The sequence below is a fragment of the Capricornis sumatraensis genome, chromosome X (assembly GCF_032405125.1).
Source record: "Capricornis sumatraensis isolate serow.1 chromosome X, serow.2, whole genome shotgun sequence".
In the NCBI taxonomy this organism is placed as follows: Eukaryota; Metazoa; Chordata; class Mammalia; order Artiodactyla; family Bovidae; genus Capricornis; species Capricornis sumatraensis.
The window spans coordinates 56,641,311-56,713,399 of NC_091092.1; the positions used below are offsets into that span (position 1 = coordinate 56,641,311).

The 72,089-nt window shown below is 44.6% G+C and overlaps 1 protein-coding gene and 2 pseudogenes across 1 annotated transcript; 1 reads left to right on the forward strand and 2 right to left on the reverse strand.

The window, feature by feature from the left end:
* Nucleotides 1-17,439: 17,439 nt before the first annotated feature.
* Nucleotides 17,440-18,227, reverse strand: LOC138070746 (melanoma-associated antigen 10-like; annotated as a pseudogene).
* A 3,823-nt stretch (nt 18,228-22,050) lies between these two features.
* Nucleotides 22,051-22,836, forward strand: LOC138070754 (melanoma-associated antigen 10-like). The gene has a single exon (XM_068961965.1). The coding sequence runs from the start codon at nt 22,051-22,053 to the stop codon at nt 22,834-22,836; it is 786 nt and encodes a 261-aa protein (XP_068818066.1).
* Nucleotides 22,837-58,925: 36,089 nt separating this feature from the next.
* Nucleotides 58,926-71,367, reverse strand: LOC138071681 (piezo-type mechanosensitive ion channel component 2-like; annotated as a pseudogene).
* Between the last annotated feature and the right edge of the window lie 722 nt (nt 71,368-72,089).

Here is a 72,089-nt window from a genome sequence, read left to right on the forward strand (position 1 = left end):
TATATTGTCACCCTGCTTATTTAATTATATGCAGAGTACATCATGAGAAATGCTGGGATGGAGGAAACACAAGCTGGAATCAAGATTCTGGGAGAAATATCAATAACCTCATACATGCAGATGACACCGCCCTTATGGCAGAAAGTGAAGAAGAACTAAAGAGCCTCTTAATGAAAGTGAAAGAGGAGAATGAAAAAGTTGGCTTAAAACTCAACATTCAGAAAAGAAAGATCATGGCATCTGGTCCCATCACTTCATAGGAAATAGATGGGGAAACAGTGGAAACAGTGGCTGACTTTACTTTTCTGGGCTCCAAAATCACTGCAGATGGTGATTGCAGCCATGAAATTAAAAGATGCTTACTCCTTGGGAGGAAGGTTATGACCAACCTAGACAGCATATTCAAAAGCAGAGACATTACTTTGTCATCAAAGGTCCGTCTAGTCAAGGCTATGGTTTTTCCAGTAGTCATGTATGGATGTGAGAGTTGAACTATAAAGAAAGCTGAACAGGAGATCCAACCAGTCCATCCTAAAAGAGATCAGTCTTGGGTGTTCATTGGAAGGACTGATGTTGAAGCTGAAACTCCAAAACTTTGGCCACCTGATGAGAAGAGTTGACTCATTTGAAAAGACCCTAATGCTGGGGAAGATTGAGGGTAGGAGGAGAAGGGGATGACAGAGGGTGAGATGGTTGGATGGCATCACCAAGTCAATTGACATGGGTTTGGGTAGACTCTAGCAGTTGGTGATGGACAGGAAGGCCTGACGTGCTGCAGTTCATGGGGTCACAAAGAGTTGGACACAACTGAGCAACTGAACTGAACTGAACTGAATGGAAATCTACTGAGTTTTCATCCCATATGTAACTCTACTGACAAGCCCACATCTTTAACAAACACTGATGATACAATTGCTGGATACACACTACTAAGCTGGTGACTCATGTCACCGAAAATGATATGGCAGGTTCTGAAAAAGAGATGAATTTAAACTGAGAACATCAAAACTGGGTTGGAGGTTTTCATGATTTTAATACAGTCTAAAATCTTTAGAAGTACAAAGGGATCTGATTTTCAAAATTCGAAATGACGGTGTTACAAAGCGAGGATTTTATTTTCATGGTTAGCTATTTCACCTCTAGAACTAGAAGTCCACTCAAGTGCAAAGCTTGAAAGGAAGTACACCCAGGGCAGCCTTAATTTTGTTTAGAGCATCAGAGGAAATTTGTTATGTAAATGAACAGCTGGCTGGGCCAGTGCCCTTGCAGGAATTCTGGCAGTAACAATTGCAATGCTTACAGCAAGCGGCAGGACAGGACAGTGAGAACCATGTGACTTCAGATGTGAACTAGAACCTCTGGGAGCTACCATGCATTAACACGACAGAGGAAGTTGAGGCCTGTGGTCAAGGTCTGTCAGAAAGAAAACCTCTTCCACCAACCAAGCCTGTGACACCCTTATCCTCATAGTTACCTGGAAAGCTGACCTCCAGGGGGCTCTTCATCTTCCTTTTTTAATTCTTTCTCTTCCTCTTCTTCACTATCTGTTTCAAACAAATAGTAATCTCCACTCCTGACTACTAAGTAAAACAAAATATGTACTTATTTCTTGGAAGAAATATGAGACAGTTGGGGGCATATTTATGAAATGCCCCCCAAAGACACATAAATTGTCCATCAAAGGCATCAGTGGGGAGGAGGAAACAGGAGATGATGAGGCCTCCCTCTGGGCTGAGCTACATGGTCTGTGGAGGCCATGGAGGGGACCTGGCTGCTGCTGGGTTCATCTGGCATTTTCTTCCCTCTTCACAGGAAATTGTACATGTATGCACCAGATCAAGCCTGCAGCAACCAGTTCTGTTACCAAGATGGCCCAGGAGACTAAAAACTATCATCATGTCACAGTTCAGCATTTTGGGACCTCAGACAAGGTCTGAGGAAGTGGAAGCTTCATTGTTATCTGAATGGGTCCAAATTGTTATGGCAAAGCTAATTGGGATGATTAAGGACCAGGAGTCAGTGTCGTCATCTTCTGCTTCACTTTATACTGTGCAGACACAGGCCATAACACAGGCTGCAAAAAGAGGTTTTTTTTTTTTTAATCACACATTATCATGAGGAGGAAATGGGCAAATAACATAAAAAAAGAAGGAAAATGGGCAAATAACACGAAATAACATGAAAAAGAAGGAAATGGGCAAATAACATGAAAAAGAAAAGCAAAGAAAAAAGCACAATCACAAAAACACCACCACCACACTCTGGTTGTTTCTACTCATAGGCTAGGACAGAAGCAGCCAGGTGGACACGATCCATACGGTTTAGCGCTGTTTAGCACTGCTAGGCTTCCGGTCAACAAGGAGTCCCCCAGTTGCTTACTGAAATTTGAGAAGTGTACTGACCACAAGACATAAAGCACAAACTGTATGGATGGTCCTTGCTGGCATTTTCCTTGCAAAGACATATTGTGTCTTAAGCACGGGGGCAGTCTAGAGAGCTGAAATGTTCAGAGAGCTCAAGAAGTTTGAGAATGGAATCTTTATCAGTTTGATGACTATTTTATCAGAGAAAAGAGACCCAGCATGTGCATTTCTGATGCTACAAGAACTTTACTGTCACTGCAGGAAAACGTATGCATATTTTCAAGTTATATCAGAATTTTCAAATGCTGAGGTGTCTTTTGGATGACATCATGTGATGTCTTTAGATATCTTCTGGACTTATCCATTGTGAGGTCACAGGAAACCTTGGCTTGTTGAAAATTAGTTGCTATCACTAAACATGACAGTGAGAAATTTTGCCCATGTTTTCAGACATATCTGAAACCTTCATCCATGAAGATGCAGAATGAATGAACTGGGCCTTATATCCTTGAACAGAAGCACTACAATTTGTTACATTTATTTTGAAGCAGGCACCAGGCCCAGAGGACTGGGCCCAGGCCTAAGGAAATAAATGCAATTCAACATAAGGTAAGAATAAGCGAGAATGAACCAAAGTCATAGTATTATGTCAGACCAAGATGGAGACCATGAAAGTAATGCTTCAGATAAGCTCAGAGACTTGCTGGAAAGTCACACGGACTTGATATCATGTGGTCATTTGGTAAACACCAAGATTTCCAGGACTGAACATTTTCCTTTCATTATCGGCTCTAAAATCAACTATAGCTCAACTGTATTCAATCATACCTTCAAGAACTTTTGTTCACATGGCCACTGAAGTCAGTTTTCATCATGAGAAGTCGTACATTGATTTTTATTGTTGGAAAGATGCTGCCAATTTATATGTGACATGTACCATTAACACATTAAAAAAGGAAGAAAGTGTTTTAAAAAATCTCCTATAAATTGTTATTGAAATGAAACTTAGATAATATTTTCTAAAGTTTTATCTGCTAATAATAAATAGATAAACTCATATTTATGTTTGTGAGTTCTGATAGGGGTCCTGCCTCCAGCCTGGGTCCGTGTATGTACCATGGACACTGATGCTGACAGCTGGCTTTTAAAATCCCACCACCTGCATGGCAAAACCAATACAATATTGTAAAGTAATTAGCCTCCAATTAAAATAAATAAATTTATATTAAAAAATAATAAATAAATAAAGGTTCAAAGACTGAGAAAACAGTTTGTAGTGTCTATATGGTTCAATCATGCAAATATAGTACAAACATATTTCAAATGGAGAGAGAATGAACAGAAAAAATGTTAATCTGTTTTCGGTAATTATAAAATTGATGGCAGTATTAGTATTACCTTTGTTGAAACTGTTGCATATGTGATATAGGGAAAAACAAACATAATACTAAATCATGCTAATTCCATTATTTCCTCTTTTCTTGAGATCCAAGATTCTCAGGGTTTAAGAAATGAGGTAAAGATGTATTATAGAAGAGATTCAGTTTTTTTTTTTAAATTTTAAAATCTTTAATTCTTACATGTGTTCCCAAACATGAACCCCCCTCCCACCTCCCTCCCCATAACATCTCTGTGGGTCATCCCCATGCACCAGCCCCAAGCATGCTGTATCCTGCGTCAGACATAGACTGGCGATTCAATTCTTACATGATAGTATACATGATAGCATGCCATTCTCGCAAATCATCCCACCCTCTCCCTCTCCCTCTGAGTCCAAAAGTCCGTTATACACAGCTGTGTCTTTTTTCCTGTCTTGCATACAGGGTCATCATTGTCATCTTTCTAAATTCCATATATATGTGTTAGTATACTGTATTGGTGTTTTTCTTTCTGGCTTACTTCACTCTGTATAATCGGCTCCAGTTTCATCCATCTCATCAGAACTGATTCAAATGAATTCTTTTTAATGGCTGAGTAATACTCCATTGTGTATATGTACCACAGCTTTCTTATCCATGCATCTGCTGATGGACATCTAGGTTGTTTCCATGTCCTGGCTATTATAAACAGTGCTGCGATGAACATTGGGGTACATGTGTCTCTTTCAATTCTGGTTTCCTCGGTGTGTATGCCCAGCAGTGGGATTGCTGGGTCATAAGGTAGTTCTATTTGCAATTTTTTAAGGAATCTCCACACTGTTCTCCATAGTGGCTGTACTAGTTTGCATTCCCACCAACAGTGTAGGAGGGTTCCCTTTTCTCCACACCCTCTCCAGCATTTATTGCTTGCAGATTTTTGGATCGCAGCCATTCTGACTGGTGTGAAGTGGTACCTCATTGTGGTTTTGATTTGCATTTCTCTAATAAAGCCACAGTCATCAAAACAGTATGGTACTGGCACAAAGACAGACATATAGATCAATGGAACAAAATAGAAAGCCCAGAGATAAATCCACACACATATGGACACCTTATCTTTGACAAAGGAGGCAAGAATATACAATGGAGTAAAGACAATCTCTTTAACAAGTGGTGCTGGGAAAACTGGTCAACCACTTGTAAAGCAATGAAACTAGATCACTTTCTAACACCGCACACAAAAATAAACTCAAAATGGATTAAAGATCTAAATGTAAGACCAGAAACTATAAAACTCCTAGAGGAGAACATAGGCAAAACACTCTCAGACATAAATCACAGCAGGATCCTCTATGATCCACCTCCCAGAATTCTGGAAATAAAAGCAAAAATAAACAAATGGGATCTAATTAAAATTAAAAGCTTCTGCACAACAAAGGAAAATATAAGCAAGGTGAAAAGACAGCCTTCTGAATGGGAGAAAATAATAGCAAATGAAGCAACTGACAAACAACTAATCTCAAAAATATACAAGCAACTTATGCAACTCAATTCCAGAAAAATAAATGACCCAATCAAAAAATGGGCCAAAGAACTAAATAGACATTTCTCCAAAGAAGACATACGGATGGCTAACAAACACATGAAAAGATGCTCAACATCACTCATTATTAGAAGAGATTCAGTTTTAAAAATCTTTGAAGCTGCAGTTAATTTGTAAGTATGAATGTATGAAGTGTCTAATGTTTCCATTCTGTCCACTGAAAAGGCTTATAAATAATAACCAACCAAGTAGCATTGAGTATTCCTTACCCCCCAGAACAGATCATGGTTTTGAAATACCATTTCCTTGTTAAAGAAACCAAAAAGACTTGGACAAATGGTTGATTCCAGGTCCAGAACAAGAAATACACAAGACAAGCCTAGAACATCTTGTAATGCTAGAAAGCCAAGAATCTAGAAGAATTACAAGGGTCATGACTAAAGTACTTGAAGGTCAACTTGAAAGGGCTACCACCAGTCAAAGATGGGACAATTATTTTTTAAGATGAGACAATATGAACTTCAATAATGACAATAACTGCAAAGGGTTAAAATGTATCCTATATGCTGAAAAATCACAATTTCATAATGATACCAAAAAATTATTTGGTTACACTTGGAGAATTATATAGCATAGAATATTATCTTGAAAAGTAGTGAATTAAAGAGAAAAATTTATCTTTTTTGTCTGATTTATACCAATATGTATAGAAGTGGAAATGCCTCTTTATAAAAAGTATTCCAACTAATAAAAAAAGAAATGATTGTTTTAGAATATCACATTTGTAACTCCCAGTGAAGTAATGGACTTAATGGATTCGGGCATTGAGCATCAACAGCTGCTAATATCACAAAAGACAAATTAGACATGAGGTTCCCCTTGATGTAGGAATATACTAGCATCTCCTGCCAAAGGGAACAAACCTGGATCTGACCAAGCCTCTCAACCAGTTAACCCAAAGCTCTGAGGACAGAGAATCAGGTTAAACAGCACCACAAGTTTGCAAACAGCGATGTGCAGACTAGGAGAAACTACAAGTCAAACACCCAGCACCTTTAACAGATTGTAAATTGTAAAATGAAGGAAGGATGAAACTAAATCATAATGTCCAGGGATGTTCTTTGAGTGATAAAGCTATAGAGAAATGCAGATGAAACTGTTATGAAATCAGTTGGAGGTTGCTTTGCTGATTGAGGACAGTGTGACTGAGGTGGGCACAAGGAAGGGGCCATTGGATGACTGTTTTTTTTTGCCCGGATGGTGGTTATAGGGTGGCAATTTGTAAAATGTGTTATGTCATTTGTTGGTTTCCTGTATTTGTGCTTCATTTAACAATAAAAGTAGTTGCAAAATAAAATAAAATAAAATAAAATCCCACCACCTATAACCCCAGGGGCTTGGTCCTTTATTTCAGATATTTGACAACAAAGTGAGGTTTGTCACTGATTCTGCTGTGCAGAACTGATGTGGAAACAAATGTGTCTTACCAGCATGGAAGGTATCATTGAACAGCAATGATGCGATGGTCTGTGTGCACATAGACGTGGAACTGGGAGGATGTCACCTGCAGAACATGTTAAGAGCTCAGATGCTCACCAATAATGTGAACAACACAGCAACATTATTATATCATCAATAGGTTTGCCAAGGGTATTCCAAAGACATTTATTCTTAACTTGGTACCTCTAAGAAATATTTAAAAGCCCAATGACTTAAGAGATTGGAAAATGGGCTTTCAGTGAAGTGCTTCCAAATCTAAAGATAGGTTTTGGAACTCGTCATTGTCTACAAAATAAGCCACACATTAATTCCTTTCCTTTCCTCCCCAACTTGTAAAAATAAATATCTGATTCCAAACTATCAATGACACACACCCCGGCATCAGTGCACTGGAATTTTTATGACAAGGCACAGGTGGTGTAATCCCAGCCTTCAAGAACTTGATATAATGAGGGTGAAATGAATCAGAAACTAAAGTTAACAACATTCAGAGGAAGTTATTTCAAGGATAACCAACTCATAAGGTGGTGATCGAAGACCATATCCAATTCCTTCCAAAATGCAATGTTTACATGAGCAAAGGAAAGACTCATGATGACTGCAGTAGGCATATACCCCCAGTTAAAGGACAAAACATCAGTATGACGCCATTTTGAAATGGATAGGTCTCTCAAAACTAGCAAAGGCCCCTTTAAAAACAGACAGATTAGCACAGTTTACTTGTGACTTGATAGAAATTGGCACACAGCATCTACACAGGAGACTGTTGGCATGACTGACACGCCAGCAGACAGTGGGTCACACAGAATTTCAGCTTGAATCTTTGTATTTTGACTTAAACAGCAGATGAAATGAAACTCTTTAGAACTCATGGATTTTTTTCACACGATAATGCTAAATTCAATATTTGGGATTACATTTGATTACATCCAGGTATATGAAGCATTTTGAATATCACTGCTGAAATTGGCTTGCTGATTTTAGGAAATTACTTCTTGGGTGAAAGGCCAAAACCAGATCTAAATGATGGTAAGAATCAGGTGAGGGAAAGGATTCTGACTGATTTCCTACTGATTCTGAATACCATCCTGTTGACGTTAGGGACCTTGTGATATTACTTGTCTGATTACATAAGCTGCAGTAAACAAGACACAATACAAGACATAAAAGTCTGAAGACGTTACAAGTAATCTGCAAGATAATTAATAATTATTCAATATTCTAACAAATTCAAAGTGGGTCAGGCTGAAATGGATCATTCCATTAGAATGCCATTTCCAAGAGTAAGTGCTACAACCTTTGCTAAGTGGAGCAGGCATAGCTGCTGCATTTTGCAAATACTGGTTCATTTTATTTTTCTGTGATAGGGTGAAACACACCAACTCTGTGTGGCTATAGAGCTCTGCTTTTCCAAAACCATCATCTGACTTTGCTCTGAAGGGTCCTGTCTGAGCTCTGGTGACTCTGAGACCACCCACACACTGGGCATTGGATTTGGAGGGTAGTTTAGAGCTTTTTTGTAACTGAGGAGGCAGGGTGAGAAAGTAACTGTCTTAAGGTATCCCCATCTTTGTGTTTAATAATTTGCCAACTACCCTTACATGAAAATGGAATCAGTGCTCTTGGAATGGCAGCGTGGGGCAGGCGAGGGCAGGAGGGGGAGCTTATTTGCATTCACTCTCAGTGCTTTTCAAAGAGGGTCATGGACATTCCAAATACAGTGGTTCTGTTTAAATTCAGAGTTCCAGGAGGAGCTAAAATTCCTTTTCAATAAGGGTTTTCAGCCATGGAACAAACACACCTCAGCAGAGCTCTGGACCTCAGAATTGGATAACAAAACCATCAACCCCTCTTCTCTTTCTGAGCCCATGGGTGGTGCTCAGGAGCAAGTGAGCCACATGGTAGTCAGCTGAGTGCTCTGGAAGATTCCATCGGTCAGGCCCAGAGACCCACAAAGATCACAGTGTTTCTCCCCTCTGCCCCTCCTATCAAGTCACAAGCATCAAACCATGCATGGAACACACAGGTCACAGGGACACCTGAATTCTGGTCAAGGATATAAGGGTTAGAATCGATGAAATTGTAAGAGGATTGAGAAAACCTACTGGAAACATGATCAACCCAAGGCCACCACCACTGCTTTTTTTGCCCTTCGTTTTCTGTTTGTCTGTTTCTCCTAAAATAAAATATGTCCAAATATTAATTCTCAGGAAATGAGAAAACAAACTTTGAAAAAACCATGCTTTAACAACTCAACTGTCAAAATCTAGACACATTGCAAAAGTACACCTGAGGTCAGGAAAAGAAATTCTACAGACTCTGAACATTTACGTGGTTCAGCAATCAATTTCACAAGGTAAATATTCAGTATTCTATTAACAGAATGCCACATTTTCACTCTCTTTTTAGTGACTGAAGGCATATAAAAAGTATAATAAGGAAAGGATTATCTATCAAAAATGCATCCTGCACTGAATTTTCCATAGAATTAACAAAAAGCACCACCCAGATATTATAGAAGAATTTAGTGGCAAATAATTTGCTAGAATATGTCCATTTCAATGACCAGAAATACCTCTTGTGATCATTTTAATGCATGGTTGGAAAAATATCAGTTTACTGTTGATAAATAGATGCTATGCACTGGAAGAATACCATGTATTATTTCTCCATTCCCTTCAAACAGAAAAGCATGCAAGGATCTTTTAGAACTTTTAAACTTAACTGGATATAACAAATCTATAATTAGATGTAACAAATATGTTATTTCATCTCAAGTTTCATTGGAACAGACCATAATTGAATATTTTAACTACTGTTATTCAGAGGCCTATGTATTTAATTTTTGTACAAAATTTATAGAAATCAAAGACAACTGTAGACTACATATCTAAATATCTTCCCTAAAGGAACAAATGAAGTCAACTCATCCTATTTTCTTCAGAAACACATGTCCGTGAAAGAGAAGCTAGTTATATTAAAGTCATCTTGCTAAATATGGGGCTATTCATAAAGTCATGGATTCATTAAATATGTACTTTCTGAAACAAACACATTCCACCCACAACTGGAACATAAAACTAGAATGAATAGTAATATTATTTCATAGCACTACCTTATATCATGTTTTTACCCAACATCAAGGTACTGTGTGAAGAAGGAAATATTTCAACATACTCTCGTCATCCTCTTCAGAAAGTTTTTGGAGGTCTTGGCCTTCCCCCAACTCCTGGGTCAAGTTCAGCATCCTCTCCTTACCCTATTTGTATTTCTGTTGCCTGGCCTTAACGTGGTCCATCCTGCACAACAAAACACCAGCAGCAATGCCAAGAACACACCCACAGTTACCTACGCACTTATGGACACAGCTTACACCCACAGTTACCTATACACTTTTATGCACACAGCCAAAATCATAGACAGTGTGGCAACAATTGGGACTTGTGGATGGTTGCTTGTTAGCAACAAGTGTCTCCTTGTTTCTTTTATTCTCTCAGGTTTTGCATTCTTCTTAAAAAAAAATACTGGCTACCTCATATAGTTGTAAAGATCAAGTGAAAAGACGTATAAATGTGAGAACTGTTTTGTAAATAGTAACTTGCTACTTCAACATTCTTGAGTGTTCTATCAGACCCTGCAAATCTGTGTGTCATATCTAATCTCTTATTGGATCTGGGAAAATGTCTTGTAGCTTTTTGTCTGTTTATTCAGAAAATCTATTCAGAAACTGCAGTGTTGAGCTTCATCTCCCACATATGCCCTCTTGAAAAATATCATTTCCTTTCATTTTTAATTTTTAATTTTACTTTATTTTACTTTACAATACTGTATTGGTTTTGCCATACATTGACATGAATCCACCATGGGTGTACATGCGTTACCAAAAATGAACCCCCCTCCCACCTCCCTCCCCATAACATCTCTCTGGGTCATCCCCATGCACCAGCCCCAAGCATCCTGTATCCTGCATCGGACATAGACTGGCGATTCGTTTCTTACATGATAGTATACATGTTTCAATGCCATTCTCCTAAATCATCCCACCCTCTCACTCTCCCTCTGAGTCCAAAAGTCTGCTCTACACATCTGTGTCTCTTTTGCTGTCTTGCATACAGGGTCATCATTGCCATCTTTCTAAATGCCAAATGCAAACTAGTACAGCCACTATGGAGAATAGTGTGGAGATTCCTTAAAAAATTGCAAATAGAACTGCCTTATGACCCAGCAATCCCACTGCTGGGCATACACACTGAGGAAACCAGAATTGAAAGAGACACACGTACCCCAATGTTCATTGCAGCACTGTTTATAATAGCCAGGACATGGAAACAACCTAGATGTCCATCAGCAGATGCATGGATAAGAAAGCTGTGGTACATATACACAATGGAGTATTAGCCATTAAAAAGAATACATTTGAATCAGTTCTAATGAGATGGATGAAACTGGGGCCGATTATACAGAGTGAAGTAATCCAGAAAGAAAAACACCAATACATTTCCTTTTTTTAATTAAAAAAAAAAATGGCCTCACTGTGCGGCAAAGTGATACATATACACAATGGAATAGTACTCAGCAATTAAAAATAATGCATTTGAATCAGTTCTAATGAGGTGGATGAAACTGGAGCTTATTAGACAGAGTGAAATAAGTCAGAAAGAAAAACATCGATACAGTATATTAATGCATATATATGGAATTTAGAAAGATGGTAATGATGACCCTATATGCAAGACAGCAAAAGAGACACAGATATAAAGAACAGACTTTTGTACTCTGTGGGAGAAGGTGAGGGTGGGATGATTTGAGAGAATAGCATTGAAATATATATATTACCATCTGTGAAATAGATCGCCAGTCCAGGTTTGATGCATGAGACAGGGCACTCAGGGCCAGTGCACTGGGATGACCCAGAGGGATGGAATGGGGAGGGAGGTGGGAAGGGGGTTCAGGATAGGGGACACATGTACACCTAAGGCTGATTCATGTGAATGTATGGCAAAACCACTCCAATATTGTAAAGTAATTAGTCTCCAATTGAAATAAATAAATAAATTTATAAACAACATTTTTGGCCTCACTGTGCGGCATGTGGGATCTTAATTACCAGATCAGTTCAGTTCAGTTCAGTTCAGTCACTCGGTCGTGTCCGACTCTTTGAGACCCCGTGAATCGCAGCACGCCAGGCCTCCCTGTCCATCACCATCTCCCGGAGTTCACTCAGACTCATGTCCATCGAGTTCGTGATGCCATCCAGCCATCTCATCCTGGGTCTTCCCCTTCTCCTCCTGCCCCCAATCTCTCCCAGCATCAGAATCTTTTCCAATGAGTCAACTCTTCGCATGAGGTGTCAAAAGTACTGGGGCTTCAGCTTTAGCATCATTCCTTCCAAAGAAATCCCATGGCCGATCTCCTTCAGAATGGACTGGTTGGATCTCCTTGCAGTCCAAGGGACCCTCAAGAGTCTTCTCCAACACCAGAGTTCAAACACATCAATTCTTTGGCACTCAGCCGCCTTCACAGTCCAACTCTCACATCCATACATGACCACTGGAAAAACCATAGCCTTGATTGGACGGACCTTAGTCGGCAAAGTAATGTCTCTGCTTTTGAATATACTATCTAGGTTGGTCATAACTTTTCTTCCAAGGAGTAAGCGTCTTTTAATTTCATGACTGCAGTCACCATCTGCAGTGATTTTGGAGCCCAGAAAAATAAAGTCTGACACTGTTTCTACTGTTTCCCCATCTATTTCCCATGAAGTGATGGGACCGGATGCCATGATCTTCGTTTTCTGAATGTAGAGATTTAAGCCAACTTTTTCACTTTCCTCTTTCACTTTCATCAAGAGGCTTTTTAGTTCCTCTTCACTTTCTGCCATAAGGGTGGTGTCATCTGCATATCTGAGGTTATTGATATTTCTCCCTGCAATCTTGATTCCAGCTTGTGTTTCTTCCAGTCCAGCATTTCTCATGATGTACTCTGCATAGAAGTTAAATAAGAAGGGTGACAATATACAGCCTTGACGTACTCCTTTTCCTATTTGGAACCAGTCTGTTGTTCCATGTCCAGTTCTAACTGTTGCTTCCTGACCTGCATACAGATTTCTCAAGAGGCAGGTCAGGTGGTCTGGTATTCCCATCTCTTGAAGAATTTTCCACAGTTTCTTGTGATCCACACATTCAAAGGCTTTGGCATAGTCAATGAAGCAGAAATAGATGTTTTTTCTGGAACTCTCTTGCTTTTTCCATGATCCAGCAGATGTTGGCAATTTGATCTCTGGTTCCTCTGCCTTTCTAAAACCAGCTTGAACATCAGGAAGTTCATGGTTCACATATTGCTGAAGCCTGGCTTGGAGAATTTTGAGCATTACTTTACTAGCATGTGAGATGAGTGCAATTGTGTGGTAGTTTGAGCATTCTTTGGCATTGCCTTTCTTTGGAATTGGAATGAAAACTGCCCTTTTCCAGTCCTGTGGCCACTGCTGAGTTTTCCAAATGTGCTGGCATATTGAGTGCAGCACTTTCACAGCATCATCTTTCAGGATTTGAAATAGTTCCACTGGAATTTCATCAACTCCACTAACTTTGTTCGTAGTGATGCTTTCTAAGGCCCACTTGACTTCACATTCCACGATGTCTGGCTCTAGATTAGTGATCACACCATCGTGATTATCTTGGTCATGAAGATCCTTTTTGTACAGTTTTGTGTATTCTTGCCACCTCTTCTTAATATCTTCTGCTTCTGTTAGGTCCATACCATTTCTGTCCTTTATCGAGCCCATCTTTGCATGAAATGTTCCCTTGGTATCTCTCATTTTCTTGAAGAGACCTCTAGTCTTTCCCATTCTGTTGTTTTCCTCTATTTCTTTGCATTGATCGCTGAAGAAGGCTTTCTTATCTCTTCTTGCTATTCTTTGGAACTCTGCATTCAGATGTTTATATCTTTCTTTTTCTCCTTTACTTTTTGCTTCTCTTCTTTTCACAGCTATTTGTAAGGCCTCCCCAGACAGCCATTTGGCTTTTTTGCATTTCTTTTCCATGGGGATGGTCTTGATCCCTGTCTCCTGTACAATGCCACGAACCTCATGCCATAGTTCATCAGGCACTCTATCTATCAGATCTAGGCCCTTAAATCTATTTCTCTCTTCCACTATATAGTCATAAGGGATTTGATTGAGGTCATACCTGAATGGTCTAGCGGTTTTCCCTACTTTCTTCATTTTGAGTCTGAATTTGGTAATAAGGAGTTCATGATCTGAGCCACAGTCAGCTCCTGGTCTTGTTTTGGCTGACTGTATAGAGCTTCCCCATCTTTGGCTGCAAAGAATATAATTAATCTGATTTCGGTGTTGACCATCTGGTGATGTCCATGTGTAGAGTCTTCTCTTGTGTTGTTGGAAGAGGGTGTTTGCTATGACCAGTGCATTTTGTTGGCAAAACTCTATTAGTCTTTGCCCGGCTTCATTCCACATTCCAAGGCCAAATTTGCCTGTTACTCCAGGTGTTTCTTGACTTCCTACTTTTGCATTCCAGTCCCCTATAATGAAGAGGACACCTTTTTTGGGTGTTAGTTTTACAAGGTCTTGTAGGCAGAGGCAGTTCTTAGCAAAGCACAGAGCAGCCCCACAGTGCTCCTGATTCTCCTTGTCCCCTTCATTCCATGGACCTGCTTTTTGTCACCTCAGAGGCATTGTGTAGCACTGAGAGAATGGCATGAGAAGTTGGAAGGTTGGACCGTGGCCTGGGGTGTGTGGAAAGGGTTGGGGCTCAGAGCACTGGTCTGAGACCCCCACAGCCCTCACTTGCACGTGGGCCTCGGAAGGTCCCAAGCCCCGTGGCCTAAGTTCTCCTGTGAAGCCCCCCAATTTGAGGAGCCCATTTGTTGGGCTGCAGGATGCGCCTGAGGAACAGGATGCAGCTGCCAGGGCTTGGTGGCCATTGCCTCTGTGATGTCGGGGCAGGAATCTGTCCCAATGTTGCCCCAAGACTGTCCTCCACTCTCCACTGTGGGAAGGAATTGGCTGCTTTGTGGTCCAGGGCTTGTCAGAGAATATGCACCTCAATAAGGTGTGGAATAGCTAATCAGCCAGACAGGATGTTTCATAAATAAAACTAAGAAACTTTGCTACTTAGACCATAGTGGACCATAACGTTAGTAGCTCAGTCGTGTCTGACTCTTTGCTACTCCATGGACTGTGCCTGCCCGTCTCCTCTGTCCATGGAATTCTCCGGACAAGAATGCTGGAGTGGGTTGTCATGCTCTTCTTCAGGTGATCTTCCTGACCCAGGAATCGAACCCAGGTCTCCCACAATGCAAGCAGAATCTTCATCATTTGAGCTACCGGGCAAGCCCCATTTCCATAGAAGACCTGTTAAATTTGGGTGTGGAGGAGTGTTCCAACAGGACTCAAGCTGCTCCAGGAAATAGAAGCAAGAACCACTCTTTGTCTGTGCCCCAGCTGGTCTTCCATCCAAGACACTACTTTCCTTCATTGCAGCCCCAAGGAAGGTCAAGTCCTTGAGTACAATGGCCAATTACAATCAAGATAATTGTAAGCTAATTAACGCCTTGGGTTCTGGATCCCCCAGGGCCAGGAAAGAAAGGGTAGTTTTGTGCATTTCTTGGGCACCACTTCAAGGGAGTGCGACCAAAGTTCTGCAGGATTCCTAGCAGATATGGGGTAGAAAACACCTCCTTTGCCCCTGTGATCAACAGCAATGCGACAAGAGTTATGACCCCTCCCTTCCTTCCCCAGAAAGAGATCTCTCTGGGCTTTATCCAAGATGCAAAAGGACACCTTACAGCAATGATCTGTTTCAGATTTTGCCATCACCCTGAAGACACACTGTCTGCAAGTCTGAGGGCTGCCACCAGCCAGCCTCATGATGATCACCTCCCACATAAGGAACCCAGCTTCCCAAAGCTGCAAACCACCTTGGCTCAGGCACTGACACTCGAGTGTTCCTCCTGGAGCCCCACCACCCTGCCCCATGTTGCCTTGTTCAGTGCGACTAGGGGACGTCTCTCCACCTTCCTTGTGTGACTGCGGCTCCTAGACCTTTGCTCTAGGTGTGGGGGTGTCCTGCTTCTCCTAGGGTCCCCACTGCTAACACGGCCTTTCCTGTAGCAGATACTCCGTAAAGGTCTTCGGAACATATGAGCCAGTGAGCAGGGGCCTCAGATGAATTGTCTGCTACTTCCTTAAATAACCCAGGCAAATCCAAATAAAGATCATTTAGTTTTTGAGAATTGAAAGGTGGTTGCTGAATGAAAAGACGCTGGGATTCTTGGCCTCCGAGGAGAAGAATTCAATCTGGGGCCAGAGACGAGGCTTGACTGCTCAGAGCTGTTGTGTAATAAAGTTTTACCAAAGTATAAAGGAGATAGAGAAAGCTTCTGACATAGGCATCAGAAGGGGGCAGAAAGAGTACCCCCCTGCTAGGCATCAGCTGGATGTTATATAGTCACTAGCAGTTTGTTAAAGAAAGGAATGTCTTAAAACTCAGAATGGCACCAGGCCCCTCACCCATAAGATGCATTTTGGGATAATCTTGGCACCAGATGATTCATCCCGGGCCATAAAATGATTGGCTTGAATCTTGTAGAAGGGCAGATTACCATACAAATGGTTTCGTTTACATAGATTAGGGGAACAATATCTGTGTATAACATATTGGTTTGTCAAGTAGGTTCTGAGCCATTAGGCAAACCAACTTGAAGACAGAGTCTGGGGTAAATGCATAGTACATTAACATAGCTTAAGACAAACATTTCCATAAGAAAAATGCATTGGTTAACTTAAGGTTTGAGAATAGTTAACTTCAGGTGAAACCAGGTGTCATTATGGCAACACAGTAGTTTAAGAGAAACCTCCTTTTATTTTTTTTTATAATAATTTTTGATTCCTTTATTTTAATTTACAATACTGTATTGGTTTTGCCATACATTGACATGAATCAACCACGGGTGTACATGCGTTCCCAAACATGAACCCCCCACCCACCTCCCTCCCCATAACATCTCTCTGGGTCATCATGCTTGGGGCTGGTGCACAGAGAAACCTCCTTTTAAATTTGTATAGAGAAGGAAAAATATATCACGTTTGTTTCCTTCTGCCTCTTAAGAGAGATAAAAATGTCGGACACTTGCAGCTTATTTCCTCTGTTTGGAGACCCCTGGCCTTCCTGCCTGTTACCCTCTCAGAATGACACACAAGAAGGACAGGAGGATGAATTCACTACAAGTACTTTTATCATCTAATTCTTTCCCCATCAATATTACTGCTAAGTAAGCTCACATTTCCAAAACAGTTCTGATTCCAACTCGATTGTGTCCCTTTCAGGGTCACAAAACAAAATGGAAGAGTTTCCAATCTCTTACAAAACAGCAAAACTCTTGTTCTTGAACTGGGTAAGCACAAACACATTGTGATCAACATCATTCACCAAGCTAACACTGACGTTTATTTAGCCTTTTGTGAAAACAATCAAAGCTTGAAAAATTTCTAAGGAAAACAGATGAACCTCCATGTCATCATAGAGAACAGAAGCCCAAAGATGGTATGAACTGGTTCCCCCAACTGGCCCGGGCCCTCACTTCTGAGAAGGCTGACTACTCCCTCTTCACTCACAGAGGGAATGATCAACCTGGCTGCTGCTCTGGCTCAGGTCCCCTATTCCTCCTCCCTTGCAGCCTCTGCAGACAGGAGTGGGAAGGCCCTCAAAGCCCTCTGTTTGACCCTGAGCACAAACGCCATGACTTGCCACTTGCTGGTCTCCACATAGGCCCAGGGACCCCACAGGCACTCATAGCGAGCAGGGTGGCTGTCAGGCACCTGCTGGTACTCCAGGTATCCCTCTTACAGCCACACTTGTGTCAGCTGCTCCCTGGGCTCCCCAAAGACACAGTGCTCACTCCCAACACACGCCGCCCCATCCTGCTGAGTGCTCCCCAGACTGCCTCCTCAGGGGCCAGGGCTTCATTCTGCATGATCAGGCTGAGGACCAGCACCAGGAAGCTGGCCTTGGGCAGGCTCTGCCCACTGCTCAGCTTCTCATCACAGGTGAGGCCCAGGGTGGGGACCATGATGTAGATGTGCTCCCTGGGGTTCAAATCCTTCATCTCCATGCCAATGACCACCTGTAGGCACTGTGAGGCTTGAGTGAAGACCACTGGGAAGTGCTCCTGGTTATCCCTGAGGGCCTTCTTCAGCATTTCCGCTTGGGAGGTCAGCTGTTTGGCCAGATACTTGAGGAGAAAGAACTTCATCAGGTTAGCCACCATCTCATTCAGAGCTTCCTGGGGCAAGGCCTCTGCAAGGGCAGAGCAGGAGACTGTGGGGGAGGAAGCTGAGGGGGATGCAGCCTCCCTCGCCTCAGCCCCAAAGAGCTGTGCCTCCACAGGGCCCTGGGCCTTGCCTGGGTCCTGAAGGTCTTCCTTGAGCCTGCTCAGCTCAATCATCTCGACCACAAGCGTGATGCCTGCGATCAAACCACAGAGTGAGGCATGGGAGCAAATGGGGACAGATGAGGACCATGGGCCCAGATGGTGGATAGAGGGGCTGTGAACAGCCTCACCTGAGAACCACAGGCCTGGGCAGCCACAGGCCATTTGAAGGTCTCCTCTTGAAAGGTGCTCTCAGACCTCACAGGGGCATGCCTCTGGAGTGGCCAGTCCCCTGGCTACCTGAAGGAGGAAGTGAGGTGGCTCCCTAGGGTGTGGTCAGCACAGCCCGAGATTTCTGGGACTGACAAGGTAAGGGGATTAGGCCCTTGTGGGGTCCCCTCTGTTCTGGGATGGGGAGCCCTTGGTGTACACTCAGGGCACCCTCCTCACGTTGACTCGCGGCACTGCCTGGACCTCCTCTGCTCTCTGAACTCAGGACCTGGGCCTCAGATGTCTGCCTTTGCCTCCTGGTTCCTGCAGCTCCTGTGAGAGAAATGGAGGGGGCACCTCGGTGGTATCCTGTGGCCCAGCCCTGAGCATTCTCTGACGGTACGAGGGGAGGACTCTGTGAGGTCCCCTCAGTTGTGTGGTGGGAGGTCCCCTCGGGGCTCCCTTGTAATGCACACCTTTCCCCTGGCACAACCTGGTCCCTCCCCTCTAGGGGCCTGCAGGGAAATTCAGAACAAGACCTGAGACTGAACAGAAACCGCTGAGGGGCCCCACATGTGGCAGCACCTGCCCAGGGTCTCCTGCAGCTTGTAGGCTGGGGAGATGTTCAGTCCTCTGCTCCTCCTCATGTCCTGCCTGGCCTCCCAGCACTGACCACAGGGGCGCGGGTCTGTTCAGTCTTCCATTGGGGTTGGGGAGTCCAGCCTCTGCTGACCTGAAGCCTCTCTGCCCTCTGCCTGGAAAACCCCACCTCCTGAGGTCCCTAAGCCAGAGGTCAAGAAACTGCTCACCCCACTCTGGGCCCTCCAAGACCCTCTTGCAAGGGCCAAGATCCCTCCCTGTTGGGGTCTAACCACCTCAGTCCTTCCTTGCATGGAGCCTAGACTCCAGACAAGACCTGGAAGTGTACTGTCTGCCATTTGGAGGTTCTGCTGCTTTCAACAGGTCCCCGGTCTCTCTGACAGGGATGTCAGGCAATGTGGCACAAGGTCGTCCTGCCCGGGGCCTACCAGGGTTCCTTCTGTTCTGAGATCTGGCTACCCTCAGTCCTCCCTCAGGGTCCTCACCTTGACTTCCAGTAGGACCTAGGCTCTGTCCTCTCCCCACCGTAGTCCCTGCTCCTCACACCAGGTCCCCAGTCTCACAGAACTGGATGTCAGGAAATCAGGACAGACCTAGTGTGCACTTCTCACCCCGAGGGCTCCCAGGGCCGATGGCAGGGACAGGGATTTGTGGGGTTCCATCAGTCTTACCTTGGAATCCCTAGAATCTTCACTTGAGGTCCCTTCAGTCTTCCCTCAGGGACCTCACCTTATCTCCAGGTATGACTTCAGATTCTTTCCTCTCCCCTCCCCTATTAACGCCCCAACCCTCATACCAGGACCCCAGTCTTTCTGAGATTTGGATGTCAGTAAGTCCGTTCTCCATACTAGGACACCAGTCTGAAAGCTGGATATTAGGAAGTCAGACCCCTGTACCAGGTTCCCCAGTCTCTCTGAGACCCAGATGTCAAGAAATGCAGCATGTGTTCTTCTGCCCTGTGTCCTCCCAGAGCCCACTCTGCTCTGGGGTCCAGGGTCCCCTCAGTCCTCCCTCAGAGTCCTCACCTTGACTCTCAAAAGAACTGAGATCTTTCCCACTGCCCATCTGAGGCCCTGCCCCTTCTAACAGTTGCCTAATGTCTCTGAGACACAGATGCGGAAGTCAGAACAGGCTGCCAAGTGCTCATCCTACCACCAGGGTGGCCCAGGGCTGACAGCAGGGTCAGGGATCTGTGGGGTTCCTTATATCCTCCCTCAGGGACCTCATCTTAATCTCTGGCAGATCTGGGGATGCCCCTTGTGTTGACCCGAGGCGGGACCCTCACATCAAGGCTCAGAGGGCACAGAGGGTGGATGAGCACATGCTGTATTTCCTGACATCTGGGTCTCAGAGAAAGTGGGGACCTGGGAAAGGGGGTGAAGCCTCAGGTGAGCAGAGGGAAGAAGCCCAGCTCCTCCAGGGTTTCAATTTGAGGACCCTGAGGGACGACTGAGGGGACCCTGGACCCCAATCAGAGGAGACCTCAGAAAAGCCTGTAGCTGCTGTTGGTCCTTGGCAGCCCTGGGATACGATGAGCCCAAAATGCATGGTCGCACTTCCCGACATCCGGGTCTCTGACTGGCGACCTCGCATATGGGGCGGGGCCTCAGGGGGGGCCGATTCCCAGGTCCTGTGGGGTTGAAGACCCTGAGGCCCCTGAAGAGGGACTAGAGGACCCCGGATCCCTAATCAGAGGAGACCTCAGAGAAGCCCGTCTCTGTTGTCAGTCCAGGGCAACCGTGGGGGCAGGACGAGCACTACACGCATGCGCTGACTTCCTGACATCCGGGTCTTCAAGAGACTGGGGTCCTGGTATAAGGGGCGGGGCTTCAGTTGCGGAGAAGCGACAATCCAGGTCCTGCGCGGAGGCAAGGTGAGGTGCCTGAAGGAGGACTGGGGGGACCCTGAGTGAGGACCGACAGAACCCCACAGATCCCCGCCCCTGTAGTTGGCCCTCGGAGACTTTGTGGTGAGAAGAGCACACTCGGCCTGTCTGACTTCCTAACATGCGGGTCATAGAGGAACTGGAGGCCTTGTGAAAGCGGCGAGGTCTCAAAATGGCGGACGGGACAATGACAGGTCCTGCCTGGAGTCTAGGCTCCATGCGAGGAAGGACTGAGGTGGTTAGACCCCATCAGAGAGGGATCTTGATCCTTGCACGAGGGTCTTGGAGGGCCCAGAGTGGGGTGAGCAGGGTGAGCAGTTTCTTGACCTCTGGCTTAGGGACCTCAGGAGGTGAGGTTTTACGGGCGGAGGCTTCAGGTTGACAGAGGCTGGACTGAGCAGATCCCCTCCCCTGTGGTCAGTGCTGGGAGGCCAGTCAGGACGTGAGGAGGAGCTGAGGACCGAGAATCTCCCTAGCCTAGGACCCGCGCAAAGCCCTGGGCAGGTGCGGCCGCATGTGGGGTCCCTCAGCGCTTTCTGTTCAGGTTTGTGTCTTGTTCTGAGTTTCCTTGTAATCCTCCAAAGGGGACGGTCCAGACCATGCCGGGGGAAAGGTGAGCACTACAAGGGACCCACCACACAACTGGGTGTACTCACAGAGTCCACCCCCTCCTACCAGCACAGAAGGCCCAGGGCTGTGCCACAGTACAGCCCTTAGCTGTCACCTCCATTTCTCTCACAGGAGCTCCCGGAACCAGGAGGTGAAGCCAGAGGTCTGAAGCCTGTGTTCTGAGTTCAGAGAGCAGAGGAGATCCAGGCAGTATCAGAAGTCAAGGTGAGAGGGTGCCCTGAAGTGAACCAGAGGCTCCCTATCCCACAACAGAGGGGGGCCCCAGAAGGCCCCAATTCCTCCCACTTTGTTGGCCCCAGAAATCTTGGGCTGTGCTGAGCGCACCCTGGGGAGCCACCTCACTTCCTCTTTCGGGTAGCCAGGGGACTGGCCTCCCAGGAGGAGCGCTCCTGTGAGGTCTGAGAGCACCCCTCAAGGGGAGACCTGTAAGTGGCCTGTGTCATACCATCCAGGGTGCGTTTCTTAGCCGAGGCCGCTCTCACCTCCTCTCTCCCCGAGGCCCTTGGTCCCCATCTGTACCTCTGCCTCACTTCCGTGTCTTGTTTGACCTCAGGCGTTGTGCTCGCGGTCAAGATGAGTGAACTCAGCAAACCCGAGGAAGACCTTCAGGAGCCAGGAGAGGCCCAGGGCCCTGGAGCGGTGCAGCTCTTGGCGGCTGAGGTGGGGGAGGCCCCATCTGACTTGGCCTCCTACCCCCCAGCATCCTGCTCCACTCCTGTGGAGCCCTTGCCCCGAGAAATTCTGAATGAGATGATGGCTAACCTTATGAAGTTTCTGCTCCTCAAGTATCGAGCCAAGAAGCTGACCTCCCTGGCAGAAATGCTGAATAATGTCTTCAGGGATAACCAGGAGCACTTCCCGGTGGTCTTCAGTCAAGCCTTAGAGTACCTGCAGCTGGTCTTTGGTGTGGAGGTGAAGGAGGTGGATCCCACAGAGCACATCTACGTCATGGTCCCCACCCTGGGCCTCACCTGTGATGAGATGCTGAGCGATGGGCAGGGCCTGCCCAAGGCCGGCCTCCTGGTGCTGGTCCTCAGCGTGATCATGTGTAGTGGAGACCCGGCCCCTGAGGAGGCAGTCTGGGGAGCACTCAGCAGGATGAGGATGTATGTTGGGAGCGAGCACTGTGTCTTTGGGGAGCCCAGGGAGCTGCTGACCCAAGTGTGGGTGGGTGGGGGGTACCTGGAGTACCGGCAGGTGCCTGACAGTGACCCTGCTCGCTACGAGTTCCTGTGGGGTCCCCGGGCCTATGCGGAGACCAGCAAAGAGCAAGTCATGGCATTTGTGCTCAGGGTCAGACAAAGGGCTTTGAGGGCCTTCCCACTCCTGTCTGCAGAGGCTGTGGGGGAGGAGGAATAGGGGGCCTGAGCCAGAGCAGCAGCCAGGTTGATCCTTCCCTCTGTGATTGAAGAGGAAGTAGTCAGCCTTCAGTCAGAAGTGAGGGCCCGGGCCAGTTGGGAGAACCAGTGTGTAGCATCTTTTGGTTCATGTTCTCTATGATGACATGGGGATTCATCTCTGTTTTCTTTAGAAATTTTTCAAAGTTTGATTTCAGAGAAGGCTAAAGAAACATCAGTATCTTAGCTTTGTGAATGATATTGATCCCAGCGTATTTTTGGTTACTCAGTTCAAAAACAAGAGTTTTGCTGTTTTGTAAAAGAGATTGGGAAGTCTTCCATTTTGTTTTGTGGTCCTGAACAGAATACAATGGAATAGGAATTAGAACTTTTTTGAAAACTTGAACTTATGTAGCAATAGTATTGAAAGGAGAAGAATTAGATAATAAAAGTAATTATAGTGAATTCATGCTTATGTCCTTCTTGTATGTCATTCACAATAACTAAATTATCTGTTTATTGAATTTTCCTTGGTTGTTAAAGAAAGCAGCAGACAATCTGAGACCCTGCTCACTGGCTCATTTATTCCAAAGACTGTACAGATTCTCTGCTCCGTGAAGGGCTGTTAGCAGTGGAGACACTAGGAGAAGCCGGACACCCCCACGCTTTCAGCGATGGTCTAGAGCTGCAGTCACATGCGGTCTGCCTTGGGGGTGAGGGGAATCTCTGCAATGGATCGTTGCTGTGAGGTGTCCTTTTGCCCAGAGACATCTCTTTCTAGGACAGGAAGAAGGGGTCCTGGCTCTTGTCCCATAGCTGTTGACCACAGAGATGAAATAGGTGTTTTCCACCCACCATCTGCTAGGAATCCTAGAGAAATGTGAATCTTGCTCTTTTATGTATGGCCCAGTTTTCCCTGTGCTGGCCCTCCTGTCTCTGCCCTGGGAAGCTGATTACCAAGTACATTGAAATAACAGTTTATTTGGTCATGTGGACTTTATTACTTTCAGTTGTGAGCATGGTCTAGATTTCATTTGGATGAAATGAGTGGAGAGAAGCTACAAAAGTGGACAGGACCTGCTGTGTGACTAGAATCTTGGGATCTTTGAGTGAGCTGTGCCCAGCTGGAGACACTGCTCTCCACCCTGAAACACACACAAACACTGAAATTGAATAATATATTCCCCGGGAGGAAAACACAGAACAGCAATTCTGAGTGGTTTTCTATTCCATTTCCAATTAAGCTGCCAGTAAAGGCTGTGCCTGGCAACAAAGGGCAGGAGCGACTTCCGGCCCTAAGGAGGTGGTGGGGTCACTGCAGTGGGGGGTGTAGACGGGTGCAGGGGGCGAGGGGGCAGCTCTGTGCTGAGTGCCAGAGAACAACGGGAACAGGAGATGTGATCGTGCCCACATATGTGGCAGCTGCCAGATAGTCAGTGGACTCTTGGAAAAGGTGGAGAATTTCAAGGCCCATGTGCCCTGCTCAGACTCTCCTCCCCAAAACAAAGGAGATTTTTAACCGGTGCTCTTCGTTGAGCATCTGCTAGGCAGTGTGCAATTGGAGAGATGTCAGGTGTTCAGTCACCTCTTTTTTTCCTCTCTCCCTGCACACATGGGGACACGACCCTGCCAGGCCTCTTCACTTAGGAAGGGTCATGTGATGACCCGGGCCAGTGAATTTTCAGCAGAAGCATTTTTGTCAGGACCATTTGTTTTGAAGGGATATAGGCGCCTGGGGTTTGATCCTCAAGTCAGGACAACACAGAGACATAGACCACTCTGAGTGTGGTTCCTCTCCCAGAGACTAAAGTCGTGCGCCTCTGACCCTTGAGAGAGGCTGCCCCACAGGAAGCTGGCTGCAGGAATCCCACCCACCTCCCCCAGAGACCCACAGCCTGCCCCTGACCCCCTTGAGCTGCACTGTCATCCCCCTTGGGGCTGTGCTCAGTCTCCATCGGGAGGGCAGCAGCCAGCTGCCAAAGGCCCCTGTTGGGGTTGGGGGCATCCTCCTCATGGGTCCCAGCCCCGAGGCCCCCTACCCCTGCTGCCCACAGTGTCCCATCTCCCCGGAACCTGGCCTTGGGTTTTGTCCTGCCTGCCCCCCCACCCTGCCCCATGCATTGGCAGTGGATTAGGCCTTGGTCCTGATGACCTCGTGTGTGTAACTTTATTTGGAAATCCCAGAGCAGCATCCCCTTCCATGGTGCTTCAGCTGGAGCCAGCAGGACTTGATGCAGCCCCTGGGCGAGTCTCCTGGTGGTGGGTCAGTAGTAATCATTGCCATGGAAGTGCGGGGCACATCTCTAAGATCCTGAGGCGTATCAGACCATTCCCTGTGGAATCCCTGTGGAACATGGTGGAGTAAACTCAGGATCTTGTGAATGTGACTGTGAGTCCTGGCTTTTGAGCCTGAGTGTGAGAGGCAGAGGGGTGTCTGGTCAGCCACCCGCAGAGCCAGCTAGGACTTTGGTGTCCCCAGTCAGGCTCTTCAAGCAGAGGACAAGCTCTAGAAGATGCCTGGGAGGACACTCGCCCAGGCGCCAGAGGCCCCAGACTCCAACGAGGATTCCGAAAGGAGCCAGGCAGGAGCAGAATCTGGGGTCCCAGGGATACAGGCTGCAAAGAGGGTCAACAGCCCCAGAGACAGGGAAGCAGCAAGCCCCTGGAGACCTCATCAGACCTGCCCGGGGCTGGCCGGGAGAGGGAGTGGGGAGCAGATGCCTCTGCAGATGAGCTGCCACCCTGGCCTCCAGGAGGACATCTGTGCTGTGGGGCCGAGGCTGGGACCACAGCCTCAGGGGGCACTCCAGGATGTATATGTGACAGCTCTCATAACAGGTACTCCTCATGCACCTTATTGGATATGACTGCTAGGTGTGGATGGGTTCTTGCTCTGGGTACAGAAGAACCTCAGGGCTTTGATTGCTAGGAGGCCCAAACTGCCCCCTACCCCCACCGACTTATCTGGAGGTCATTTCAGGATCCAGCATCTTCTGCAGCAGTCTCTGTGTGGACACACACCACCCTGTTCCCCAGCTAATCTTGCCCAGGGCATCACAGATTGGACAGGCACCTCCCCTGGCTTAAGGAGTCTCAGTGAATGTTCTGTTCCTCTGAGAAGTCCCTGTGTTTCCTTATGGCTTCTCTGGAGGCTCAGTGTTAAAGAATCTGCCTGCAATGTGGGAGATGCAAGTTCGATCCCTGGGTGGGAAGATACTCTCGAGGAGGAAAAGGCATCCCACTCCACTATTCTTACCTGGGAAATCCCATGGACAGAGGAGCTGGGGTAGGGGGGGTGTGCCACAGTCCACGGTGTCACAAAGGGTCAGACACGACTGATTGACTGAGCACTCACATGTACGCACGACTAAAGGTTTGCTCTGGACCCTTGTATCCTTGGCAAGACACTTACCCCTGCCTGGATCTTGACAGACTTCTGTGGCAAATAATACTGGCAGATGTCTTAAAGTGGTTTTTGAGCAAGTACAGGGTTCCAGGTCTACACCTGGCCTCGGTTGGTGGCTTTTGCCATATCCAGGCAAAACATCTATGAGGTTGGATCAGGGCAGCTTTTGTGGGACTTGACAAAAAGTGGATCCAGAAATGTTTCTGTGTGGAAGAGGCCCGGTTAGTGTATTATATGGGATTGGAGGTTAAGGGAGAGGAAAAGTCAAAGCTAATTTAGCAAGGGTTGTTTCACACTTAGTTTCTGTGCTTGTGTTTGGTTTCCTTTGTATTTCCTTTTTTAACGTACTCAGCATGTTTTGCCCAAAATTTCCTTGCCTTTTTCATTTTGAAAACAGACTTTATTTTCACCTTTTCCTTTATAACCCGTTTAACCCTTGTAAACCTTTAAGATTTGAAAAAAAAAAAAAACCTGTGAAAATAGAAGAAATCTCTTACGCCCCACACCCAGTCTCCCCTATTCCTAATATCCTATGGTAATATGATACATTTAATACAATTAATGACGAAGTATTGATGCATTATTTGTTATCAACTAAAGCCCATGCTTTACTCAGATTTCTATAGGGTTACCCGTTCCCGGATCCTGGCAAGGAAACTACGCTAACATTTAGTTGTAATGTCTCCTTGGGTTCCCCTTAGCTTTAATATTTCTTTGTTTTGGATGATCTTGGCAGTTTTGAGGAGTACTCAGTAGATGTTTTGTACCATGTCCCTTGACTTGTATTTGTCTGATATTTTACTCATGACTAGTCTGGGATTACAAGTTTGGGGGAGGAATTTTACAGATGTAAAATCCTATTCTCATCACATTGTATCAAGTGTATATATTATTAGCACAATTGATCACTGATGATGCCCTCATTGATCATGTGGCTGAGGTAGTGCTTGTCAGGTGTATGTGATAAAGTGATTGTTTTATGTCCCCTTTCCACCCTGTCCTCTTTGGAAGAAAGTCATGATGTGCAGTCCATGCTTCAGGGGTGGGGAGTTATGCTCCACTTTCTACAAGTGGGAGTGTCTGCATAAACTGGAATTTTTCTGTGTGAAACACTTCTCTATCCTTGTTTGTGTAATTAAGAAATTATTTTTGTTTCTCAGTACGGAATCATGGTATCTTTATTACACTTTGGGTTAAAATCCAATACAACTTTATATATTTTTATTTTCCAGTTGTTCTCGGATTGGCCATTGGGAGCTCTTCCTGTCATATCCCTTTGTATATACCTTTGTCATACCCCTGGAAATGTTGCTTCCTCTTGAAAGTTTTTTGAGCATGTTTTAAATTTTCACATCATACAAGATGCTCCAGTCTCATTTTCCATATTTCCGGTCCCAATTCTAGAATCATAAATTTTTCCATGGAGCCCTTGTTCCTTTTATTGTCAAATGCTATTGACAAAACTAGATCTGTGCACTAAGTGTGTTCATTGGTACTGAAGAGTCATTGCTTCTGGGCACCCGTTGGTTGACAGGGCAAAGAATTATATGTGTACTTCTTATCCTGTGTTTATTTATATATCTAGAAATATTTTAGATGGTAATGATTTCATGGGTATGACACTAAAAACACAGGCCAGAAAAAGAAAAATGTGGATAAATTGGACCTCATTAAAAAAAAAATGCCTGTGCATCAAAGAACACAATCAAGGAATTCTACTTCTGAGTGTATAGTCAAAAGGAAATGAAAATAGGATACCAAAAAGATATCTGCATTCCTACATTTATCACAACATTGTTCACAATAGCCAAAATATGGACACAACCTAAGCGTCCCTCAGTGGATGAATGGATCAAGAAGATGCAACATATTCAGTCTGCAGCCATGTGAGAGAAGGAAATCCTGCCATTTGCAACAACTTGGAAGGAGCTTGAGGGCATTATGCTAAGTAAAATAAGGGAGACAGAAAAAGATAAGTACGGTTTGTTATCATTTACACGTGGAATCTGAAAAGGACAAAGTGGGACTGCCCTGGCAGTCCAGTAGCTAAGACTCTGCACTTGCAATGCAGGGAGCATGGATTTGATTCCTGGTTAGGGAAGTAAGATCCCACACCGTTGTGCTGTTATTGTATTATCTAACTACTTGGTCATCTAGGCGAATCCATTCAAGGGAAGTACACAACAGAGTGAGGAAACTAAATACCCCCCACTCTGTGTGAGAGGACCAGAAGGAGAGTCTCCTGGTAGCCAGAGTGAGGGCAGATAGTGGGGAAGAGCAAGTGTGAGCAAGGGATCCCAGCAAGTTGTAGGAACTCCTGAGTTCCACCTGAGCTGTACATGCAGGAATCTCACCAGAGACAGAATATCAAAAGCATGGAGAACTGAACCAGCGCCCAAGGGGCAGGCTGGGCCCTGCGTGATTCACAAACACTATGGATCTAAGTATCACTGCATCAACCACAGCAAAACGCACATTGATTTCAAGCACATGTGAAACATTCAACAAGATAGAATCCTATATCCTCAAAACAAACTAAAAAAATTTAAATGATGCGGAGTATGTTCTCTGACAAGAAAAGAATCAAACTAGAAATCAAACAATATGGAAGGAGAAGAAAAGTCTCAAAACACTTGGAAATTAAACAACCATCCACAGGTAAAAGAGAGATTCTCAAGGAAGTAGAAACTGCACTGGAATGAATTAAAATGAAAGGGCAATGTATTGGAATTTATGGGATGCATCTAAATCAGTGTTAAGAGGGAAAATTACAGCATTTAATGTTTAGATTAAGAAAGAAGAAAGACCTCAATCAATAATCTATGCTTCCACGTTAACTTAGAAAAAGAAGGAAAACTATACCCAAAGCAATCTGCAAATAAACACACCAAAAACAGAAGAGAAAAAAATTAAAATCAAAAGTAAAGAAAAAAAAATCATAGGAAAAAAAACTGGTTCATTGAAAAGATCAACAAAATTGATAAAACTCTTGCCAGATAAACAAAATCAAAAAAGAGAAGACAAATGACTAATATCAGAAGTGAAATACTGACTATCACTACAGTCCTACAAGCCCTACACTAAAGATGTTGGAAGGATAAAAAGGAAACACTAAGAAAAAAATCTATGTACTGTACATAAATTCAAGAACTTAAGTGGAATTTTAAAATTACTCAAAATCCAGAAACTACTCAACTCACCCCTGATGAAATGTATAATCTTTATAGTACTACAACTATTAGAAAATGGATGTCACATTTTAAAATTTTCTAAAAAGAAAATCTTTAGACCCTCAGAAATATCAAAAAGCTCAAGCAGAAACTGTCACAACCAACTTTATCAGAACTCTGAAAAATTGTCAAAAGTTAACAGCAACTAAGCTACCAAGATTGTGAGCTCCATTGGGTAAGGGTTACTGTCATGCTCTGTGGTCCTGGTGTCCACCATGGGCCTTGGCACTCAGTGGGAGATCAGAAAGTGTTTGCTAAATAATGTCTTACTCGCGGCTCCTGCAATCTGGTTGGATCAACTTTATTTGACCTCCAATACATTTAACTGGAGAAGGCGATGGCACCCCACTCTAGTACTCTTGCCTGGAAAATCCCATGGACAGAGGAGCCTGGTGGGCTGCAGTCCACGGGGTCGCTAAGAGTCAGAAACGACTGAGCGACTTCACTTTCACTTTTCACTTTCATGCATTGGAGAAGGAAATGGCAACCCACTCTGGTGTTCTTGCCTGGAGAATCCCAGGGACGGGGGAGCCTGGTGGGCTTCCATCTATAGGGCCGCACAGAGTCTGACATGACTGAAGCGACTTAGCAGCAGCATCAATACATTTAACAGGTCAACATGACCATAAACACAAACAGGAGCAGTGGCACAAGTATATCTCTGCAAACATCTGTAGCAGAGGTGCCTGACACTGACATACCAACAGAGACAGAACTATTTTAGCCCATGGGTAGCTTTAAAAATTTCCTTTTTTTTTTTTTCATGAAAATCTGATCACTGCTGTGAAAGAACAAAACGATGGCAAGAAAGAGCTCCTCACAGAATGACAAGCTGAGCCCTTGTCCTCCAAGTGCTGGGAGAACCGAAGTGGCATTTATAGGAGGAAATGACCGACCAGGCACAATAGGAAGGCTATGTAGGTTTGGAGGAGTACAATATTCTGATGACTTCCGGAAGTATCAAACCCAGTCCTTTCCTAAAATATCCTCTGGCACATTCATGACACAGAGACCTTTGACTCTTCTAACAGGATAAACGTCCTGGCCCTTCCCTGATAGTGTATGCATCAAATGTCCGTACACAAGAAACAAGTGCCCGCACAGTCCAAATTCCAGGCCTGGCCTTCCTGTCACTGTTACACAAAAGTGAGCGTATGAAACGAGTATTTAGTAATTGTTTCACTTTTGCTTAAGTCAAAAGGACCTGAGACTGTGTTTGGTTAGCAAATCCACCCTTCAATGGCACCCCGCTCCAGTACTCTTGCCTGGAAAATCCCATGGATGGAGGAGCCTGATGGGCTGCAGTCCATGGGGTCGGTAAGAGTCGGATGCGACTGAGCGACTTCACTTTCACTTTTCACTTTCATGCATTGGAGAAGGAAATGGCAACCCACTCCAGTGTTCTTGCCTGGAGAATCCCAGGGATGGGGGAGCCTAGTGAGCTGCCGTCTATGGGGTCACACAGAGTCGGACACGACTGAAGTGACTTAGCAGCAGCAGCAACAGAGAGGTCAAGTCAGTAAGGTGATAGATACCTGAGCACAAAAGTAGGCCTAAGACCAAAATTCAGATGCAAATGCAATGGTGCACATGACCACAGGTTAGAGAGTCCATAATACACAATGAGGATGCTCAGCTGGTGTTTTCAGCTCCTCATCAGGACTTCATGCTTTCCTGGGTTTGGGGCCATGATGTCGAGCAGTCACTGGATGGAGTTTGATCTGAAAGAATAAAGAGAACACAGGTGAACCGAAAGTGTGTCTTATTGAAACAACTTGATCTCAAAATGAGTAAAGGATTGTTCTTAGATGGGAGTTTAAATGGTGCCCTTCTTTTGAGGTATTCATAAGTACCTCACAAACTGAGAACATTTAAGCCTTTCTCATAGCCAGTGAGGATAGTATATAAGAAAACAGATCCAAATCCCACTCCCAAAAGGAACTGAGGAAGATGAGAGAGCCCAGGTGTGATCATGTCACTCTGCTGCTTAATTCTCTACCACCCATAAAATAAAAGCTTCCCAGGTGGCGCCAGTGGAAATGAACCTGCCTGCCAATGCCAGAGACATAGAGATGCAGGTTTGATCCCTGGGTTGGGAAGATCTCCTGGAGAAGGAAATGGCAACCCACTCCAGTATTCTTGCCTGGAGAATCCCATGGACAGAGGAGCCTGGAGGACTGCAGTCCATAGGGTCGCAAAGAGTCTGACACGACTGAAGCGACTTAGCATGTAAAATAAGGTCCACACCTCTTCCTCTGATATTCAGGGTCCCTCGAATTGGACAGAAACCCCAATGTATTCTCTATTTACACCATGATCCCAGTTATTGTTTCCCATGTTGGAAGATTTCTGTTTCACTGCAGGAAATAGGGCTGAATATTTTTTCTTGGGTTACAATCTGTGTGACAAGTTAGCCACAGTTAGCAGTGATTTCTGGCTGGTTATTTAGGAAATTTTTCAAGCGCTAGCTTCCTCTCTTCCTTATTTCTGCATGTGGGCTCAAGAGAGAAGAAAACCTGACAAACACTACTTCAGCTAGGTGATCAAGGTCAATATCAATGGTGATAAATCATGTTGATAGAATGTGGCCTTGATATGATGTGATAAGAATGGCACTTTGTGTCTCTGGTCTTCCTCCCCAAAACTCATTACCCAATTGAATACTTTGGACTAACCCTTCTTTTTATGATGACTGGGTGTTGATTTTTATTAGATACTTTTCTGTATCGATGTAGCTCTGATTTTTCTCACTCAATCTGTTATTTTAATGAGGCAATCCTGGGCTTATGCATCCCCAGATCCATCCCTCATTCCTGCTTGCTCTGTTCTAGATTATACAGGGGCCGACTCCAGCAGGCTGCAATCAAACTAGCCAGCAGCTGGCTGCCATTTTGGTTCAGCTAATCAGAAACACCAGCAAGAGATTAGAATCCTGGAAGACAGAGCAGTCAAAGATTTTTTTGCTTCCTCTGCATCAGGTGGCTTGTCCTTCAGTGGTTCCCTATTCTCCATGGCTCCAGCCACTCAACCATGAGGGAGACCCATCATGGCTCTGGATCCTGTTGAATCCAACACCCAGGTTCCAGTAACACTGTCTCCTTTCTTTGTCCTTCCATCCTAGGGGTGAGTGATTTACTTGTGTTGCTAATAATTGGGTTTCCCACTTCTCTCCTGCTTGGCTTCCTACCATGTTTGTAACCAACTCCATGCATTAAGTTCCCTCATGGTAAAAATTTACAGTGGTTTCTATTTTCCTGGACAATCCTTCACTGTTACATGCTGTCAATTATAATGACTGATCTTCTAGTGTGAAACTCCTTTGCATTCCTGGCATAAACCCAGCTCTGTCACCAGAAGTTAAATGTTTGTCTCTTCTGTAATTAATAATAATAATAATAAAACAAAATACCCTGGGCTCTGAAACTTTCCCCAAATAATGTACCTTTCATCATCATCTTCAGTCTTCTCAAAAATAATTTTTATACTCGCTAGTTTTGGGGCATATATTGAAAAATTCCAACAGCATAAGTAATAAAGTGATTTAGTCAACTTGTAAAACACAATTCAAGCAATATGCTGCTAAGTCACTTCAGTCGTGTCTGACTCTGTGCAACCCCACAGACGGCAGCCCACCAGGCTCCACCATCCCTGGGATTCTCCAGGCAAGAACACTGGAGTGGGTTGCCATTTCCTTCTCCAATGCATGAAAGTGAAAAGTGAAAGTGAAGTCGCTCAGTCGCATCCGACTCTTGGCCACCCCATGGACTGCAGCCTACCAGGCTCCTCCATCCATGGGATTTTCCAGGCAAGAGTACTGGAGTGGGGTGCCATTGCCTTCTCCGTCAAGCAATATACATGGAGCTAAATAGCATGGCTTGTGCAACAGAGGCAAAATGGTGCTCCAAGGGAAATATATAGCCTTAAATAGATGTATCAGAAAATAAGAGCTATTTAAATCATCCAAGAAATTCAAGAAGCTAGGTAATGAACATCATATGAAACCTTAAGTAAGAGAAGGTAGGAAATAATGAAGATAAGTATAGAAATAACACATGTACACCCATGGCTGATTCATGATATATGGCAAAAACAACTACAGTATTGTAAAGTAATTAGCCTCCAATTAAAATAAATTAATTAACTAAAAAATAAAAATAAAATGCAATGCAAAAATAAAAAAAGAGAGAGAAAGCAGTAAGCCCAAAAACAAATGCAATTACTTGAAAATATATATGAACAGACTTTAAAAAAAGAAATAATGACCAGATATTAAAGAAAAAAAGAACATGTAAACAATATAAGTTTAAACTGTGTAAACTATAGATGCCAAAAATATTTAAATGATGTAAATGCACAGCAAATATGATTATATGATTCCCTCAAGATAAGCAAATGGCGGACAAGGAAAAGTTTCTACATGTAAAAGTATTTCAGGTAATAAACTAAAACTGAATGAGAGAATTTGCAAATTACCCCTCTGCAACCTCCAGTGGGTAACAGAAGGTGAGGATCATCAGTGACTGCCAACTCAGCACAAAGGACAAGAAACATTATGTTCTTCTTAATGGAATTACATGGCATCACCTAGGTAGCAGTCTTGTAAATAAACAAGTTAATCAAGCTTCTACCTGTAACTACCAATTTAAAGAACTGTTGAGGGCCCAAATGTGTTAAATGACATCAAACTGTTTCATTCAACATAATCTATATTATGGAAAACTTGAAAAATAAAAAACCTGCTTTTTTTCACAACAAAAGCTACAAGAAAAAAAGATGATGCAGGGGAAACCTATTGATTAAAAAAGACTCAAGGAACATTAAAAATATATATATAGACAATATACAGATGGTATTTGTGATCCAAACAAACTAAAAAAAAATTAATGTATTAGGTAAATGTGAAAAATTACTAGATATTTCCTCTTGTTAAAACATTTACATTTTTAGGAATGATCATTATTTTGGGTTTGTTTTATAAAAGATTCCTTGTCTTTTAGAAATGCGTGCTGACATACTTAGACACGAATCATCCTGATGTCTTGGACTACCTTCACATCAGTCCATTGGCAGAGATGTGGGGAAGGTGAGGGTACATTGGAACCAGACTGGCCATGTACTGCAGATGATTGATGCTCACTGCCAAGTATATTGTGTCCCTTATACCATTCTCTACTGCTATATGTGTTTTACAGTATCTGTTATAATGATAAACTTTTATTATAAACATCATGCAATTAAACTTGAAATTCTGAGTGAAATGGACAATTTTTTTAAAAAAGACCAAATCAGTCCATAAAGAAACAGGAAACTTTAAACAATCCAAACTTTAACTATAGTCAACACCCAAGCTACCTTCAAATGTTCCAAGACAGGCAATTAGGGTGGCCAATTCTACCAATGGTCAGGGAAAACTAATCTCCATCTTATATAAACTCTTCTAAAGCACATACAAAAAAACTGGGAAATTATTTAACTTCTTTGCCCAGACCAGCTTTCCTTGACTATAAAACCAGATGAGTACCCCCACTCCTACCATGCAAAGAACACTTGAGCAAAGTTCACCCACACAGTAGCAAATATCCTAAGCAAACTAATAGCATATTCAATCTAGCAGTGAATTACATGGACAGACAGGTTATGGCTAAAGAATGAAAATATGATTAAACTAGAAAATAGCTCAAGTATAATTCTCCACAATAACAAATTAGGGGAAAACATTGAAGCATGTCAATGGATGTGGGAATAGCTTCTGAAATCAATTCAACATGAGTGTGACTTTTGAGATTAGAGAAGAACTTCCATTTCCTAATATCTACAGCAAACATATGTGAAATGTTTGATGCATTCCCATTAAAGACAGGAACATGTCAAAGATGCATGCTCTCCCTTATACAAAGCAAAAATTCACTGGAACACAGAGTTAGAACTGTGCATGTCAAAGGAAATAAGAAGTATGAATATTGAAAAGGATAATATTTTGTGACAATATGGTCATCCACATAGGGAATTCAAAGAAATCGATACATGGAATACTCAAATTAATAAGAGATGAGAAAAACTTTGCATGGAAGATTACTACAGTAAAACCAAGAGCCTTGCCACATACACAAAGCACTATTTAGAAGATGTAATTTAAAAATGCCCCATTTGCAACACAAATCCAAAAATTACCTAAGAAGGCTAACAAAATATGTAAAATCTTAATAGAGGCTACAACACAAATTTATAGATAGATATGGAAAAAAGTCTCAAATAAATAGTCTCAAACAAAAAGTCTCTAGCAGTATACCATATTCATTTATGGGGGGAAACTGTTGTAAAGATGTCAAGGCTGCTTAAACTATTTACAGATTTAGTGCTTTTCCTGTAGCTCTCAAGATGGTGGTGAAGTGTAGGCTGCCATCTTCTGTTCCCAAAATCTACCCTGGCAAAGTAAAGAAGAGAAAATGAAGCAAGTGAGAAGTACAATATCGACCACAAAAGCTAAACAACATAACAGCCTCTGGAGGAGACTGAATTCTGTTTTGAACAGGATAATAAAATGCAGGAGGAGAGAGTGGGGGAGTTTCTGGGGTTAACAGCGTGAGAGATTCCTGCCCTGCCATCACAAGGCCAACAGCCGCCAGACCCTTTGGGCTCTGTTCTGTCCCTCAGGCGCATCCCACAGCCCAACACTCAGGGCTCCTCACACCTGCTCGCCTCCCAGGTGAAGAACAGAGGCCGCGGGGCTTGGGCATCTTCCCAGGATCACGTGCTAGTGAGGGCTGGGGTGGGCTCCAAGCCCTGGTCTCAATTCCTCTGGAGCCCCCGCCCTTCCTGCCCACTCCAGGCTGTGGCCCGACCTTCTGACTTCTCATGCCTTCCTCTTCTCAGTGCTACATGATGCCTCTGAGGTGAGAAAAAGCAGGCCCGCAGAAGGAAGGGGTCAAGGAGAACCAGAAGCACCGTGGGGCTGCTCTGGGGTTTGCTGAGAACTGACTCTGGGGGGGCTGGCATCTCTGTCCAGTCCCAGCGCCTCCCGCGTGAGGGCAGAGCCCTGTCCCTGCTGCTGCCATGGGGCCTCCTGCCCAGCTGAACCTGCCAGGCTGACCAGCTCCTCGCTGCTGCCCCTTCTGAAGGCTGCACAGGAGGATCTCCTGTCCTTCCCTACACAGAACTTTCCAACTCCCTGCAGAAGTCCTCTGGCTGTCCCAGCCCTCACTCTGCAACCCCTCCAACACCTACAGTCCCTTTGCTTTGGATAGTAACCTTTAGACACCTGGTAATCCTTCTGGGCAACTTCAACACATTCTCCAAATGTTTTCCTGTTGGGTGTGTGAGTACTCTGATGTGCCACATAATCAACTGGTTCTTTGGATATAAACCTGAAGTTAAAGAGAGGGATTTTTAAAACCCCCTGACATTTGCAGCTGGATTTTAATGGGGTGTCTTCTTTGAAACTGGCCACCAAACACATGCCTAGATGAATGAGCTTACTAGGTGGTCAAAACCCAAAGCCTCCATCCTACGTGGTAGATGAGGAAGGAACACAGAAGTGGAGCCAAGGTTTCCAACTCTGAAAACTGTGGGATCCTCCTCTGAGGTGAAGAAATCGTTCCTCGGCAGCTCAGATTTTAAAAGAAAAAAATAATTATCCATCTTTCTTGGCCTCTTGTCTGGTACCTGACTCACAGGAATGTCATGGTTGTCAGTGTGCCTAACGGTACCTGGGCAGGTGCTCAGGCAAGTCCAGTTGTGTGGAGGCAGCTGAAACTCCCAGGAGAAGATAGCCTTGCATCAAAAGAGACCATTCTCAGTCGACTGACATTACAGTCAGTATTACAGTCCGGATCGCAAAGGGAAGTACAGAAATGTGCTGTGTGGTGACATGTAAATCCACCTGACTGACATTTACATGCTTCTCTTAAGATTAATGTGACACCGTGTTTGAAAACAACTGACATATAGGAGGCACTTAAGTATTTGGAGGATATCAAGGCAAATCTGGCTTTCTCAGAAGCTGTTCCAAGAAATGAAGAAGCTAGTCATAACAAATGATAATGCTGCTGCTGCTGCTGCTAAGTCGTTTCAGTCGTGTCCAACTCTGTGCGACCCTATAGACGGCAGCCCACCAGGCTCCCCCATCCCTGGGATTCTCCAGGCAAGAACACTGGAGTGGGTTGCCATTTCCTTCTCCAATGCATGAAAGTGAAAAGTGAAAGTGAAGTCGCTTAGTCATGTCTGAATCTTAGCGACCCCATGGACTGTAGCCCACCAGGCTCCTCCGTCCATGGGATTTTCCAGGCAAGAGTACTGGAGTAGGGTGCCATTGCCTTCTCCAACAAATGATAATGGCCACTCTTAATTGAGCACCTACTATGGATCACTATATGAGAGAGACTACAAGTGCTTGTCATTATCTTGTCTTCCTTTCCTCCATCCCAGACACAGGGGACTCTACATCGCCTGTCCACTTGCAGCTAGGAAGGGTCATGTGACTAGCCATTGCCATTGAGATATGAGAAGGAGCATGGCTGCTCACGTCTGGAGCCAGTATGCCATTTCTGTGCTTTCTCTTTCACTCAGCAGCAAACATGGCAATCCAATGGTAGAACTCCAGAATGGAAAGAGCATGGGAACTGGGGCCCCCTCAGATCAGAGTTAGTGTTAGTGGCTCAGTTGTGTCTGACCCTTTGTAGCCCCATTTGCTGAAGTTCGCCAGGCTCCTCTGATATTCTCCAGGCAAGAATACTCGAGTGGGTTGCCGTTCTCTTCTCCAGGGGATCTTCCTGAACTAGGGATGGAACCTGCATGTCCTGTCTCCTGTGTTGCTGGCAGTTTCTTTATTGTCTGAGCCACCAGGGAAGCCCAAGTTGAGCCATTTAAATTTCAGGTTTTGCCCGTTGTGTCAACTGGCAGTTACTTTAGCTGACATACAGCTACTATCTTGGCTTTCCTGATGGCTCAGATAGTAAAGAAAACACCTGAATGCAGGAGACCCAGATTCAATCCCTGGGTTGGAAAGATTCCTTGGAGAAGAGCATGGCAACCCACTCCAGTATTCTTGCTTGGAGAATCCCATGGATAGAGGAGTCTGGTGGGCTACACCCCATGGGGTCTCAAGGAGATGGACACGACTGAGTGACTAACAATAACTAAAAAACGTGTTGTTAGAGTTATTTATGTATTGTAATTACAGTGATAATAGTGCATGCACTCGTCTTGAGAAAACTTTCAATACTCCAGACAAATCATTTTTTCCCTCTGCAAAGTTTCCTCAAAATTTAGCCCTGCCTTCAGACATAACCACATCTAACAATCTGGTGTATGTAATTTTAAAGCTGATTCTAGACTTTCACACGTAATTGTTCATGAGTCTGAGGTGTGAGGGCTGATTATGACCATGATATGGCAGTGGCATATGACAAGCTTTATATGGGCAGTACTTTGACAGGATGGCATGTGCAGGGAAGTCCCTCACAGCAAGAGATCTTGCAGAGATCATGGCAAAGACTCACCACCCAGAAGGGCAAGATGCGAGAGAAGGCCCAGTGGAAAGGGAATCGGAGGGTGATGTCACCTCCCAGCACAGTGAGGGATCTCTGGGTCAGAGAGCTCCGAAAGGCAGCAGTGGCTTGAAGTCTTATGGGTTCCAGGTTATAGTTATCTCATGTATGCCCAGTTACCGTTATCTATGCCCAGCAGGTTTGGGGTTCAGTTTTTCAGAGTATGCCAAGAAAGCAGGTTCTAAATGGTGAAAATCAGTCTATTTGGACTACATTTAAAGTAATTAGATATTCAAAAATTTGAGCTTCTTGGGGAATATTTTAGGGAAGGGCTCCATCTCACACTTCTGCAACCATTCTGTAGCACACTCCACTCCCAACCCCAAGCTTAAGTTGCCTTCCTATTGCGCCTGATGAGTCATTTCCTCCTAAATGCCACCACAGTTCCCCCAGCACTTAAGGGACACTGGCTTAGCTTGTCATTCTATGAGGTGCTCTCTCTTGCCACCATCTTGTTCTTTCAGAGCATTGATCTGATTTTCCTAGAAAATGGGACTTTTTACTGTTACCCATGGGCTAAAATGGTTTGTCTATGACTGTGTAAGTACCAGGCACCTCTCCTACAAATGTTCGCAGAAATGAACTTGTGTCATTGCTCCTGTTTGTGTGTATGGCCGTGTTGACATGTATTGGGGGCCAAGTAAAGTTGATATGACCAGATCATGTGATCTGTAAGTCATTTTCTGATCTTCTACTGAGTGCCCGTGGTGGCCACCAGGACCACAGAGCATGGCATGTGAGCTCTGACTTGAGCAACTCATGATCTAATAGGCAATCTGGCCACATACACTTCACAGCATTCTCGAGGCAAGAATACTGGATTGAATTGGCATTTCCTCCTTCGGTGGACCACGTTTTGTCAGGACTCTTCACTGTGACCTGTCTATCTTGGGTGGCCCTTCACAGCATGGCTCATAACTTCATTGAGTTATTCAAGCCCCTTTGCCTCAACAAGGCTGTGGTCCATGAAGGGTACCTTGATGCTGGGAAAGATTTAAGGCAAAAGGAGAAGAAGGCTGCAGAGGATGAGATGGTTAGATAGCATCACCTAACCAATGGGCATAAATTTGAGCAAACTCTGTGAGATAGTAGAGGACAGAAGAGCCTGGTGTGCTGCAGTCCATGGGGTCCCAAAGAGTCGGACATGACTTAACAACTGAATAACAATAAATGGGCACGGAACAAAGTTCCTTCTTTATGTTTTAGAAATACCAAAGCATATAGACAACAAAAATGGATAAACACAAATGTATTTGGTTTTCAGTGAGCATATTTAGTCAGACTTAGGTTTAAGGGAGTTGGCAAAGTACCTGGCTATAAACAGGGACTCTGAATCCAGCCAGCCTGGATTTCAATCCTGACTCCTCCACTTCCTGGCTGAGTGACCTTGTGTAAGCTTTTGACCTCTCTGTGCCTCAGTTCCCTCATCTGTAAACCATGGATAGCAATAGTACCTAACTCATGGGGCAGTTTTGAGGACTAAACCAGGTAATATCTGTAAAGCACATTCAACAGCACCTGGCACATAGTAAATACCAAGTGATTGCCTATTAAATCAGCAAATTCTGACCTCATCAGACACTGCTGTGTAGCCTCAGGATTCTGTCATTCAGCTCGATAAACAGAACTTGGACAGTCTGTAAAACAGGGCTAAAATTTGTGCTCCACTGAGATGTGATGAACATGAAACACAGCCTCCTGCAAAGCATGGTGTATGGTTATCCTTATCCTTGACGGAGGCCTGGAAGCCCTCCGATCCTCCCATGCTCCAGTGGGTGTTATTGCACCTCTCGAATGTTCTACATGGATGGCCTCCCTTCCCATGACTTAAGCCTCCAATAGCTAAACTGCAGGGTATAACTTGCATTTCACTCTCCCAGTTATCTCTGTTGCCATTTCAGATCACAGAGGTCACAGTAATGATTTGAAACCAGATGACTGGTATTCCTAGCCTCTTCTCATTTAGATGAATAAGTATCAGTAGATCAACATCCTGACATGTGCTGCTCATCCCCAAACACTCATTTATGCTTTTTCCACACCCTGTCATGGGCATGTGCTTTTGTTGTGCATCAGACACGACCTGCTGTTATAGCAGAGGCAACTGGGAGCCTTGGCCCGAGTGGGAAATTCAGATCAACAGGAATACTCATTATTTGTGATCAGCTTCTAATTAGCTCCACCATTTCTGTGCTCTTCTGAGCCCAGCTCTGGTTTTTCATATGTCTACTCCCCTGGTACTTGAAGATGCATATTGCTTTCCAGCACTGGCAGTCAGTAGCCAGGGTAGACAAAAGAACCCAGCGCCTGCAAAGACAGTTCCCTACAGGGAAGGAGTGCCATGAGAAAAGCCAGACAGGCAGCTTCCTGCGATGCTTTCAGAAAAACAGCCATTGTAGGGGCCACTTCTGTTATAGGGACCCCAAACAGATTGCTTTAAAATTATTTGTGAATACATTAAAACTGCCATTACTTAAAATTGCCCAGCACATCAAGACACTTTGCAGACCTCACCTTGGGGCTTAATTCCTGAGTCATGTCAAGAGCTGCCACACTTCCAGGCATGTTGGAGGCAGCCAATGGACCATGATCCAGTCTCCTGGGAGATGTCAGGCTGGTGGAGGAGCTGAAGGAACCAAGGGTGTGCTAGTGGGTTTTTCCACACTTGCGTTTTCACTCATAACATAATGGAAACTGCTCCTTCCATCTTCCCTGCCACCTTGGCCTTGAGGTATATGTGATGTTGAACCTGGAAAGGCCCTGAGGGATTTTATATGGCAGGAAAGGCTAGGTTTTTCTGGTCCTCCATGACTGACTCTCTCTGACATTTCTGATCTAATCTTCAGATACTTAGCTGGTCACTCCTGATATATGTATATCAATACCAATGTACTCAGTTCAGTTCAGTTCAGTCACTCAGTCGTGTCCGACTCTTTGTGACCCCATGAATCGCAGTACACCAGGCCTCCCTGTCCATCACCAACTCCTGGAGTTTACCCAAACTCATGTCCATCGAGTAGGTGATGCCATCCAGCCATCTCATCCTCTGTCGTCCCCTTCTCCTCCTGCCCCCAATCTCTCCCAGCATCAGGGTCTTTTCCAATGAGTCAACTCTTCACATGAGGTGGCCAAAGTATTGGAGTTTCAGCTTTAGCATCAGTCCTTCCAAAGAACACCCAGGACCGATCTCCTTTAGGATTGACTGGTTGGATCTCCTTGCAGTCCAAAGGACTCTCAACAGTCTTCTCCAACACCACAGTTCAAAGGCATCAATTCTTCAGCGCTCAGCCTTCTTCACAGTCCAACTCTCACATCCATACATGACCACTGGAAAAACCATAGCTTTGACTAGACTGATCTTTGTTGGCAAAGTAATGTCTCTGCTTTTGAATATGCTATCTAGGTTGGTCATAACTTTCCTTCCAAGGAGTAAGCGTCTTTTAATTTCATGGCTCCAATCACCATCTGCAGTGATTTTGGAGCCCAAAACAATAAAGTCTGACACTGTTTCCAGTGATTCCTCATCTATTTTCCATGAAGTGATGGAACCAGATATCATAATCTTCATTTCCTGAACGTTGAGCTTTAAGCCAACTTTTTCACTTTCCTCTTTCACTTTCATCAAGAGGCTTTTTAGTTCCTCTTCACTTTCTGCCATAAGGGTGATTTCACCTGCATATTTGAAGTTATTGATATTTCTCCCGGCAGTCTTGATTCCAGCTTGTGTTTCTTCCAGTCCAGCGTTTCTCATGATGTACTCTGCATATAAGTTAAATAAGCAGGGTGACAATATACAGCCTTGACATACCCCTTTTCCTATTTGGAACCAGTCTGTTGTTCCATGTCCAGTTCTAACTGGTGCTTCCTGACCTGCATATAGGTTTCTCAAGAGGCAGGTCAGGTGGTCTGGTATTCCCATCTCTTGAAGAATTTTCCACAGTTTCTTGTGATCCACATATTCAAAGGCTTTGGCATAGTCAATAAAGCAGAAATAGATGTTTTTCTGGAACTCTCTTGCTTTTTCCATGATCCAGTGGATGTTGGCAATTTGATCTCTGGTTCCTCTGCCTTTCTAAAACCAGCTTGAACATCAGGAAGTTCATGGTTCACATATTGCTGAAGCCTGGCTTGGAGAATTTTGAGCATTACTTTACTAGCATGTGAGATGAGTGCAATTGTGTGGTAGTTTGAGCATTCTTTGGCATTGCCTTTCTTTGGAATTGGAATGAAAACTGCCCTTTTCCAGTCCTGTGGCCACTGCTGAGTTTTCCAAATGTGCTGGCATATTGAGTGCAGCACTTTCACAGCATCATCTTTCAGGATTTGAAACAGCTCAACTGGAATTCCATCACTTCCACTAGCTTTGTTCGTAGTGATGCTTTCTAAGGCCCACTTGACTTCACATTCCACGATGTCTGGCTCTAGATTAGTGATCACATCATCGTGATTATCTGGGTCATGAAGATCTTTTTTGTACAGTTCTTCCGTGTATTCTTGCCACCTCTTCTTAATATCTTCTGCTTCTGTTAGGTCCAGACAATTTCTGTCCTTTATCGAGCCCATCTTTGCATGAAAAATGTTCCCTTGGTATCTCTAATTTTCTTGAAGAGATCTCTAGTCTTTCCCATTCTGTTGTTTTCCTCTATTTCTTTGCATTGATCACTGAAGAAGGCTTTCTTTATTAATTAATTAATTAATTAATTTACTTAATTTTATTTTTACTTTATTTTACTTTACAATACTGTATTGCTTTTGCCATACATTGACGTGAATCCACCACGGGTGTATACGAGCTCCCAATCCTTTCTTATCTCTTCTTGCTATTCTTTGGAACTCTGCATTCAGATGCTTATATCTTTCCTTTTCTCCTTTGCTTTTTGCCTCTCTTCTTTTCACAGATATTTGTAAGGCCTCCCCAGACAGCCATTTTGGTTTTTTTTGCATTTCTTTTCCATGGGGATGGTCTTGATCCCTGTCTCCTGTACAATGCCACGAACCTCATTCCATAGTTCATCAGGCACTCTATCTATCAGATCTAGACCCTTAAATCTATTACTCACTTCCACTGTATAACCAGATCAGGGATCAAAACTCTGTCTCACCCCTGCCGTGGAAGTCTGTTGGACCACTAAGGAAGTCCTAAAACATTTCATCTCCTGGTTTCTTAAAATTCTAAATGTATGGCCCAAGTTTTAAAACTGATTTAAGTGACATTTCTGCTTTGGGCAGCTTAAATATTTTCTTTATTTATTTGTATTTAGCAATGATCATTGCCTTCATTCTTTTTTTATTCTGACTTCTCATTTGAGGAAATGGAAAAATCCAGTGATGTAAATTATGGTAAGAGGTCTCACTTATGGGAAATTAGGAACACATACTACATGTGAGTTCAAATTTGCTATTTCTCTAGAGCTGATTTAGATAGCTAGAAACAGCAATCGTAGTAACTACACCATATTGTACTTTCATTATATATATTTTATATACTTCATACCTCTGTTTATGAAAATAACCATACATGGGATAGCGTGTTTCATATTGGCAAATATTTTTTGCACAGGGAAAGGAGCTGGGAGATGAGGTCAGGATGGAATGAAGTAGTCTTAGAAATGCAGGGAACTTTCCAGGTGGGCTGACAGAGTCTCTCCATTTTCCTGGAGAAAGTGGCTAGGTTTTGAATTCTATGGCCATCAGCTCTTAAGCCTGGCCCCAGACATGTGAGGCACTAGCCTTCCTCAGAAGTTCCACTTACTGCTAGAGATTTCACTCCAAGAAAATAATTATTTTCAGTGGGCTAATTAAAAAAGAAAAAGACTTCTCAGATCTCCTGGGTGGAGTTAGTCCATTACCTGAGTTCTCCAGAACGGCCCAGTGGGACAGGAGGCTGTGAGCTGGACATGGAAATGTGGGTGTATTTTTAGTGCCACCTCCAGTTAGTTGTAGGTTTTAAGTTATCTACTACGTGCGTCAGCAGCTTCTGACCAGACTGGACCGTATTATCTCTAAAGATCCTTCTGAAGTGAGAACCCATGTTCCTTCACTTCACCCACAGACACGATGGACTTCTCTCTGAGTTAGTGTTGCTGGGAACGACCCTGTCTCATTCACTAGCTTGTTTAATATTTACCAGGATCAGGCAGAACCGAGTCCTAATCCAAAACAGGAAACTGGAATTCAGATAGTTTAGAGACCTGCTGGGGGCTCCAGAAGAAACATCTAAACTAGGACCTGACACTGGTCTTGCCCATGGCAGCTCCTCCCCTTGACCCAGCTTCTCTGTGACCTTCTTTGGACAATTTCCATGTCAGTCGACACAGAGCAAACACCTGGGTAGGTGTGAAGGTCACCACAAATGGCTTCTTCAGGGCTTGGGGCCCCCTGGGAGCCAGGATCTGGTGAGACAGATCAGGTGTACCACAAATGAAAGGGAAGTGTCCTTACTGCCTCTTCAGTGGGTCCATGGACTTTTTTCCTCCTCAATTTTGGCCTTTACAGCCTTTACAATGGTGGCATGGAAAAGCTCAACCCCTCTAAAGGAAATCCAGAAACAAAATGAATGAGCATTTTTATCAGTATTGGCCACTTTTCCTGACAACAGTTACCAAGAGAAAACATTTTGAGTGGGCTGCTGCCTGGAGTCTCTGGGCTGGGGCTGGGGTTCCCAAGTCCCATCTAGAAGTCCCATCCCTGTGAATGGGTTCACACAGCCTCCATCCTCCCCTAGGGAGAGGGGCTCCTCTGGCTATATTCTGAAAGGTAACAGGTGAGTATTTTTTCCCTACCGTCAGGAGTTTCTCCTTAAAAGGGAGGCAGCAGTGGGGTGGGGGAAGATGGACTAGACTCTGGACCAACATGGCCCCTGCTTCTGTTCTGACTCAGGAGGCCCTAAGGAGCTACTCCAGGACTGAGGTCTGGACCGAGGAGCTCAATGTCCAATCTGTCTTTGAACTTCAAGAGTATCCTACTCTTGGTAAGGTGTAACTCCCTCCAGTCTTCCTCTTTACTCTTCTGTTCTAGGTCTTAAAGCCTTGGATCACTTTTCCTGGAAGGAATGTGTCTTAATTCCTTGTGGGTTCTACAGGCAAGCTCAGAGAATAGACCAGGGGCAATGTCACATCCCAGTAGGTTTCTTAGGAGAAATCCCTTGATTCCACAGCCTGACCCACCTGGATGTCAGGATCTTCTAGGCTTTTATATCCACCACCACATGCAAAAAATAGTAACTCATGAACACTCTTCTCCACAGCAGGAGGAAGGCAAAGCATATGCTGTCCCAAATGATCCCCACCTCCCCACTGAGCAGTTTACACGACGAGTAGTCATCAGCTAGGGGAGGGGAAAAGAAAAAGAAAAAAAAAACAACCGAATACTCATTTTCATTGTTATTTTATAAGCTCTGTGATACGATCACACAGACATACGAGCAAACTTCTGAGACATGGAGTCCCTGTGAACGGATTTATTTGCAGCCAAGGGCACAAACTTCAAGTATGGTAAGAGCACCAGTTCAAAAGGCTGGCAACAAGTGAGCTTTGGATACTCTAGGGCTCAGGAGGAAAGGCCAGGAAGAAATCACATCTGTTTGTCCCAACACCAGAGGGAATCTCGGCATAAACAAGACATGTTCTGGGAATGGGCCCTTTCCAGGGTGACTAGCAGAGTAGCTACAGTCTACTGGAAGAATAGGTGCCAACAGCATGTCTGACCCCCCAAGTCAAACAAGCGTTAGTGCCTCCTTCATCATCTGACCGGAAGGCAGGGCAGGGCGGGGGTCGGGGTGGAGGTGGGGGAGAGCCAGGTTCCAGGCCCTATGGAGAACAGAGGACAGTGGCGCTGTCCAGGGTGCTGACGCACGAGGCACAGGGTGGGAATGGGAGTCCCGCCTCCATCAGGTAGGGAGTCTAACTACAGACATTCTGCTGCTCCTCCTAACTGTCCACCCAGTGGGGCTTCTCTGAGCTTCGAGGTGGGGGCTCTGCAGGCAGAGCTCCTCTGATGATCCACCCAGCAGTCATAGGTGTGCCTGGGCATCTGTGACCCTTCCCATTATAAATACAGGAAGTTCAGGGAGTTGCTAAATACCTGCTTGGGAAGAGGGGTGGGATGTTTGTAGAAGAAGATCAAAGATTATCCTGGGGGTGGGGGTGTCCTGACCACAGATACCCTGAAGGCACCATCCCACAGCTCCATGAAGACACTGAGTTGGGCATCCCTTCATCTCCTTCCTTCAGGGGCTTTGGCCCAGATATTTAAATTAGAACACTACTTCTGCCCTCCCTTCTCTGTTCCTCCATTCCCAAATCTGCTTTTCATACTCATGCATTTGTGTATCCCTTGACTGTGCAGGCCAGGCTAATGCTTGGATCAATCAGTAACTATTTTGAACCAGTTTTTCAATATAGCCACACACTCTTATCTGAAAAACAAGTGGGAAAGGAGTATCCTGAAACTCTGCACCCAGAAAACAAGGTTGATGTCTTGCAATCCCAACACATGCAGGAATTCCCCACAGCTCAGTGCTCTGATGGCTCCTAAAATCCAGTCCCACCCAGTAAAGCGCTTGGTGTTTCACTTCCACGAGTTAAACCCAAGGAGCAAGGAGGAGAAGCCTCAGCATGGTGCTCTTTGCACTGGGAAATACCTCTCTTTTCAAAGAGGATACTTAAAGCATCATAGGAACAAGCCTGACTTTGCAATAGCCAATGGGTGAGCACTAATCCAGGATTCATTTGGGCAGAGACAAACCTAGACAGCATATTAAAAAGCAGAGACATCACTTTGCTGACAAAGGTCCATATAGTCAAAGCTATGGTTTTTCCAGTAGTCATGTATGGATGTGAGAGTTGGACCATAAAGAAGGCTGAGCACTGGAGTATTGATGCTTTTGAGTTGTGGTGCTGGAGAAGACTCTTGAGATTCCCTTGGACAGCAAGGAGATCAAACGAGTCAATCCTAAAGGAAATCAACCCTGAATATTAATTGGAATTACAGATGCTGAAGTTCCAATATTTTGGCCCCCTGATATGAAGAGCTGATTCATTGGAAAAGACACTGATGCTGGGGAAGATTGAAGGCAGAAGGAGAAGGGGACAATAGGTGATGAGACGGTTGGATGGCATCACTGACTCAATGGACATGGGTTTGCGCAACCCCCCTGGGTGATAGTGAAGGACAAGGAAGCCTGTTGTGCTGCAGGCCACGGGGTCTCAAAGAGTTTGACAAAACTGGGCAACTAAACAGCAACAACACAAAAGTGAAGACCAGGTCTGAAACCTGGGTTTACAGAATGAATGAGTGAATGAGTGGATTCCACAGTCACACACTTTCCGGGAGCAGCTCCTGGGAGGGATCAGCTCCCAGGCATCCATCTCTGCCCATCAGACTGGCTTCAGGAGAAAGCATGACCTCCCGTCCTGCCTCACCCCCTGCCCGACAACTCTCAACACCACCCCACAGACAAACATGCACTGCTAGCGTCCAGCTGAGGAATAAAAATAACTTTTACTACCAACTAGAAACTTAACCATTCGCGTGGACTGGAGAAAAAATAAATTCTTCAAAGACACACTCATTGTTACATAGACTTGGCTTCCCCAGACCTCTAAACACAGCAATGCACGTGCCTCCCCACACCCAAAGTCAAATGCTTTCCAGGAGAATTACCTGGCAAGCTCATCTTTAAGTGCCAGGAAGGGGAGAAGCAGGCAGTCATACATCACTGTTCTTTTATTTTTATTTTAATTAATTTTTAATTGGAGGATAATTGCTTTACAATATTGTGTTGGTTTATGCCATACATCAACATGAATCAGCCATAGGTATATGCATGTACCCTCCTTCTTGAAACTCCTTCTCGCCTCCTACCCCATTCCACCACTGTTCTTCTAATGCTCTGTCAGTTACAGCCATGAGCAGTAGGCCCTGGGATTGAGTTTAAATTAGAGCTAGAGGTGGATTAACTCCTTCAGCTCTTGAAAGGTCACTGTTTAATTTCTTGACAGAATACATAGCTTTAAAGGTATCTTTGTGGCCTAGAATTTTCATGCGACTCTGGGACGACCTGTGGGCGGTTTATCTACCAGGGAGGGGCCACACTGTGGCCTGGAAGGCAAAAATTTAACAGAGAACCAGCCATGTTCTGTGGACATTAGGTGTTGGTCTCAATCCTGAACCATCTTAGCTATTTTTAAGTCAAGACGCCAGTGCTTAGGGCAGCTATGACGCTCCTGTATCTACCCATGCATCAGGGCACTATAAAACACCTGCACCTTTGGGGGCCTGTCCCTCCCATCTGTACCCCACGCTGTGTGGAGAAAAACCTTGTCCATTCTATCAATATTTACACTTGCCCAATGCTTTCCCAGTAAGAAAGTCAGTTTCAGTCAACAGAATATAATTTGTGAAGGCATCCCATGACGATTTCAACTCATAAAGGGCCACATGCAGCCTGTCCTGGAGTGATATCCAATTGTTCCTCAAAAGGGTTAGATTTTAATTGAGAAAATACATTTTAGAGTTTTTTTTTTTTTTCCTACAAATACATATCCTCTTGCCCTTGAGAGGGTAGAAGTGAGCAAAAAGGATTCTGCTTAAAACGGCAAAACAAGGAGTAATAAACGGTCATTCCAATTCTGAGTTTACCAGCATCCTATTTGGGGCTTTTAAGAGAGCAGCATGAGGGGCTGAGGGCTTTCCGTAACCACCCAACAGGTCATTTGCTCTAAGGCTGAGACCGCAAATGTGTTATATGGCACAAGCCACTTACTGACAGTATGTTTTTCGTTGTGATCATGAAGACGTTGTAAGTGATCAGCCAGTCCCAGTAGCACAGGATGCTCTTGATGGGTTTCAGCAGCAAGTCGCCCCCGAAGAGCAGGAAGTAGAAGCAGGCCACCACATAGCCCACGCAAAAGATGCTGATGTGGGTCATCCCAGTGATGAAGATGATGGTGAGCACGAACCAGAAGGGGTAGCTGAAGATGACCACCATGGATATGTCCAGGTACGACCTGGACAATGAAACCAAGAGACAATACAGACTGCAGCACAGATGAAGTAGGGAGGGTCTAGTCGAGGAAGGGAATGCATTCACACATCCTCCTCCTGACTCAGCCTGGAGGCACAGGCCAGACAGGCACTTTGATCACTGGCTGGTCCACGCGCAATCCTCACCCAGCTAGTGATAGACAGAGCAGTACTTTGTGAAAACACCGTGTGCACTTTTATTATCATCAAATTGGGGCCAAACTTCCCACAGGCAGCAACATTCTCTGCCTAGTACCTGAAGAGTCAGACATGACTGAGCGACTACCACTTTCACTTTTTTATACTCCGACATGGAGCTTGCAGGCTCTGTAAGCACTCTCTCTGCCCTTCCCTGGGCTGAGCCAGGATCCCTTCTGTGGACCACCCCTCACTCTGCAGACAGGCAGATGCTCAGGCCCCGTCCTCCCCCAGTGATGGAGCTCTGGGAGCTTCCCCAGCTGGGAAGCTGTCAGCTAATGCTGACAGACCTCATTCCTACAAGCCGTGTCCTGTCTGGATTCATTTGCTCAAAGGCTCTCGGCTTTGAAGGCTTTGCTTTGATTGTTTCTCTTCCCAAGTTTGGGGAGAAGCACAGAAGCACCAATTGTGCTATCAGATACTTGATAACTGAGTTGTTATTTTGTGGGAGCTCTTAAGTCATCTCTGATAAAATAGGTGCTACACTGTTCTCAGTGTGGTTAGAGAATAAGTGGTCCCTGGAATGCTGGTGATGGACAGGGTGATGGAGTTGGTGATGGAGGGGGAAAGCTGGCATGCTGCAGTCCATGGGGTTACAAAGAGTTGGACACGACTGAGAGACTGAACTGAACTGAGAAGAACACTGTCCCAGAAGTGGACTTTTGGACTGTACTCTTCTTAGACTAAAATACTCAACACTTGTGAATAGTTCCATGACTTTTCTCTAAACTATGTTTCACTCATCCTTCATGTCACACATACTGAGAGTGCTTAAGATGTGGGTGTTTCTCAGGATCCCACGGTCACACAGGCAACATCCGTGACTCAGTCCTGGTGGGATCTGAACACCCATAGTCCTCTCGATGTGTGTGACTTGAAGTTGGCGGAACTAAGCTGCTGGCATGTTTGAGTGTGAGTGTGTGTGTGTGTGCCTGTGTGCACATGTTTGTGCACTGTGGGCTTTCCATCCATTTCCCTTCCTGAAGCTATGAATCCCCCTGTAGAAGCCCCAGCCCTCACTCCTCAGCCTGACCTGCTTTGGGTTCAGAAATCATAAAACTAAGCCTGTGGGAACAGCATGCAAACACCAGCCAACACGCAACATGGAGGACCTCCAGGGCTGCTGGGAGCATGAGAGGCCCTGGCTGTCCTGGGGTTCAGGGGCATCTGCTCCCCAGAACTGCCCTGGGCATGTTCATGGAGGATGGAGGATAACAAGGAGGTTTGGCCTCCAGATCACTGAGCCATCTGGCCCTAATATTCTTGGCTTCATGGTGCAATAAGCAGGTCAGTGCCCAGGAAAGGCAGGGGAGCTAGAGGCATGGACTTCGGGCTCACGTCTTCTCAGGGGCTGCCTGTGGGTGGCTGCTTTACCTGCAATGGATGAAGTCGGGCACGGGGTTGTGCTGGCTGAATGAGGCCGCGTCCAGGTTCATGCAGATCTCTACGTTGTCACCTGCCATGATCCATATGGCGGCCTTATTCTCATCTTCAAAGATCTGTCATTGCAGTGAGGTGCACAGGAGCAGCATGAAATCATCTGATGGAACAGAAGCATCTGTGGTCTGGCCTTGTCCTTTCAGCTACTCTGTCCTATCCAGTTTGTAGGTCTATGTCTGTGGTGGCAGCAAGAAGCAACTGCTTCCCCAAGACCAGGCCCATCTACCCCCACAGACCCCCCCCCCACCAGAAGGTGGGTGCATACAGGTGTGTGGGGCTGGATAGTGGGGGTATGTGGCAGGAGATAAAGTTACTAAAGTGAAAAAAGTGTTTGGAATGCTAACATGGTATTAACTCTGCAGATTTAACAGCCTGTCCAGACTGTACGTGCAGAGGTGTGGTGGCAGGGGGTGGGGCAGGAATGCACCACTAGGGGAAAGATGAGCAGGCAGGACCCCAGCTCCCCACTTACACAAGAGGAACACAGGGTTGGACCAAATGATGAAGTCAGGGAAGTACAGCCACTTGACGATGTTGTCATTGAAGCTGGTGCCCTTGAACCTCCAGGGGTAGTCTGCTGGGTGTGGGGTGGGAGGAGCTGGTCAGGGAGCCCCTCATGCCCTTGAGTTCCCCCCTTCCCAGCTCTGGTGCTGGTCGGGGGAGGACTCACCTCAGCAGTGGGCAGGGGGGATGCCAATGCAGATGAAATGCTGGAAGGTGATGATGCAAGCCAGGAAGTAGCAGTACTTGGGTGGGTCAGATCTCAGTGACGGCCTTCCTCCTGTGCCGGTACAGGATGGCAATCACCCAGCAGGTATGAATCATGGTGTAGAAGTCTATGCACTGGCTGATCACGTTAGCTGGCATGAGGAAACAGATCTGCGTGAAGGTGAAAGTGGCAAGAAGTCGTCTTTACAGGGAAGGGGAATGGCATCAGTGGGCAGCTCCCAGGGGCGGTGGAGACCCGTGTTCCTGGGGCCAGACTCTGGATGAGTTCTTCACCTGCTCTGCCTCTGCAGTGTGTTTTCATCATGAAGACAGAAGACTGACCAGATGACCGTCAATAAGAATCACTCTTCCGAGTACTGAGGGCAGACCTTCCACACTATTCAGGTCAAAACAGTGTGCTCTGGCTGAGGTCATACATTCAGAAGACACTAAACAGACACCCAGGCATCTGTAAGACTGGGCGTCCTGAGAAGCTGTGTCCACAGCCACGGAGCAGGGGACAGACACTGAGTCCTGGAGACTCTCCACCAGGCCAGGGATCCCTGCCATAGAATTTCACCCCCAGACCCCCGGATCCCAAGGAGACAGAAATCAGGGCCTGGAGATGTGCCACAAAGCCCTCGTGGCCACCTGGCTGAAAGCAGCCACTGGAATTTTTAGAGAAAAGAGAAAGAGAACAGGTCAGCAAGGAAACTCACCTCCAGACCAAACTTGTGGAAGAAGTAATTGATGAAATACCTAGCACAGTTAACAAGTCCATCATCCAGCTGGAGTCTTGTGATGTTGTGGAAGATGGTTTTAGACACAGGGGTTGAGAGGTTGTTCCATCCTTGGTAGTACTCCTGATGGCAGTAGATGGTGACCTTGAAGGCCAGAATGGCTAGCATCAGCAGGTTGTTCTAGAAAACAAGGAAAATACACTTGATGCCACGTGGTCATTTACAGTCTCCTCAAAAAGCCATCTCATTTCACTGTGGGTGTCTAAAGGGACAGTGTGTGATCAGATCCCACATCCATGAAACAGTCTTGACTTTAATGCTCATTTTCCCTGTTTTGTGGTAACAAGGGTGGAGTCATCTCCAGTTTGCAAATCAGGCTAATTTTCATGATAACAGGATTTAGAACCTCTACACCAATGACTGGCGATGGTCACACCAGATCCAGAAAAAGTACCACCGAACCAGATAGCTGGGTCCAGTTACTCAGAAGGGTTTCCAGCCTTCTCTTCAACTAAATGTGAGAAACTCTTATATAGCATCCTACAGGGACCCTGGGAAACAGACTGAGCTGCAGACTGGGGCTCAACTTAGCAAGTTTTGAACATAGCACCTCTGCAATCTGGCTAGAGAGAGCAGTAGAGTGAAAAATATGCGGAACATACTACAAAATAATAATATAAAATAGGTAACATTTATGTGCCAGACATTAATTTAATCACCCTTTGCAAAGATGGGTTGGTTTTATCCTTGTAACAGCTCTTAATGGTAGACATCATTTGTATGTTACAAACAATATTGGTCATATGAGCAAAAAACCAAAAATCTACACCAAGAGAGAGAGGAGATGCTTAGTACACTTTCAGACTCCAGGAGTTGAGTACAAAGGCTTTAATTACATCATCAGCATAAGCCATCAAAGTAAAATGCTCAAACTATCCATTATAGTAACATGTGAATAATCTGAACTATATTGCTTTCTTTATGTTTGTTACAACTATTTGAAATCAGAATTCATTTTTCAAAGATATGCTGTTTATATGTGGTTACTTCTAAACATAATAGATGCCATTGATTAAAATATGTAGAATTTAGAGAGCAAACATTTCTTGTCATGCTACCCTTACTTCTCAGAAATAATTACTCTGACCATTTGGTGTAATTTACTCAATATTTTTTCTTTGTGCCTACAAGACATCATTCTATGTATCCTGTTTTGAAGTTTGCTTTTCTTTTTCAACATTACAATATATTTGGGATATCTTTCAGTGTCTGATAATATCATCAATCTACCTCAGTCTTTGAGTGGTTTCATAACATTCCAGTGAATATATTCGTCATACTCTATTCAACGAATCTCAAATTACTCAGTTGATTTCTTTTCAGCACAATTCAATACTGATTTTAATATTCAGTCATGTGTTTTGGAGGTGACTGCAAACCCCACGTAAGAGGATGAGGCTCTCAAAGGTGAGGTGAGTGGCCTCCAGGGAAAGGGCTGCAGACGTGAACTTGGCAGAGGCAATGCTAAGGATGAGGAAGCCTTACCCTCAGGTAGATGAGCAGACGAGACGACTTCCTGAGGCCCATCCATTCCGTGGGATCAGTGGGTGTGCTGTAGAGCAGAGGCTTGTTCAGCTGGTGCAGGGGTATGTTTGTCTGGTTTTCATTTGGCTGAAAAGAAGGAAGAAAGGAGTAAGAGACGGCCCCACAGTCAGGAAAGTTCAGACTAGTCTCTTTCAGCTTTGAGCAAAGGGACTCAGGGATGGGGAGGGAGGGCCCATTTCAGAGGGAGTCAACATCAGGAAAGACAGGACCGGGACACTTCCAACTCACTGAGCTGATGAAGGCCTGATGGCGAGTGCTGGGGGATGTGGGTCCCCCGAGGTCTGCCTCCCTTCCCTGAAGGCCAGGCAAGGAGACCTCCATCTCCAAGGCTCACCAACGAACAGTTCACAGAGAAGTTCTCAGGCTTGATGGTCTGCAGCTGGTACAGCATCTTACAGACGATGACCATACGTGTCCAGACGGGGCAGACACTGGAGGCCAGATGGCAGAGCTTGGCATATGGCAGAGTGAAAGCCCAGGAAATCAGAAACACATAGTTGAACAGAGACACCTGAGAACACAAAATTGGAAATGCAGACAAAAATACGTCACATGGCACAACATCTAAAAACCTGGATGTTTTTAGGCAACTTGACTGATTCAGTTCCTCTGAGTTGAGCAAAGGCTGGCTGAGCTCTTATGTACAAGAAACGGCCATGGGTGTTAAGATATACATTTTGTATGCAGACAAGTATACAACCAGGTGATGTCAAGTAACATCACAACAGGAAACTACAGAGGTGAACAGGCTTTTGGGAGGACACTCAGGGGGTCCTTGGCCCAACCTGGAGCTTCAGGAACCTCTCCTGGGAGAGAACACACCTGAGCGGTGCCCTCAAGCTGTGAGGAATTCAGACATACCCACGCTGGTTGGGTATGTGGCACACAACCACATCTGTGAGTCAGTGTCCATCTCTGCCCCATCCGCGCTCAGTGGGGGACCTGAAGTCTGAGCGGCCTGGGGCTCCAGCTGGAGCAGACACCTGGCTGGGTCTGGCCTGAAGACAGAGCGGCGTCGCTTGCCTCCTTCACGGACACCCAGATGATGCGGGAGTACATGGTTTTGACGATGTGCAGCTCCAGTATCCACCACAGGAACGTCAGCAGCTGGTAGAAGCCCTCCAGGAACCACAGAAGCAGCACTGTGAGGAGGTCGATCACCAAGTGCCAATTGTTCCTCAGATCTGCAAGGCAGGACATGTGCGCAGCTGTGAGTGGAAGCCTGGGCTGTACAGATTGTTCCCACAGTTTCTAGCTCACTGCCCGGGTCCAGTATATACTTGAGCATATATTGAATATATATTTTATTATATACTTATATATGGAGTATATATTTTATTCACTTGGAGCAAGTCAGCGTTTTGTTTCCTCCACCTGTGAGTCAGCATCCGAGCGGCTCCTGGGCAGGCAGCTTACCTGACGTCTCCTCTCCCTCTTCATCCTCCTCGTCCTCATCCTCATCCTCGTCCTCGTTGTCCCTGTCAGGTTCACCCTTCTTGGCTTTTGCAGGGCATCCCCCCAGTGTCTCCTCCCCAGGCCCAGCCAGCGGCTTGACTTCTGCTACCTCCAGGCTCGCGGTCAGCTTCATCATGGTGAAGTCCAGAAGGCTTCACTCGGGGTAGGCCAGCCTGTTGGCAGAGAGCAGCCGAGTCAGGGAGGGAAGGGCGCTGGGAGCTGAGAGTGAGTGGCACGTGGAGGAGGATGAACAAAATGGAAGTCACTGCGCAGCCTGGCATGTGGGCTTGTTAGCGTCTGGTTGCTTTTTATTTTTTAAAGCTCTTTCGAAAAAATGAACTGTAAACTCAGGTTTGGTGAGCTCTTCCAATTCAGATTCTAGTGATGAGTCAGTCATGAGAGCTATCAACACCTAAATTTGACACTTTTTCCCTCGGGAGAAGCATGAAATGGCATCATGTAGAGCAAGAATTTCATGGCTTCACAGGGGGACTTACTCATTGTGGTGGACTGGTAAGTTTTTCTTGATGCTGCTCAAAGTAATGGAAATAGAAAGAAAAAAAAAAGGAGATGAGAACAGAAGAGTTATAAGGAGAGTCAGAGATCACACATCATGCTACAGTCATCTACTGTACTCTGGGTGCAGGGGCCCTAACACCACGTGCATTCCAGGATGGCGGCCACAGTGTGTTTTGACTGGGAGCCCTGAGCTGGGCAGCTAATCTGAGAGTGGACGGCGCTGCAGTGGTGAAGGGCAAGATGCAGAGACTGCTGAGGCACGTCTGGTCATGCTTTCTTAGAAACACGGCAAACCATCCTCTAGGAATCAAGTCATTCACAGTTTAAGGAGGGATTTTTTTTTAATTCTTAAATAATGTGTAATGTTGGGCAACCTTTGCATGGACTAATCTCATCCTGTGGCCTTCTGAAGCATATGCAGTGGATGCAAATGTTTCCAGGAGTAAGAAGCCTGCAACACACCCCATCCTCAGGCACCAGGTGAGCTGCCAGATCAGATCTCCTGTGAAGAGTGTGGGAGCCTGGCTGAGGGGGCTGTAGCCTTAGGGAGCTCAATGACTCTCGGGGGTCCAGCTTAGTTCACAGCAAATAGTAATGAGAATGATCTTGCTCCTCAGGTTTAAAGAGCATATCTTTTTATTCATATTCAAATGAACGTTTGAAGGAATGTTATTGGGCAATGAAGTAGACATTAGGAAAAGGCCCATTACAGATAATGCAGGTAGTCTTCCTCATTGGCAATAAATTATTCATTTCAGCCTGATTGTTACAAGACAGACACTGACTAATGTTATTGTATCTGTAATACTGTAGGCTCTGAGTAAATTTCACATCTCTGGAATTCTACTTTTTTAAAAAATGAATAAGTTTAGCTAGATGAAAATGTAAGCTCATATGCAACTTGTTGGTTTTGCATTTAAAATGCCTGTGATATTGGAGAACTGTGGTCAAGATTCTGTATTGCCGTTGGACTTTCAGAGAGGTTCTCCTTCACAAGCAATTCCTTTTAGAGATGTCAAACAGGTAGATCATCACAGAATGTCAGAAATGAGTTGCTAATTTAATGAACAAAGAATGTTCTGAGGTCAGCGGAATAAAGTGTGCTGACATGTACTTGCTTATTTTCTTTTTCTTTTCTTCTCTTATTGGATATATGCATACGTACAGCTGATTCACGTTGTTGTACAGCAGAAAGTAACACAACATTGTACAACAACTATACTTCAAAATATAAATTAATTAAATTGTATGATCCCGCCAAAATTCACCTTTCAGTTTGGCTTTGATGATCCACATTAAATTCTCGAGGGCTCTACGTGATGAATTCTTCAGGCACAAGTGACACTTGCCTACAGGGCAGACACAAGCCACACAAACAACAGACAAACAGGCAAAGGATAGCTGGCTGTTTACAGAAACAACAGAACCAGAATCAATTTAAGGGATAAAACATACTGATCATTCCCAGTTTGGGATCTTTTTTTTTTTTTTTGGGGGGGGGGTGTAGCATCTACTAAGGGGGCAGGAACAGAGAAGGCAAAGCATGACAGTCAATCCAGTTCTGAAGACCTCTTTCTTCATCATTTTGACTCTAATGTAGCCACTTACTAGGGTCCTAGGGACTAAAAATCACTAGTAAGGAAAATACTACAATGGAAAAGAATTGTGAAAATGATGGGATCCACGTCCCATGCTCCAGGTAGAAGTTTGGGGACTTTTATATGAAACTCCTGCATGAAATCCCAAACTGCCAAACTCAGATGAGTCCTTGGAACTCCTTGAGTTCCTAGAAAACTCTTTTCACAGGAGCAAAAATGAAATCCCCTGACCCCAAACCATACACATTGCTGACATTACTCATTTTTGCCTCGTCCTTTACGTTCTCTTAGAAAAGTAACAGTTCAGAGGGTTCTAGGGGCTGAGCCTCGGCCAAAAGAGGACCAGCCATGGCCTCAGACTGACCAGACCATGGGCCTCCTTCCTGTCCATCCAGGTGAGGGGGTTATAGGCTGGCCGGACAGTGGAGGAAAACAGGAGGACACATCTTGATAGGAGGCTGCTATCCTTTTTCAGAACCCACATAATTAAACTATGTTTATGTACTTAAGGAAACCCTGTTCAACACACTCAGTTTTCCATAATTCCACCAGTCAATATTAAAGGAAGTCAACCTTGAATATTCATTGGAAGGACTGATGCCGAAGCTCCAATACTTTGGCCACCAGATGTGAAGAGCTGACTCATTGAAAAAGACCCTGAAGCTGGGAAAGATTGAAGGCAGGAGGAGAAAGGGATGACAGAGGGTGAGATGGTTGGTGGCATCACCGACTTGATGGACATGAGTTTGAGCAAGCTCCGGGAGTTGTTGATGGACAGGGAAGCCTGGTGTGCTGCAGTCCATGGGGTCGCAAAGAGTCAGACATGACTGGGCGACTGAACAATAACAAACCCCTAGCACAGCAGAATGTCCACAGTCTGACATTTCATGAACTATGCCTAATGAATTGCTGCTTTATCTTCTTTCCATGGACTCACTGTTTCCCTTGAGGAGCTCAGAGGAATTTCCACCTGTGGCGTCTGTGTTCCTCTGAAGGCAGCACTTTGCTCCCTCATCTATGCAACAAAGGTTTTCCAGGAGCTGAATCACAGGCTATTACGTGAAGCAGAGAGGAAAATCTGTATCAAGGCTCATTTAGACGAATGCCTGTAATGTTCCCAAGATGGAGCAGACCTAGGGATGTGTGTTGACCTGCTGTGGCTCTACACGCATGGCCAGGGCGAGACGGATCCCATCGGCTACTTGGAAACACTTTGTATTAGTATTTATTGATGGAAGACAGCAACAGGGGACGAACTGGTCGCAGAAATCACTGCCTTCGCCCTTTCCTTAAATGTTACTCTGGTTACTGGAAGATGGCAGAACCTTTCAGCCGAGTTCCTTCCTTCCCGAAACGAAAAGGAGAACTCTGTACTACACTTTCACTTATAGAGACTTACTGCCTGTCAGTGCAACAGAAAACTCACTCTCTGAATTTAGCCAGATTCTGGAAACAGTTCTAAAAATACCCCATCACCCTGGATACAAAAAACACATCACCATCACAAAGGAACTTCAGTCTGCACAGCTCCTCTGGACCAACTCACACGCCTGTCAAGATCACCCATGAAATGTCATAAATTACTACCCACGTGCATGCTAAGTCGATCAGTCATGCCTGACTCTTTGCAACCTCATGGATTATAGCCCACCAGGCTCCTCTGTCCATGGGATTCTCCAGGCAAGGATACTGGAGTGGGTTTCCATTTCCTATTCCAGGGAATCCTCCTGACCCAGGGATCGAACTTGTCTCTCTGATGTCTCCTGCACTGGCAGGCGGGTTCTTTACCATGAGCACCACGTAGGAAACCCAAATCACTACCTACTGTTTCGTAAAGTGCCATCAAACACTCCACATTTTTTCTCATTTTTCCCCACTCAGAGGCTGACTGTCATGGCAAGTACAGGTTGAGATTTTCAGTGAGAGGACGGGAGGGTCTGGCTGCGCTTGTGTGGGCTCACCTGTAGATGGCACTGTCCTCCTTGCTGAGGATGGACTTCAGATTGGTGAGCTCTTAAGAGCCAGCCGTGGAGGTAGCGCAGGGGCAGGATGCAGACCGGGAGGAAGGAGGTGGGGATGGAGATGCGTGTGAACAGCTCAGACACCCTGAACTGCTTCAGGCCAAGGTCCTCTAGCTTGTGAAACAGGGCAGGTTTCCCCTGTGGGCTCACTCACCCATATGTCCACTAAAATTCAGCTATTTCTCAGTGATTTCACACTGAACATTTTCAAGACAGAAGTCTCCATTTCCCCATGTTCCTGAAGCAGCTAAGCTGTTCTCGCCCCCTCCCCACTCCGGTCTTCCCTGGCACAACCGTCCACCTCGTGCAAAATGCTCAAGTCAGAATGCCCCCTCACCCCCACACTTTCCTGTCTCCACCATCCACGTTCCTTCACTTTCATTTCCTGAATCTGTGCTCTTGTTTCCTCTCTAGTGCCTCCTATTCTAGGTGAGGCTGCCATCCTCCATCTCAGGACCCCACCACCACCACCCCACTGCTGGCTGTGTCTACTATTCTGGCCCCCACACATCACTGTTTTCTCAGCCAGTCAAGGGTGCTTTAAAGACTTGTAGACATTTCACTGAGAATGAGATGCAAACCATCACCACCTAGGAGCCCTGCACCTCCAGGCGCCTGGCTGACCTCCAGCCTCCCTGCAGGCGAGACTTCATCCTATTCACTGCACTCACCAAACCCTGTCCTGCCACAAGCCCTTTGCATTTGCTGTTCTCTTTTCCTGGAATGTTCTTCCACCTCTCAGCTCTCAACTCAGTTTTCTAAAGACAAGCTCCTTCTTATTCTTCAGGAGTTTAAACGACATCTCCTGAGACTTCCCTGGTAGTCCAGTGGTTAAGACTCAGCATTTTTACTGCCGAAGGCATGGTAAATCTGTGCTGGTCAGGGAACTAAGATTACACATGCCAGGTGGTGCAGCCAAAAATTAAAAATGACACCTCCTCAGGAAAGCCTCCCTGAACCACTCCATCTCTAGCTATTGTGCCCCCACTGTTCATTATCTCGGCTTGTTTTTGTTTCCTTCACAGATGTGTCTGTTTGTAATTTATTTGACATAAAGTAGGCCTTTTGGTTTGTCTCCTGTCCTAGAATGTAAATTCCATAGGACTCAGACTCCGTCTGGCTTCTTGTTGATATTCAGGTGCACAAAAGTATCTGGCTCAGGCAAGGTGCTCAGTTCTATGCCTCCTTCTCTGGACACTCAGCTCTATGGCTCCTCCTCTGGACACTATGCCCAGTTCTGGTTCAATTTAGGAATTTAGGAAGGAATTTAGGAAGTTTAGAGGAACAGAGTAGAAAAGGCTATAGTCCTGTCTATTTCATGCACGAGAAAGAGCTCATCACTGCTAGTTTCCATGGCCAAGCAGTCCTTGAGAGTCCCTTGGACAGCAAGGGGATAAACCAGTCAATCTTAAAGGAAATCATTCCTGAATATTCACTGGATGGACTGATGCTGAAGCTGAAGCTTCAAATCTTAGGCCACCTGATGGGAAGCCCCAGCGTACTGAAAAAGACCTTGATGCCGGGAAAGATTGAGGGCAGGAGAAGGGGACGAGAGAAGATGAGATGGTTGGATGGCATCACCGATTCAATGGATATGAGTTTTAGCAAACTCTGGAAGATGGTGAAGGCAGGGAAGCCTGGCATACTATAGTCAGGGGGTCACAAACAGTTTGACACAACTTAGCAGCTGAACAACAACTGCTTAGAATCTCAGCACCAGCTCCATCAGGGAGGGAGGCTGATGCTCTGCGTTACAAGCCTCCAGTTAGGAAGGGAGAAAGTGTGACTGTGAGGAGCCAGACAGGTGAGCTTCACATGAAACAGACACTAGAAAAGCCAGAAGGCGCTGAGAATTCACTTTCCAGTCAATTCTTATTGAGTACCTATTATGTGCCAAAAGCTCAGGCCTAGGTCATGAGAACCCCAAACGACCGAGACCAGTGAGTTCTGTTCTGGAAGAACTTACAGCCAGTGATGACATCAGGTTTTACCAAAACTTCCTTCCCGGCAATGTGTTTGGAACAACATGCCCTCGTAACTTCACCTGGCGGGTCACTTTCCACCCTGCTGTCCAGCACAGTTGCTTACTTTTCTTTTTTCAGTCCAATCATGTTTTGCCACAAGCCTGGGAAGTTTTCAAATTGATATGTGTGTATAAAGATGAGCACCAGCATCATGCAGATAACCACTGACATCCAGAAATACTTCAGGATCTGCCTCCACCACTCAGTGCACCTGTGAGTCAGAAGGTGAACAACAAATGAGGAAAAAGCATGTTAGCGGAAAACTCACAAAAATACCTGCTCCATTCAATGAAGACAGGTGATTCCATTTACAGATGTCTGAAAGCAAAGTCAAGTTCATTTTTAGTTTTTGAGGCTGTGTTGCTCTTAGAGTTGGGACGATGTAGATTGGAATCTGAAGGCTTCCGTTGTGGCTCAGATGATAAAGAACCTGTCTGCCACTGCAGGAGATGCGGGTTTGATTAATCAGCTGGATCAGGAAGATCCCCTGGAGAAGGAAATGGCAACCCATTCCAGTATTCTTGCCTGGAGAATCCCCATGGAAAGAGGAGCATGGCGGGCTACAGTCATTAGGGTCATAGTCAGACACAACCAAAGCAACTTGGCGTGCACGCACATTGTGTTAGTTTCAGGTGTATAGCAAAGTGATTTGGATATATATATATATACACATATACTTTTCTTTGATAGGTTATTACAAAATCTGGGTATAGTTCCCTATGTTGTTCTGTAGGTCTTTGTTTATCTCTTTCATAGATAGCAGTGTGTATATGTTAACCTCAAGTTCCAATTTTATCCCTACTCTCACTTTCCTTTTAGGTTAATGATAAGTCTGTTCTCTATGTCTGCAGATCTGTTTCTGTTTTGGAAATAAGTTCATTTGTGCTGTATTTTAGATTCCACATGTAGCTGACATCCTATGGTATTTGTCTTTCTCTGTCTGATTTACTTAGTATAAAAATCTCTAGGTCCATCCATGTTGCTGCAAATGGCATTATTTCATTCTTTTTATGGTTGAGTAATATTACATTGCATAAATATACCACATCTTCATCCAGTCATCTGTCAATGGACATTTCTAAGGTCGAGAACAAGACAAGGATGCCACCCTAACCAATTTTCTGACTTTTTCAGAACATAATATTTCAAGTTAGTGAACAGGTGGAAGGGGCTCATTCTTCATTTTCTGATTCCTAGCCTGTATTTTTTGAATCTCATCAACCCCTTTACATGATGTGTTCACGAGGTCATAGTAACTCAGTGCCTCATCAAAGGGAGCTCAGGCATACCCCTGGACAGATGTGGGGATGGTAAATGGTGGACACAAGCACCCACCTGATATAGGGCCACATAGAAGAGGAAGAGCACCATGCAGATGATCTTGTACATCACGACTTTACCCTCGAAGCTGCTGAAGAAGAACATCCCCCTGCAGATGCAGATCCAGTACCTGATGAACAGGGCCGACAGCAGGCTCCCCAGCACCTTCATCACCTCCTGTTCATCCACTTCTTCCTCTTCCTCTCTCTGTTCCTGCTGCTCCTCCTTCGGCTCCTCTTCTTCCTCCTTCTCCTGAGCCTTGATGTCCACCTGCACATCCTATTCATCATCTTCAAGACAGAAGACCCTGCTTTTACAAGGAACCAGTCCATGGACCAGAACAACACCCTCTGACCTGTGATATATGGGTGCTACACAATTTAGGCATTACCATACAATTTAAATAATTTTAGACAGTTCTAATAAACAAGGCAAAATTTATAGAACTAATCATAGTCCACTTTCTTAATCTTCCTGAAACATAAAAGAAACACATTTTGTAATACTTTTATACAAGCTTTTCCTAACACCTATTTCACTTCCAATGTCCAATAGCTATGATTACTGCAGGATCAAGAGAAATAAACAGACAACAATAACAAACCGAAACGAACTATGACAATTCAGATTCTGACTACAATGTGCCTCACAGTTCAGTTCAGTTCAGTCGCTCAGTCATGTCCGACTCTTTGCGACCCCACGAATTACAGCATGCCAGGCCTCCCTGTCCATCACCAACTCCCAGAGTTCACTCAAACTCATGTCCATTGAGTCGGTGACATGATCCAACCATCTCATCATCTGTCGCCCCCTTCTCCTCCTGCCTTCAATCTTTCCCAGCATCAGGGTCTTTTCAAATGAGTCAGCTCTTCGCATCAGGTGGCCAAAGTATTGGAGTTTCAGCTTCAACATCAGTCCTTCCAATGAACACCCAGGACTGATTTCCTTTAGAATGGACTGGTTGGATCTCCTTGCAGTCCAAGGAACTCTCAAGAGTCTTCTCCAACACCACAGTTCAAAAGCATCAATTCTTCTGTGCTCAGCTTTCTTTATAGTCCAACTCTCACATCCATACATGACCACTGGAAAAACCATAGCTTTGACTAGACAGACCTTTTTTGGCCAAGTAATATCTCTGCTTTTTAATATGCTGTCTAGGTTGGTCATAACTTTCCTTCCAAGGAGTAAGTGTCTTTTAATTTCATGGCTGCATTCACCATCTGCAGTGATTTTGGAGCCCCCCAAAATACAGTCAGCCATTGTTTCCACTGTTTCCCCATCTATTTGCCATGAAGTGACGGGACAAGATGCCATGATCTTTCTTTTCTGAATGCTGAGCTTTAAGCCAACTTTTTCATTCTCCTCTTTCACTTTCATCAAGAGACTCTTTAGTTCTTCTTCCTAGTTCTTTCTGCCATAAGGGTGGTGTCATCTGCATATATGAGGTTATTGACATTTCTCCGAGCAATCCTGATTCCAGCTTGTGCTTCTTCCAGCCCTGCATTTCTCATGATGTACTCTGCATATAAATTAAATAAGCAGGGTGACAATATACAGCCTTGACAGACTCCTTTTCCGATTTGGAACCAGTCTGTTGTTAACATGTCCAGTTCTAACTGTTGTTTGCTGACCTGCATACAGATTTCTCAAGAGGCTGGTCAGGTGGTCTGGTATCTCTTTCAGAATTTTCTACAGTTTATAGTGATCCACACAGTCAAAGGCTTTGGCATAGTCACTAAAGCAGAAATAGATGTTTTTTCTGGAACTCTCTTGCTTTTTAGATGAGCCAGTGGATGTTGGCAATTTGACCTCTGGTTCCTCTGCCTTTTCTAAAACCAGCTTGAACATCAGGAAGTTCACGGTTCACGTATTGCTGAAGCCTGACTTGGAGAATTTTGAGCATTACTTTACTAGCGTGTGATATGAGTGCAAATTACTTTGCCAACAAAGGTCTGTCTAGTCAAGGCTATGGTTTTTCCACTGGTCATGTATGGATGTGAGAGTTGGAATGTGAAGAAAGCTGAGCGCCGAAGAATTGATGCTTTTGAAATGTGGTGTTGGAGGAGACTCTTGAGAGTCCCTTGGACTGCAAGGAGATCCAACCAGTCCATTCTAAAGGCGATCAGCCCTGGGTGTTCTTTGGAAGGAATGATGCTAAAGCTGAAACTCCAAAACTTTGGCCACCTCATGCAAAGAGTTGGCTCATTGGAAAAGACTCTGATGCTGGGAGGGATTGGGGTAGGAGGAGAAGGGGACGACCGAGGATGAGATGGCTGGATGGCATCACTGACTCGATGACGTAAGTTTGAGTGAACTCCGGGAGTTGGTGATGGACAGGGAGGCCTGGCGTGCTGTGATTCATGGGGTCACAAAGAATCGGACATGACTGAGCGACTGAACTGAACTGAAACTGAAGCAGTTATTAGGAAGGTGAGTGCAATTTTCCATCAATATTAATGCATAAATTAACAATAATAGGAACTTCAGGTTTATTGTCAGACACACACAAGTGAGAAGACAGTGAGGGAGCATCTTTAAAGTAGCGAAATAAAAGCTGTTACCCTAGAATTCTACACCCAGCAAAACTATCTATCACCAGAAGGTTTGCACTACAAAAAATGTGAAAAATTATTTGATGCAGAAGAAAAACAATAATAAATGGAAATGTGGACATGTGGACTGAAAAGGAAAAAAGATGGTACAAATTCTCTGAATAAATTAAATAGTTATTCTCTGCAATAAATTAAATAACATCATTACTGAATCTACAAATATTCAAAAAAATAAACTAAACATTATTAACAACTTTATGCTAATAAATTTGACATATTACATGCAAAGGCAAATTCCTTGAAAGACACAAATTACTAAAACTCATTCAAGAAGAAATAATCTGAGAATCTTATAATTATTAGAGAAATTGAATCTGTGCTTAAATACGTTCCCATAAAAAAAAATTTAAGACTCACATAGTTTCATGAGTGAGTGCTTTTTAAGGGAAAATTTAAAAATAATGAAAAAAAAATCGACATCAACTCTTCTGTCATACAAATTCAATCCCAGTAGGCTTTGCTATAGACATCGACAGACTGATATAAAATTCATACGGAAACATAAAGGGCTTAGAATAGCTTAAAACAACTTCAAATTAAAATTTAAAAAAAGAAAAAAAGAAAGTCTGACACTGCTTAAATTCAAGACATTATTAAGCTACAAGTAATTAAGACAGTCACATAAAGATGAGGAGAAGGCAATGGCAACCCACTCCAGTACTCTTGCCTGGAAAATCCCACGGATGGAGGAGCCTGGTAAGCTGCAGTCCATGGGGTCACTAAGAGTCGGACACGAGTGAGCGACTTCACTTTCACTTTTCCCTTTCATGCTTTGGAGAAGGAAATAGCAACCCATTCCAGTGTTCTTGCCTGGAGAATCCCAGGGATGGGGGAGCCTGGTGGGCTGCCATCTATGGGGACTCACAGAGTCAGACAAGACTGAAGTGACTTAGCAGCAGCAGCAGCACATAAAGATGAAGAGACAAATTGTACAGAATAATCTATATGTAAACCCAACCACATAATCACGGTCACGATTTTCAACAAATGCAAAAGAGAACACAGTCATTTCAATAAATGATTCTGTACTACTTAACATCAAAGGCGAAACAAAATCTGAGAAGAAGATATAGAGGAAATTCACGTCTGTGAATTTGGGCTTGGCAAATATTTCTTAACTACCACACCAAAAGCATGATTCACAGAACAGCTATGAAGTATATTTCATCAAAACTAAAAACTCTGCTCTTGCAAAGACAGTAGTAAAAGGATGATAACCCACAGACTGGAGAAATATTTGCAGAAACATATACCTGGTAAATGATTTGTGTCCTGGTTTTCTAAACAAATGTCAGAACTCAACTGTAAGAAAACAAAGTTAATATGATTTCTAAAAATGGGTAAAAAGTGAAAGATTTATACAATCTCAAAAGAGTGTGATGAAGAGAAAGTAGCATTGACATACAGTCCATAAGGCTGCAAGGAGTTGGACATGACTGAAGCGACTTAGCATGCACGCATGTGTAAAATAGATAGCTGGTGAGAAGTCCCTATGATACTGTATGCTTGGGGCTGGTGCACTGAGACGACCCAGAGGGATGGTACGGGGAGGGAGGAGGGAGGGGGGTTCAGGATGGGCAACACGTGTATACCTGTGGCGGATTCATGTTGATGTATGGCAAAACCAATACAATATTCTAAAGTAATTAGCCTCCAATTAAAATAAATAAATTTATATTAAAAAAAAAAACCCACAAGGGACCCAGCTTGGCACTCTGTGATGACCTAGAGGGGTGGAATGGGGGTAGGGGAGGGAAGCTCAAGAGGGAGGTGATATATGTATAATTATGGCTGATTCTCACTGTCGTACAGCAGAAGTCAACACAACATTGTAAAGAAATTTCCCCTGAATTAAAAATAAATTTTAAAAAACAAATAAAACTGGGTAAAATATTTTAACAGACACTTCATCAGAAAGATATATGAATGTATGTAAAATCAGCTCATGAAAAAGATCCTCAGCCTCATTAGACATTAGGGAAATGCATTAATTTAAAACCTCAATGAATTGCCTCTACACAACAATCAGAATGCCCCAATTTAAAAAGATTGACTATACTAAGAAAGGATGAAAAAGAAATGAACTCTCACAGTGCAAAATGAGACCTGCCTCCTGCCCCCATGCAGGATAATAATAATATAATAATAACAACAATAATAGCAACAATAACATTAAAAATTACATACTAACTGATTTCATTTATAGAAAGTCCTAGAAAATGTATTCTAATCAAGTTAGGGAGAGCCATCAGAGGTTACCTGGGGATGGGATGAAGGAGGATGAAGACAGGAGAGAGATTACAAAAGGGATGGAGCCCTTGGGACAGATGGGTATATTCATTCCCTTAATTATGGTGATAGTTTCACAGGTATGATTATGTCAAAAATGATCAAACTGTAAGCTTTAAATTACGCAGTTTATTTCATATCAATTATACATTAAGAAAGCTGTTAAGAAAAACAATTATACTACTTCCACCAAAAATGAGTAACTAGCAAGTTTATGAAAACCATTGTTAAGTTTTCTCAGGAAAAGTAGATTCTTGAGAGAAACTCTGAAGAGAAAAATCAAAGCCTCTCGGTTCACAATTCCAGAGCTAATTTCTTACTTCTGGGTCAGTTTGTTTAGAACTAAAATGAACATATTGCTATATTTAAAATGGATAACTAAGAGGGACCTACAGTACAGAACATGAACTCTGCTCAATGTTACGTGGCAGCCTGGATTGGAGGGGGTTTGGGTAAGAATGGATACATGTATGTGTATGGCTGATTTCCTCAGCTGTTCACCCGAAACTACCACAACATTGTTAATCAGCTATACTCCAACACAAAATAAAAAGTTTAAAGTTTGGGAAAAGAAAAAAGAAAAAAAATTAAGACAGCAACAGCCACAGTTACTGCATAAATAACATTCTGAACTTCAGAATGCCAAGCACTTATGAGGCAACATCCTTCTGTATATTTATCCTCAAAATACCTTACAAGTCAGCCAAGTTGGCTTATCTACAGTCTAAAAAATTAATGAGGTGTTACTGCATTGAATTAAAATCCAGTCCATGAATGAGAATCTTAGCTCTAATAAACAAGATGGTCACACTTTCCAACAAAACGTGCGATAGCAAAATAATTGTTTTGTTCCAAAATGCCCTTTCTCAAAAGATCGCTTTAATTTTTCATCAGCTGTTATCTTAACTTGAAGGATTAGTCCATCTTCCCACCACGAGAAATTTTACCATCATTAATTTGCTATTAATTTTTAAAGTTGAAAGCACTTAAATGTACCATCCGGGCATAGTTTGTAATATGTTCATTAATACTACTCATTTGGAGAAAACGTAGGAAAAAAATAACTGCCAACTCTGCCTAATCTCTATTCCTCTTCATATTTTGAAAGATTAAATGCAAAACGAGTCATCTTTTCATCTGGCAAGGTTCAGTGGCCCACACTTTTTATCTTCGAGAGCAGGGACAGAACTTGGGCAGAAAGGTCCTGACTTGAGGTGACCCATGCAGGTGAGCTGCTCTGTGGAAACGATGGCTCCAGAGCAAGACTGCCCTCCAGGTCAAATAGGGCACCAGATCACAGGACAGGGTGGGTCTTCCTGGACACTGGAAGAAGACCCTTCCTGAGAGGCATGCTCAAGAGCAAAAGCAAGACACAGCTGGTCAAGACTGCACTTCCAGAAGCCCAGGCTAGGAGGTTTCGGGTTCAGGTTGGACAGATGTCCAGTGCAGAGGCTTGTCTGCCTGGCCAGGGGCAGTGGCTGCTTTATACATGATGCCAGGTGTCATCTGGGTGGCATGGTGACACCCCACCCAGGGACCCCTTTTCCCAGGGATCTTGAGTCAACACCACACCCACTCGTGGCCCCAGGTGACCATCAGGTTGTGGAGATTCCCCGAATGCACTTGGGGGTCAAGTATTTACATTCTATTGATTTTCCATTTATCTGTGGAAAATCAATTTGTTTCTCTTGGTTCCCGGTTTTTGCCTTTTAGATGAGCACAAATGAAGTGGGTCTGAGATTGGTCACTTAATCCAAAAAGAAACAAGAGTTTGGTTGCTGTTATGTCACCTACCTACTGGACAAACTAAACCATTGGCTACCTGGTGGTGACACCCTTAACAAAAAGGGGAAGTGTTAACCACAGGTCCGTTTACATTCCTCAGCCTGAAAATGACCTGCTTGACATTAATTTTCCTCACACTGGACTGCTTTCAGATGAAGTTCTCACCAAGCTGCCTCCATTAAGAACAATTTCATCTTTCTGTGCTATTTCTGTGCTAGGCTCAGATGGCTCTGATGAGGGGGCAGCACCGTGGCTGTCCCAGGTGAGGCTGCAAACTCACTAGAACAAGCCACATTAGACAACCACCTGCAAAGCTAACAGCACCAGACACAACACAAGAGTGACTGCATTATATCACTTTCTAGGAGCCCACTGGCTTCTCCAAACTAGAAGAAAAAGACACAGCACCGGGGCCATTATTACTCTTGACATATTACTGACATTTTAATGACTAGTATAAGAATAGGATAAATATAATAAATAATATTGTACTTTTCATGTTTTTTTTTTCATTTTTGTCATTTGTTACAGAATGGTTAAATATTGTTGAAGTTTGAGGCTTTGGCTTTTCTTTCTTGTATGGTTTTTAACACTGGAATAAACATGCTTTTCCTTCACTAAACAAAATGCATTTTCTTATTGTGATTTGTTGAAACAGGACATAGAAAGGGTGACTTGGGACAAGTTGTGTATTTATTTAATAGAGAATGCTGCCTCTACAGGGAATGGTCTGAAAATCTCTCCCATTCCTTCCCACAATTCTTGTTCATTTTCAAATTGCAGGATCTAAGGTGAAAAAAAAGAAGCAAAACAACAAAATGAATTTGAGCAAAGAAGTCCAACCCTTGCAGTGTAGAGGAAGTGACTGTGACTGTCGCAGAGAAAGTGCAGCGGTTGGAATGACAGTCGGTCAGAGATGATGAGACGCGACTTTGGGGGCTATTCAGGCAACCCCATATGAGTGTTCACTGCGCACAAATGTTCATAACACACCAAGAATAAAACCTACAGGTTCCATCATTCTCTCTGTCATGATTACGAAAACAGTAGACACTGATTCCCCTGCCAAGCCCTCCACCTGGCCCACGTCAGAATGTTCGCTGGGATTGTCCAGATAATTTTGGTGAGAAAACAAGGACCGCCCCCCTGCCTCGCCTTTGTCCAGGACTGCTTTTACATAAGTTCACCTCAGAATTACCTGCATTGTCAGCTTTGCAAGGAAACAGTCAACAGTGAGGTGACACTATTAACATTGGATTTTGGAAAGTCACCAGCGAGTAGATGTTTGTTTATTGCATTCAACACATTTCAGCTCATGTTCAAGGACACCACAGAGCAAGTCAGGTCCGCCTACTTCGGCCTCATCCTCCACTCAGAGCATATTCCACACTTTTGGTGCAGAAAACCCACAGGACACAAACTGGCTGGGACTGGTGGCTTTATCACAGAGAGGAACCCAGGTGAGGACTCTGAACCCTGACCCTTGCCTCCTGGCCTTCAAAGTGTAAGGTGTTTGTTGTCTACAGAAATTCCCAAGGAAACACAGAACCTTTGGAAAGTCGCATACTTGGGATTAACTGAGCCAAATTTTGTTTAGTCTGCCATTTTCCTTAGGGAGACCAGCCAGAATATGTTGGAACTGGGCTCTATTCCATTAAACAAACTGTGCTGAGTGGTATGTTATCTGTCTTTTGCAAGTTATGTGGATTAGCTTTAAAGCTTTATTTTGCTGGATCAACTTCACAAGAGGGGGCA

What these genes read in the sequence shown, in the direction of transcription:
- LOC138070754 (XM_068961965.1), top strand. Translation starts at nt 22,051, where the DNA reads ATGAGTGAACTCAGCAAACCCGAGGAAGACCTTCAGGAGCCAGGAGAG.